Source organism: Pan paniscus, chromosome 11 (genome assembly GCF_029289425.2).
Source record: "Pan paniscus chromosome 11, NHGRI_mPanPan1-v2.0_pri, whole genome shotgun sequence".
Lineage (NCBI taxonomy): Eukaryota > Metazoa > Chordata > Mammalia > Primates > Hominidae > Pan > Pan paniscus.
In genome coordinates, this window is record NC_073260.2 from 36,330,378 (window position 1) to 36,402,466 (window position 72,089).

At 33.5% G+C, this 72,089-nt stretch overlaps 1 protein-coding gene across 3 annotated transcripts; it reads right to left on the reverse strand.

Moving 5' to 3' along the window:
• Nucleotides 1–24,440: 24,440 nt before the first annotated feature.
• On the reverse strand, nt 24,441–55,153 carry CYLC2 (cylicin 2). Of its 3 annotated transcripts, none has more exons than XR_008626661.1 (8): nt 55,081–55,153; nt 52,011–52,114; nt 45,789–45,829; nt 44,151–44,272; nt 42,562–42,718; nt 41,064–42,444; nt 35,387–35,502; nt 24,441–28,624 (listed from the first exon to the last, which is right to left on the reverse strand). XR_008626661.1 is itself a non-coding variant. In XM_055117793.1 (6 exons), the coding sequence occupies exons 2-6, from the start codon at nt 52,025–52,027 to the stop codon at nt 41,735–41,737; spliced, it is 1,047 nt and encodes a 348-aa protein (XP_054973768.1). In that variant the 5' UTR covers nt 52,028–52,114; nt 55,081–55,153; the 3' UTR covers nt 38,707–41,734. The 3 variants fall into 3 exon arrangements, 1 of the variants encoding a protein (XP_054973768.1); XR_008626662.1 differs by lacking the exon at nt 24,441–28,624 and adding an exon at nt 30,193–30,327; XM_055117793.1 differs by lacking the exons at nt 24,441–28,624; nt 35,387–35,502 and having other exon boundaries at nt 38,707–42,444.
• Nucleotides 55,154–72,089: the final 16,936 nt, after the last annotated feature.

The following is a 72,089-nucleotide window of genomic DNA, read 5'->3' on the forward strand; positions in this document are numbered from 1 at the left end:
CCAGCATCATCCTGATACCAAAGCTGGGCAGAGACACAACCAAAAAAGATAATTTTAGACCAATATCCTTGATGAACATTGATGAAAAATCCTCAATAAAATACTGGCAAACTGAATCCAGCAGCACATCAAAAAGCTTATCCATCGTGATCAAGTGGGCTTCATCCCTGGGATGCAAGGCTGGTTCAATATACGCAAATCAATAAATGTAATCCAGCTATAAACAGAACCAAAGACAAAAACCACATGATTATCTCAATAGATGCAGAAAAGGCCTTTGACAAAACTCAACAACCTTCACGCTAAAAACTCTCAATAAATTAGGTATTGATGGGATGTACCTCAAAATAATAACAGCTATCTATGACAAACCCACAGCCAATATCATAATGAATGGGCAAAAACTGGAAGCATTCCCTTTGAAAACAGGCACAGGACAGGGATGCCCTCTCTCACCACTCCTATTCAACATAGTGTTGGAAGTTCTGGCCAGGGAAATCAGGCAGGAGAAGGAAATAAAGGGTATTCAATTAGGAAAAGAGGAAGTCAAATTGTCCCTGTTTGCAGACGACATGATTGTATATCTAGAAAACCCCATTGTCTCAGTCCAAAATCTCCTCAAGCTGATAAGCAACTTCAGCAAAGTCTCAGGATACAAAATCAATGTACAAAAATCACAAGCATTCTTATACACCAATAACAGACAAACAGAGAGCCAAATCATGAGTGAACTCCCATTCACAATTGCTTCAAAGAGAATAAAATACTTAGGAATCCAACTTACAAGGGATGTGAAGGACCTCTTCAAGGAGAACTACAAACCACTGCTCAAGGAAATAAAAGAGGATACAAACAAATGGAAGAACATTCCATGCTCATGGGTAGGAAGAATCAATATCGTGAAAATGGCCATACTGCCCAAGGTAATTTATAGATTCAATGCCATCCCCATCAAGCTACCAATGACTTTCTTCACAGAATTGGAAAAAACTACTTTAAAGTTCATATGGAATCAAAAAAGAGCCCGCATTGCAAAGTCAATTCTAAGCCAAAAGAACAAAGCTGGAGGCATCACGCTACCTGACTTCAAACTATACTACAAGACTACAGTAACCAAAACAGCATGGTACTGGTACCAAAACAGAGATATAGATCAATGGAACAGAACAGAGCCCTCAGAAATAATGCCACATATCTACAACTATCTGATCTTTGACAAACCTGTGAAAAACAAGCAATGGGGAAAAGATTCCCTATTTAATAAATGGTGCTGGGAAAACTGGCTAGCCATATGTAGGAAGCAGAAACTGGATCCCTTCCTTACACCTTATACAAAATCAATTCAAGATGGATTAAAGATTTAAACGTTAGACCTAAAACCATAAAAACCCTAGAAGAAAACCTAGGCATTACCATTCAGGACATAGGCATGGGCAGGGACTTCATGTCTAAAACACCAAAAGCAATGGCAACAAAAGCCAAAATTGACAAATGGGATGTAATTAAACTAAAGAGCTTCTGCACAGCAAAAGAAACTACCATCAGAGTGAACAGGCAACCTACAAAATGGGAGAAAATTTTCACAACCTATTCATCTGACAAAGGGCTAATATCCAGAATCTACAATGAACTCAAACAAATTTACAAGAAAAAAACAAACAACCCCATCAAAAAGTGGGCAAAGGATATGAACAGACACTTCTCAAAAGAAGACATTTATGCAGCCAAAAGACACATGAAAAAATGCTCATCATCACTGGCCATCAGAGAAATGCAAATCAAAACCACAATGAGATACCATCTCACACCAGTTAGAATGGCAATCATTAAAATGTCAGGAAACAACAGGTGCTGGAGAGGATGTGGAGAAATAGGAATACTTTTACACTGTTAGTGGGACTGTAAACTAGCTCAACCATTGTGGAAGTCAGTGTGGCGATTCCTCAAGGATCTAGAACTAGAAATACCATTTGACCCAGCCATCCCATTACTGGGTATATACCCAAAGGACTATAAATCATGCTGCTATAAAGACACATGCACACGTATGTGTATTGCGGCACTATTCACAATAGCAAAGACTTGGAACCAAGCCAAATGTCCAACAATGATAGACTGGATTAAGAAAATGTGGCACATATACACTATGGAATACTATGCAGCCATAAAAAATGATGAGTTCATGTCCTTTGTAGGGACATGGATGAAATTGGAAATCATCATTCTCAGTAAACTATCTCAAGGACAAAAAACCAAACACCACATGTTCTTACTCATAGATGGGAATTGAACAATGAGAACACATGGACACAGGAAGGGGAACATCACACTCTGGGGACTGTTGTGGGGTGGGGGGAGGAGGAAGGATAGCATTAGGAGATATACCTAATGCTAAATGATGAGTTAATGGGTGCAGCACAGCAGCATGGCATATGTATACATATGTAACTAACCTGCACATTGTGCACATGTTCCCTAAAACTTAAAGTATAATAATAATAATAATAAAAGAAATGTCTGTTCCTGTTCTTTGCCCACTTTTTGATGGGATTATTTGTGTTTTTCTTGCTGATTGTTTTTAATTCCTTGTAGATTCTATATACTAGTCCTTTGTTGGATGTGTAGTTTGCAAATAACTTCTCCAACTCTGTGGGTGTCTGTTTACTCTAATTATTGTTAAATATTTCTGTTGTTGTGCACAAGCTATCTAGTTTAATTGGGTCCCATTTATTTATGGTTGTTCTTGTTGCATTTGCTTTTGAGCTCTTAGTCATGACTTCTTTGCTCAGGTCAATATCTAGAGGAGCTTTTCCAACCTGTCTTCTAGAATTTTTATGGTTTCAGGTCTTATATTTAAGTCTTTGATCAATCTTGAGTTGATTTTTGTATAAAGTGAGAACTAGGGATCCAGTTTCATTCTTATATATGCAGCTTGCCAGTTTTACCAGCACCATTTATTAGATAGGATATTCATTCCCCAATTTATGTTTTTGTGTGCTTTGTCAAAGGTAAGCTGGGTGTACATGTTTGGCTTCATTTATGGGTTCTCTATTCTGTTCCACCGGTCTATGTGCCTACCTTTATTCCAGTATCATGTTGTTTTGGTAACTTACAGCCTTGTAGTAGAATTTGAAGTCCAGTAATGTGATGCCTCCAGATTTGTTCTTTCTGGTTATTATTGCTTTGGCTATTTTGGATCTTTTTTGGTTCCATATTAATTTTAGGATTTTTTTTCTAATTCTGTGAAATTTATGTCAGTATTTTGATAGGAATTGCATTGAAACTGTAAATTGCTTTGGGCCATATGGTCATTTTCACAATATTGATTCTCCAATCCATGAGCATGGGATGCATTTCCATACATTTGTGTCATCTTTAATTTTTTTCAGCAGTGTTTGTATTTCTCCTTTTGGAGATAATTCACCTTCTTTGGTATATGCTTAGGTATTTCATTTATTTGATTGCAGCTGTTGTAAAAAGTATTGAGTTATTATTTAATTCTTAGCTTGGTTGTTGTTAGTGTATAAAAGTGCTACTGATTTGTATACATTGATTTTGTAACCTGAGACATTATTGAATGTATTTATCAAATCTAGGAGTCTTTTGGAGGCATCTTTATGATTTTCTGGATATACTTTCATATTATCTGCAAACAGTGACAGTTTGACTTCCTCTTTTCCAATTTACATGTTCTTTATTTCTTTCTGTTGCCTAATGGCTCTAGCTAGGACTTCCAGAACTATGTTGAATAGGAGTGGTAAAAGTAGGCATCCTTGTCTTGTTCCTATTCTCACAGAGAATGCTTTTAACTTTTTCCCATTTATTATGATGTTTGCTGTATGTTTGACATATGGCTTTTATTATTTTGAGGCAAGTCCCTTCTATGCCTAGTTTGTTGAAAGTTTTTATCATAAAGGGGTATTGCATTTTATAAAATGATTTTTCTGCATCTATTGAGGTGTTCATATGGTTTTTGTTTTTAATCCTGTGTATGTGATATATCACATTTATTTTCTTGTGTGTGTTAAACAATCCCTTGAAGTGCTGTTGGATTTGGTTAGTTAGTATTTTGCTGAGAATTTTTGAATCTATATTCATGAGAAAATTTTATCTGTAATTTTCTTTTTTTGTTGTGTCTTTTCCTGGTTTTGGTATCAGAGTGATATTGGCTTCATATAGTAAATTGGGGAAGATTCCCACTTTCTCAATATTTTGTGATAGTTTCAGTAGGATTGGTACCAATCCTTCTTTGAAGGTCTTGTAGAATTCAGTTATGAATCCATCTGGTTCTGGATTTTCTTTTGCGGCAATCTTTTAAAATAATGATTCAATCTTAGTGCTTGTTATTGGTCTATTCAGGGCTTCTATTTCTTTCTGATTTAACGTAGGAGGGTTGTATGTTACCAGAAATTTATTTTCTCTAGATTTTCTAATTTGTATACATCAAGTTGTTCATAGCAGTCTCAAATGATCATTTGTATTTCTGTGGTGTCAGTTGTAATGTCTCGCTTCATTTCTAATTCAGCTTATTTGGATCTTCACTCTTCTCTTCTTGGTTAACCTAGTTAACGGTTTATCTTTTTTGTTTATTTTTCTAAAGAAGTGGCTTTTTGTTTCAGTGATATTTGTATCTTTTTTGTTTGTTTGAATTTCATTTAGTTCTGCTCTGGTCTTTGTTACTTATTTTCTTCTAGCTTTGGGGTTAGTTTGTTCTTATTTCTCTGAGGTGTGACATTAGGTTGTCAATTTGTGCTCTTTTAGACTTTTTATTTTCTTTTTTGAGACAGTCTTACTCTGTCACCCCCCCGGGCTGAAGTGCAGTGATGTGATCTCGCTCACTGCAACCTCTGCCTCCTGGGTTCAAGCGATCTTCTCACCTCAGATTGAGGAGTTGCCAGAACCACAGAGCATGCCACCTTGCCTGGCTATGGTTTCTTTTTTTCTTTTTTTTTTCTTTTCCTGTAGAGACAAGATTTTGTCATGTTGCCTAGGCTGGTCTCATATTCCTTGCCTCAAGCAATCCACTCGCTTTGACCCTCCACTGTGCTGGGATTGCAGGTGTGAGCCACCACGTCTGACCCTCTTTAAGACTTTTTTTTTTTTTTTAGGACATACTGGTTTATTCAGAATTAACAAAAACAATGCAATATCATAAAATAATTAATATTTTAACAGCTGATGGTAACAAATGTCACCTTCTTGAGAATATCTAAATCAATATGCAAGTTTTAGCATTGTCTACATTTAAACAGAAAAAAATGCTAGATATATAATTAAAATGTACAGCAAATATAAATATTTATGAAATTTTATGCCATGGCATTTAGTGCTATAAACTTTCCTCTTAGCACTGCTTTTGGTGTATTCTAGAGGTTTTGATAACTAGGGTCATTATTATTCAATTCAAATAATTTTTTAATTTACATCTTGATTTCATTGTTAACCCAGGTATCATTAGCAGCAGATTATTTAGTTTTCATGTACTTGTATAGTTTTGAGGGTTCTTTTTGGAGATGATTTCTAGTTTTATTCCTCTGGTGTGAGAAGACACTGGATGTTATTTTGATTTTTTAAAAATGTATCTCTCCAAGATAGGCCTAGCGTATGTCCTATCTTGGAGAATGTTCCATGTGCTGATAAGAATAATATATTCTGCAGTTCTTGGGTAGAATATTCTGTGAAAATTCATTAAGTTCATGTGTTCCAGCATGTCGTTTCAGTCCATTGTTTCTTTGTTGACTTTCTGTCTTGATGATCTGCCCTGTGCTGTCAGTGGTGTATTGAAGTCTCACATTATTATTGTGCTGCTGTCTATCTGATTTCTCAGATCTAGTAGTGACTGTTTCTTGAATCTTGGAACTCCACTGTTAGGTGAATATAAATGTAGAATTGTTGGCTTGTTCCTGTTATCATGACATGGTGATCATTTTTTTTCTGTTGTTGCTTTGAAGTCTGTTTTGTCTAATATAAGAATAGTTACTACTGCTTGTTTTTGTTTTTCATTTGCATGGAATATATATTTCTACCTTTTTAACTTGACTTTATATGAATCCTTCCATGTTAGATGAGTCTCTTGAATACAGTACATATTTGGTTTATAATTTTTCATCCATTCTGCCATTCTGTATATTTTAAGTGAAAGGTTTAGGCCATTTACATTCAGTGTTAATATTGAGATGTGAGGTACTGTTCTCTTCATCATGTTAAGTGTTAGCTAGATAGTTTTTATTTCCTTTTTTAATTTATTTATTTATGGGCTCTGTGAGTTTTAAGCTTTCAAGAGTTTCTATTTTGATGCAGATCAGGCTTCTGTTTCAGAGTTTAGAACTCCTTTTAGCATTTCTTGTAGTGCTGGTTTGGTAGTGACAAATTCTCTCAGCATTTTTCTGAATATGACATTTTTTATCTTTCATTTATGAAACTTAGTTTTGCTGGATACAAAATTTTTGACTAATAGTTATTCTATTTAGGATTCTATTTAAGGAAGTTGAAGATAGAACCCCAATCCTTTCTGGCCTGTTAGGTTTCTGCTGAGAAGCCTGCTGTTAGTCTGATAGGTTTTTCTTTGTAAGTTACCCAATGCTTTTGTCTTACTACTCTTAGAATTTGCTTCTTCATGTTGACTTTAGGTAGCCTAATGACTATATGCCTTGGAGAAGATCTTTTTTGCACTGAATTTCCCAGGAGTTCTTTGAGCTTCTTGGATTTGAAACTATATATCTAGCTTGGCAAGGGATGTTTGCCCCAATTATTTCCTGAAATAAGTTTTCCAGAATTATTGTTTTCTCTTTTCCCTCAGGAATACCAATTATTTTTAGGTTTGTTTGTTTCACATACTCCCATATTTCTTGGAGACTTTGTTTATTTCTTTTGATTTTTTTTTTCTTTATTTTTGACCGATGGGGTTAATTCAGAAGTCTTGTCTTCAAGCTCTGAAATTCATTTTTCTACTTGTTCTAGCCTATTGTTAAAAGTTTTCACTGCATTTTGTCATTCCCTAGGTTTGTCTTTCATTTCCAGAAGTTCCAATTGTTTTTCTTTATGATATCCATCTCTCTAGAAAAATTTTCATTTATATCGTGAACTTTAAACATTTCTTTATGATGGCTTTCACCTTTCTCTGATATCTCCTTGAGTAGCTTAATAATCGACCTTCTGAGTTTTTTATCTGGTATTTCAAAGATTTCATCTTGGTTTGAGTCTATTGCTGCTGAGTTAGTGTGATCTTTCGGATGGTGTTATAAAACCTTGTTTTGCCATATTATCATTTGCCATATTTCTGCTTCCTTTTCATTTGGGTAGACTATTTCTTCTAATTATTCTTGAATTTATGTTTGATTTGACTGTTTCTTTTTTGTTTATATGTTTGTTAATTTATTTTTACCCCTTAAGGATGTGACTTTAATGCTTTTAGTTAATTATAGCCTAATTCTATTTTTGGTGCCTTCAGGCATGAAGACTGTAAGAATTCAATGGTAATACAGTGTCCTTTTACAACGGCTTCCTCATGTGCTGGTTGTAGTAGTAATATGCTTGGTGTATGAACAATTTCATTGTCTCCTGTGGGATTGGAATGATAGAGGTTTCTTGAAGCTTATCTCATTCTACTTACATACTTTCTATTTATTGATTTTCCCCAGTATTTTATTTACTGTTTTGATGATTTGGACTTCCAGCCAGTAGGGCAGTTGTCCCTCAGAAGGAACCAGCTGTGGCCAAAGCAGATGGATAAGTGCAATACCCAATGATGGGCAGAGGTCACAGCCTTGACAGAGGTGACTGGAGGAGCTCTCAGTGAGTTACATTGAGGTCTTATCAGGGGAAATGGTTGGAGCCACCTCAGCTCCCCTGCCATGTCAGCTGGAACATTATTCATCTCTCAGAAACACTCCTGTCCCAGTGCTCCAGCTACTCAGATCAAACAGGCAGCTCTTGTCAGCTGTAGGAATGTTGATGTTCCAAGTAGAGAGGGATTATGACTCGGACTCTTCTCCAACCCTGGAGAGTGCTCCTCCTGTAGGGATGCAGTCACTCTGACATGTTCCAGAAAGGCATATAGAGTTGCACTTATGCCAGGTTCCTGTGGGAGAGGCCCCCACTTGCGCCTGTGGTGCACACCAGCGAGCTGACTGTTGGGTTAGAACTGAAGACCTTCCCTGCTGAACCCAGCACTATAACTTTGCCTCTGCTGAAAGAAACTTCTCACCTATGGAAATATCCAGTGCTCAAGGTCTGCTGTACATCCTTTTTTGCCCTATGGGGTGTTCCCTTGATGTAGTACACTTCCCCTTTCCCTAGGAGTGAGCGTTCCTGGGGGTCAGTCAGGCTACTGTGAGTGTTGTTGCTCCTCTGGATCTAGCTTCCCAGTGAAGTTGCCACACTCCAGGCTGATGCTGGGGAATGTCTCCAAGGGATCTGATGATGTGACCTGGCCTCAAGACTCCTGGCAGTGGGAAGCAGCACCAGCTTTAATACGGGTGATAGGGGAGTGACATAGAATCTGTAAGATTCCTTGGTTATTGATAAGCGTAGTGTGTTGGCTTTCTTGAAAACTGGTTATAGTAGCAATGACTGGTCAAGTGGACCGGCTCAGGACCTCCTAATTAGCCAGAGTGGTGCAGGCAGTGTTGATAGCTGAGATCACAGAGCCATCTTCTCCTTCCTGGGTGAAACGTTACTCTACCAGGAGATGCTGTAGTGGACTGTTTTGGTTAGCCTCCAGACAGAAGGTGGTATTTGAAAAAGAACACTAGCTGCAGCAGTAGTAGTGGGATTTTTGCTTGTCTTATGTTGCCCAGGAGGGGCACTCTGGTTTTTCAGCTGATGAGGAGGGCCATATGCTTCCAAGAATTTCAGTCCTTTGTGGTAAGCTACCAGGGTGAATGGCAGGACAAAGCCGGGTGGGGGCTGGGTCTTGTGGGTTTGCACTCTGAGTCTCTTCCTGCAGGGCAAGCTGCAGCCCCTGTGGGTGTTGGGGGACAGGGGCAGTTCTCAGGCCACTGGCTTGATGTTCCAGAGGGGAGAGTTGCTGCCTCTGATGGACAGAAGAGCTCACACAGGGAGTGGGGAATAGCAGGCTGAGGTAAGCCCCACACAGATCCAACACACATGATGAGGCAGATCCACTCTGGCAGTGTTCCACTTAGCAGCAGGCTAAGTTCCAGTCAGCCTACACTGAGAACTGGCAACTGCGCTGAGTCATAAGCTTTCCCGTTGAGATAGCATATGCAGCTTGCAGGCCTTGTCCCTCCTTATCTGCTGCAAAGCTGGGTGCCTGGCTTCTAGGCTTGTGGCTCCTGCACTTGTGACTCCTGCACTTGCAGCTGCAGCCCACTTTTCACTCCCCCATTTCAAGGGAGTTCATCCCCACCTGAGGTTATATCATGAAATCTAACTGGGCGCTTCTTTCAACCTGCTACCACTGCCTGAACTATTTTTGGCTGTCCTCTACAGGGTGCCCTGTAAGTACAAGAAAGGAGTGGCTTCCCTCAGTCCATGCTGCAAACTGGGAGTGCATGCAATTATCTTCCTGCAGTGGCTCCTACTTTTATATTCCATGGCCATCCCCAAGTTGTTTCCTGCACTGGGTAGGGTTAGGGACTTCCTCAGTAGCCTTGACTTTTAGGGACCCTGGTGGGGGTGTGTATCCCAGAGACAAACTCTCTCCTTCTCACACTTGGGACTCACAGCCCTTCGCCTGTCTCACAGTGTAGCTGCAGCCTCCCACTTCCTTAAAAGATTATGTGGATTCCATTGGATTTCCTGTTCAGTTCCTGCATTGCTTCTTGAAAAAAGTTCACACTGTGAATCTCTACACACTATTTTGTCCTTCCAAGTGGGAGAGGTACACTAGCAATGCCTCTACTCCACTATCTTAGAAAAACAGTCACAATTATGTAATTTAATCGGGAAGATTACTGTTAGATTTGTACTAAAAATACCACTTCCTTTCTGCCTACCATTGGGAAGAGTAGATTGTAAGGGAATTGAGTAGAGGCATAAAAGTGAAGGCTATTTTGACAGTCCACGTATGACTCACTTTGAGCCATGGTCTATGGTGATAGCAATAGGTCTATAAAGGAGTAAATACACATGAGAGATCGTCGGGGGACAGACCTGGAAAAAGAAATTAATGATAAATAAATAATATTATTCTGGTTTCTGCTGGTGCAATCAGTTGAAGAGTGGCTATAATTTCTGAAACAACATATTGAAAAAAATGAGATTTGGAAAGGAATAAAATAAAGTTAACGTGGGACATGTTTAGGTTGAGGTACCTCTAAAGCAACAAATTAAGGAATTGAGGGACTGGTAGAATATTGAGATAGAGCATTTAAGAAAGAGGTTAAAGCCCAAGTTAGATATTTAAGAGATGGTAGTTCAAGTCCTGGGAGTGCATAGGATCTTTTGATAGGTGTATATATGTGTATATATTAATATACACATTATGTATATACATAATGTATATTTTAATATACATATAATTAATATATTAATATATTTGTATATAATTAATATATTAATAGATATTTTAATATATTAATATATTAATACATATTTTAATATATTAATATATTAATACATATTTTAATATATTAATATATTAATACATATTTTAATATATTAATATATTAATACATATTTTTATATATTAATATATGGATATATATTTTTATATATTAATATATGAATATATATTTTATATAAATATATTAATATATATTTTATATATTAATATATTAATATAATTTATATATATTAATGAGAGTGGGAGAAAGGTAGGGGATGGGGATTAAAAGGACTAGAAGTATTTCAAGATTTAAAGAGCAGCTGTAGGAGAAGTGGGTGACAATGGAAATGGAAAGGAACAAAGCTTAGTAGAAATATATGACAATACCATTGTTTTGCAATGTTAAACATGAGAGTCCTTTCAGAAGGATATGCTCACTATTAGTACTGTCTAGTCAGGTCATAGAAATGGAAAAACTTCAAATGGATTTAATGACTGGAAGTTATTGATATCTTGCAATAAGATATTTTAGTATAGTCTCCAAATGATATTCTACTTAAATTTTTAGCAATTCCCTATTAAAATATCAACAAAGACAAGAGGTTAGCAGTAAAATATTCATCACGTTCTATGCTTCCTGTAATTTGTTTTGCTTGTAATATACTTAGAACAAACTCAAAGCTGATGCAGTTATGTCACAATTGATGACTGTGTGTTAGCAGGGGAAAATTAGTATTAGACCAACACAGGAACAGAAAAGGAAGAAGAGTCAGAAACACAGCTGGACTTCCTTTACATCGGAGACTGATATGGTTTGGCCCTCTGTCCCCACACAAATCTCATCTCGAATTGTAATCCTCACGTGTCAAGGGAGCAACATGGTGGGAGATGATTGGATCATGGGGGCAGCTTCCCCATACTGTTCCCATGATAGTGAGGGAGATCTCAGGAAATCTGATGGTTTAAAAGTGGTAGTTTCCCCTGCAGGCACGCACTCTCTCTCCTGCCACCAAGTGAAGAAGGTACTTGTTTCTCCTTTGCTTTCTGCCATTATTGTAAGTTTCCTGAGGCCTCCCCAGCCATTTGGAACTGTGAGTCAATCGAACATTTTTCCTTTATAAGTTACCCAGTTTCAGGCAGTTTTTTAAATAGTAGTGAGAAAATGGACTAATACAGAGACACTATTGATACTCCATGTATTATATTATTTTACTCTGAACACTTGTTAATACGTAAAGGGATAACTAGGCAAAGCAGAAACCTTGAAAAGTCCACTGATAAAATTATAAGGGTTGGGATTATTTGTATAATCTACAAAAATGTATCATACATGGCATAAGCAAAATAGACAAATCAAGTAAGCAAGCAATGCTTTGAAACCATGGAACCTTGAAGGTGTTCTAATTAAACTTTGGAAGCTATTGCCAGGTGGCATTATTATTATTATTATTATTTATTACTCTGGGAAAAACAGGAAATGCAATTTTCCAAGAAAATTACTTTGGGTGTAAATATTAGCAAAGAAGTGTGTCTTTTTTTTTTTAATTCCCCACCATGCAGGTGATAGGATTATCTACATAAAAATATCGTATGATAATCAGCTGAATAAGCACAGAAACAATAAGGGGTTCAGCTGGATGTTTTGTTGTGAAACAAATAAACAAAACTTGTAGTTTTTTTGTACTAGAGTGATAGATAGGAAAGTGATGTGAAATAAAAACTCACTCACAGCAGTGAGAAGAGTGCACAAAATTGTTATCCTAAAAAGAGATTTAAAAAGGACAATTCAGGAACTATGCTGTTTAAAACTATAAAATTAAAAAAAAATGACCTGCATTTAGCCCTAGGAGATTATATGTTTTTACATCAATCGAATCTATTAAATTCAATTCAATACATGTCTTCCTATTACAGAAGCCAATGAAATTTACATAAAACTTACTAAAATGATTCTATAATACTTCTGGAATAATATGCTTACAAAATTACTCAAGACAATTTCAAATGGAAGGGTAATGAGGAAGTTTGCCCCTTAGACATCAAAATATATTTTAAAACCACAATGTTCAGATTTTCTAACATAAGGTTAAAATAGGTTACAAACAATGTCTAAAAATAATTTTTTTCCTATGGATGTTTTCTTGTAAAATATCTTTATAAATGGTGATTGTAAGTACTGACCTAAAACCAATGTGAATATTTCATGAAACTGTGCAGTGAACTATGTCAAATGCGTTTATTTGTAGAGAGATTAAATATTTATGCAAACTGAACTCAGATGTGCAGAGAAAGTATTTTTCTCCATTTTTCAATTAGGTGATATTAATCTGTCATTATGTCTCATTCCATAGACAGTTAAAGTACACTAAATAAAATTTAATGTAGGTTGATAAAATCTAATATTCAGTAGCCCAATAGGCTGATAATAGTTAACAAATTTATTTTATATTTTAAATAACTAAACGAGTGGAATCGTAATGTTCCTAACACAAAGAAATGATAAATACTTGAGGTAACAGGTACTCCAATTACCTTGATTTGATCACTACAGATCGTATACCTGTATCAAAAGATCATATGTACCCCATAAACATGTACAACTATCATTTATTCATAATAATTAAAAATAAAGCAATTACAATAAGAATAATACAAATTTTAACTATGAATTTTATTAATGTACACTAAATAAAATTTACTGCTTTATAACCTTTTTAAATTATGGAATAATTATAAATATATAGAATAACTGTGAACATATTGCAAAGAGTTCTCATATATTCCTTATTCAGTTTAAGTTTCTCTTGCTATAATTTTACATTACCTTAACATATTTGTCAAAATTAAGAAAGTAACACTGGTGTAATACTATTAACTAAATTCCATAATGTACTCATACTTCACTAGTTTTTTTACTCATGATTTTTTCTATTTCAGGATACAATATTGATTAAGTTGTCATGTGTCTTCTGTCATTCTCTTCTATTTTGTGACAATTTCCCAGTCATTGTTTTTCATGTACTTGAAAATTTTGAGGACTATTGGTTAATATTTTGTAGAACATTCCTCCATTTAGGTTGGTCTGAAGTTTTTCTAATGATTAGACTTGGGCGATGGGTTTTGGAGAAGATTATCACACAAGCAAAGTCCTTTTTGCATTATATCCTACCAGGGGCTATGGTATATCCACACAACATGACTGGTAGGATTAACTTTTATCATTTGGTTTAGTATCTGAAAGCCTTCATCACTACAAAGTTACTGTTTTCACCTTTGTGATATTTTATTATTTGGACATTATTCACTAAGTTCTGCTCACATTCATGAAGGGTTTAAATTCCATCTCATTGAGAGGGAAGTCATGTATATATACATATAGTATTTGAGATTTTTTTCTGTATGGAGGATTTGTCTCTTCTCCTCCACTTATTTAATTACTTAATAATTTATATTAGTAGGGACTCATATATTTTAAACTTGGCTATGTAATCCAATACTATGTTGGCTTTTTGTTGTAGAAATTGTTCCAGTGGGGAACCTTTCCTGGAGAATCCTTAGGGTGAATTCCTGTGTTACTTTGAAATGTGCCCTTCTTTGCTTTTTGAGCACATTTTTACTTTCCAATACTACAGGATGCTCTCATCTTGTCTCATATTTTCCATGTCCCAGTCCCAGAATCAATCACTTTATCAATAATTCTGATTATTTTTATTGGTGTATGGTATTTTTGCATAAGTACCTGCATGCTGGGTATGCTCATTGCTGCTGGGGTATCACTGTGTCTAAGCCCTCTTAGAGTACAAAGCCATTTAATTTATTTGTATATACTAACTCATGAATATTCACATATCTATATGATTATCTGTCCGCATCTATCATTTATCTAGTTATCTATTTTCATATAGTAAACCTGAGTTCGTACTAATATCTCTGACTCTGATTGAGGAACACCAGGTCCAGACTAGCCTTTCCTCCTTGCCTATCTGTAGCTTCTTTCCCTGAGAATGGGAAACTTGACTCCCAACATTTGCCATCCACTTAATTATTTGTTCAACCCCGTCCATATGTAAAGCAGAATTGGTAAGCTGTGTCTTCACGAAATACAAATTTACCAACTAACTTTTGAATGCAGTTTATATAAAAAGTTCCATTTGTCTTTAGTTGTATAGTTTCCAGTCAAAACACCATTTTTCAAAGTTAGATATCCCATTATTGTTATAACCCTTCTATTAATAATATAGTTATATCATATGTGTATAAAACATTCTCTTGTCATGGTTGCATGCCATCCTAGGATCTCTCACCATTCTTTATGTGTCTTTTATCTTTATTTTTAGTTTTCATGTATTCAAGCTCATTATTAGTATTGCAGTTCTATGAATTTTAACATGTGCTTAGAGTCACTTGTCTTCCATCCCAATAACATTCAGTGCAGTTTTGTCTCCATAAATGTTCTTCCAATGTATTCCCTTTAAAGTTGACTACTTCATCATCCATCATCTTCTGGCAATCATTGATCCATTTCTTAATCTCTTAGCTTTGGCTTTTTGATAAATAATAATACATAATAATATTGATGATAATAATAATAAGACTTTATTTCCAGATAAACATTAGACTCATTTTTATTACATTTCACTTCTCAAGTCTCTGACCCCCCAGAAAAAAAGCTATAGATTGTGGTATCACTTCTAATAACCAGGGGAAAGGAGCCTTGCCATATACAGGATGAAGTTTGGGGCACTGAGAGTCTTCCATGGATTGGTAGAATGGTTTGTTCTGATTTGTCATTTCTCTTTTTCTACATTTACACAAATTTTAAAATCTAAGAGTCAGATGAAGAATTAGAATCATAGCAAGCCTTTGACTGCAGTGTTTATTTCTGCCAACTTTATTGAGATGTAATTGGCAATAAAATTGTATATATTGAAAGTGTACAATGTGATAATTTGATATATGTATACACCGTTAAATGCTTAGTATAATCAAGTTAATTAACACATCAATCACCTTACATGGTTTCCACTTCTTTTTTCATTGTGGTGAGAACACTTAAGATCTACACTTTTAGCAAATTTTATGAATAAAACACAGAGTTATTATAATTAGAGTCATCTTGCTGTACATTAGATCCTCAGAAATTATTAACAACATAATAGAAACTTTGTACCATTTGACCAATATTTTCCTCTTTCTCCAACACTAGGCCCCTGGCACCTTCCATTCTACACTCTATTTCTATGAGTATGACATTTTTAGATGTCAAATATAGGTGAGGAAATACAGTGTTTGTATAACTGTGTCTGGTTATTTCTCTTAGCATAATTGTCATCCAGGTTCATCTATGTTGTCACAAATGGCAGGAATTTCTTCTTTTTCAAAGCTGAACAATAGACCACTGTGTGTGTGTGTGTGTGTGTATGTGTGTGTATCTACTATTTATTATCTGTATATCTCACATTTTCTTTATATATTCATCTATTGATGAACATTTAGGTTGTTTCCACATCCAGGATATTGTGAATAATGTTACAGTGAACATGAGAGTGCAGATATCTCTTTGAGATCCTGATGTAAATTCTTTTGAATAGGTACCCAGAAGTGGGGTTGCTCAATAATATGATTGTTCTATTTTTTAATATTTTATGAACCTCCATATTGTTTTCTATAATGGCTGTACCAATTTATATTCTCCACAACAGTGTGCAAGGATTTTCTTTTCTCCATATTCTTGCCAACATTTATTATCTTTTGTCTTCTTGGTAATAGCCATTCTAATACAGGTAAGGTAATATTTTATTGTACCTTTAATTTGCATTTGCATCTGTTGGGTATTTGTATATCTTATTTGTAAAAATTCATATTCTTTGTCTATTTTTAATTGAGTTATTTATTTTTGCTATTAAATTGAATGAGTCCCTTGTATATTTTGGATATTACTCCTTATCAGATATATGGTCTGCAAATAGTTTCTGCAATGTCATAGTTTCTGGAATGTCATAGGTTGCTTTTCACTCTGTTGGTTCACTTGTTGTACAGAAGCTTTTTCGTTCGATGTAATCGCATTTGATCATTTTTGCTTTCTTAGCTTGTGCATTTGGTGTCATATCCAAAAATATTATTGTCAAGACCAATGGCAAGGAACTTTTTTCTATATTGCGTTATGGAAGTTCTAAAGTTTCACATTTTACACTTAAGTCTTTTATCACCTTTGAGTTAATGTTAATGTATGGTGTAAGACAAAGGTCTATTTCCACTGTTTGTGTGTGTGGATATACTTTTCCCAACAGTATTCATTAAAAATACTTTTATTTTTTAATTGTGTGTTCTTGGTGCTTTGGTAAAAAATTAGTTGACCATGTACATGGGGTTTACTCTTTTTTTCTTTTTCTTCTTTCATGGAGACAGGGTCTCACTATGTTGCCCAGGCTGGTTTCAGACTCCTGGCCGCAACTGATCCTCCTGTCTCAGCCTCTCAAAGTGCTGGGATTACAGGCATGTACCACTGTACCCAGCCATGCCTGGGTTTATTTGTAGGCTATCAGTTCTGTTCCATCGGTCTGTGTGTCTGTTTTTGTGCTAGTACCATAATGTTTTATTATAGCATTGCAATACAGTTTAAAATATGAAAGTGTGATGTCCTCACTTTTGTGGTTTCATACAAGTCTTGGATTTTTTTTCTCTTTCCGTGAAAATGCCATTAAAATTGTGATAGGAATTGCAATGAATGATTAGGTTACTTGGGTAGCATGGGGACTTTAACAATATTAATTCCCTAAACCCATGAACATGTGATGTCTTTCCATTTATTTTTATCTTATTCAATTTCATCCATATTTTATAGTTTTTAGTATAAAGATCTTTTACCTCCTGGGTTAAATTCATTTCTTAGTATTTTATTTTTTTATTCCATTGTAAATTAATTTTTTCTTAATTTTCTTCAGATAGCTTGTTGTAAGTATAGAAACACAGCTGATTTCTTATGTTACTTCATATCTTGGAAGTTTAATGAATTCACTTATTACTTCTTACAGTTTTTTGATACAGTGTTCTGTGCTTCTTATACGTAAGATCATGTCATCTGCAGAGACACTATTACTTCTTCCTTTCTCATTTGGGTGCCTTTTATTTCTGTTTTTTGCCTAATTGCTCTGGCTAGGAATTCCAGTATTATACTGAATAGAATTAGTGAGAGTCAGTACCTTGTCCTATTCCCGATCTTAGAGAAAAAACTTTCAGCATTTCACCAATGAGTATGATGTAGGTGTATTCCTTCTATACCTAAGTTTTTGAGAGCTTGTTTTCATGAAAATATGTTCAATTCTGTCAAATACTTTTTCTGCATCTATTGAGATGATCATACAATTTTATCCTTTATTCTGTGAAAGTTGTGTATCACATTTATTGACTTAAATATATTGAATGATTTTTTTGTACCTCAGAAGAAAATACTATTTGAGCATATTGTATGATTTTTGTAATGTGCTGTTCAATTTGATTTGCTAGTGTTTTGTTGACAATTTTTGTGTTATGTACATTCATAAGAGATAATGTCCTATCATTTTCTGTTCTTCTGGTGTCATTATCTGGGTTTAGTATGAAGGTAATGCTGAACTTACAAAATAAATTTGAAAGTGCTCCTACTCTTTATTGTTTCAAAGAGTTTGAGAATTTGTGTTCATTATTTAAATGTTTAGTAGAATTCACCGTAAAACCATCTGGTCTTGGGGTTTTCCTTGTTAGGAGGTTTTTGATTACGGCTTTATCTGCTTACTCTTTATTGATCTGTTTAGGTTTTCTATTTCTTCATGATTCAGTCTTGGTATATTATATGTTTCTAGGAATTTAACCATTTCTTCTAAGTTATCCAACTAATTGGCATATAAATTTTCATAGTAGTCTTTTATTGTGTTATAATCTTTTGTATTTTAGTATCATCATTTGTAATCTCTTTTCATCCATTTATAATATTGAGTCTTTCTCATTCTTTTTTCCATTGGCTGACCTAGCCAAAAACTTGTCAAATTTGTTTACCATTCAGAAAACCAACCTTGTTGTCGTTGAGTTTTCCATTGTCTTACTAGTGTCTATTTCATTTATTTTTGCTCTGGTCTTTATTATTTCCTTCCTTTGATAACTTTGGTTTTAGTTAGTTCATTCTTTTCCTAGTTCCTTGAGGTATAATATTAGGATTTATTTGAGATCTTCCTTTTTGCTTAATGTAGACAATTATTGCTGTAAACGTCCCTTTTAGAACTGCTTTTTGCTGCATACCATACATTTTGGCATGTGTGGAGATTTTTGTTTACTTTTGTCTCAAGATACCTTTTGATATTACTTTGATTTCCTTATTGACCGACCCATTTATTGTTCAGGTTTGTGTTGTGTAATATCCACATATTTGTGAATTTTCCAATTTTTCTCCTATTATTGTTTTCTAGTTTCATAACAATATGGGTGATAAGATTATTAATCTCACTAAATTTGTTGAGATTTGTTTGTATCTTATCGTATGATATATCCTGAAAAATGTTCCATCCAAACAGATACTCAACACTATCCCTGGGAATGCATCTTGTGAGTCATTTGGTGGGTCTCTGGGTGGGCAGAACTAGCCCCAGGCTACAGCTGAGAGGAGCTGAAACTGAGTCACAGTGTCACTTCTGGGGCCATGGTCAAACTGGTGTCTACAGGCCTACCTCCAGAAGTACAAATGTACTGCCTGCTATGTTCCAGGGTGGGCAGAATTTCTCATGGTTCATAAGTGAGCAGGGCTGAAGCTGGATCACAAGGGTGCTTCTAGATCTTCAGTAAGACTAAGGACTACAGTCCTGCTTTTGGGGCCACCAACAGGCATGTCTTCCACTGACTTCTTGGGTGGAAAAGACTGATCCTATACTGCTGCTAGGAGGGGCTAGAGCCAGGTCACAGTTTGCTTCAAGGTCTACAACCAAGATTAAGGTCAACAGGTCTGTTACTGGAGGCATGGGAGGGCATGACTCCTCTATGGTCCCTTAGCAGATAGTTCTGGTGGCAGGACCAAGGCCATATTAGGCTGTTTATTCATCTGTATCCAGGAATATCGTTGATGACCTTGACACTTAAGCATGGGTTGATCTTCTCAAAACACCAGCCTTAATATGGGCTCCATTATTGTTTTGCAAGATCCTACCTGAATCCTTGAAGTCTCACAAAGTCACTCTTGTACCTGGATGGCTGCCAAATTATTGTGGTTATGGGGAGGATATGAGTGGATGAACTTCTTATTCTGCCATCTTCTGATGTCACCTGGCTGCGTTGTTGCAGAACTCATTTCAAAAGTAGGTAAAGGGATTTGCAGCATGCTTTAGGCTGGCTTACCAAAACAGAATATTTGAATAAGAAGACAAAGCATTTTATTTAAATTATTTTCTATGTACATCACTTATCTGATGTTAAATATCAAATTATACTAGCTCTTAATAGGTTTAAACAACAATGCACACTTACCATCGCACAATTTCTGTGTAAGCACTTGGTGTCAGCTTAACTGAGCATCACTGGCATTGACATGAAGTGTCTTCAACTCCACCAAAAATGTACATTGCTGGAACTTAATTAAATGACTGGCAGACTCAAATGATAGCTTTAGCCTAACTGGGAAAAATCTAGCTTGTTTTCCTTCGTTTGGATTAATTTAGAGACGACTCTAGATAGACCTATTGTTCAAACAGCAGCTTCAATCTTAATTATTTCTCTATGGAGTTTTAGTAAGTTGTGTAAGATATAAATTCTTAAAATTCAACACTGTCTTTTTTGAATATCATTTTTGAATGCTTGCACATTGTTTTTGGGAATGTAAATTAGTATAGCTATTATAAAAAACAGTGTGGAGCTTCCTTAGAAAATTAAAAGAAAACTATTATATGATCCAGAAATTCCACTATTGGGTATATATACAAAAAAATGAAATAAATATGTCAAGGAGATATCTGCATCCCCATGCTTATTGCGCCACTGTTCACAATAATGAAGATATAGAATTAAGCTAAGTGTCCATCAACAGACGAATGAATAAATAAAATGTAGTACATATTCACATAGAATAGTATTCAGTATTTCCAGAGGCAGTGCTCCAATCCTAGGTCCTTTAAATTGCTTTCTTACCTTTTGGCTTTGCAATAACTTCATAAATACTTTCACTATCTTGATTTAAGAATTTGTCAAACATTGCCCATAGTAAGAGCCACCATTTCTTTTTGTGTTTTAATAAAGTTTAATACCTTTTTGCGGGCAAACTTGTGTTTACATCTCAGACATCATTCAATCCTGGAATCAACTTGAGATTACATATGATGCTGATTCCTGCATTTGAGGACAACCAGGTGAATATTTTCTGCTTTATTTTTTGCTCCTAATCCCAAATATAATTTGGGGCAGCCTATCTAGTGTTGCCTAACTAAGAGCAGTAACAAGTTAAAGCTAGAAATGCAGACATAATTACTCTGTGTCATTCATGCAAATCAGCAGCTCTGCTATTAAAATATAGGAAATGTTTTATCCAGCAATGCATAAAGATCTCATTCTGCTTCAGAATTTTCTACCATATCTGATAAAGTTACAAGTGTACAACTAAATGTCAAGATCATGCACTACAAAGATGCTACTGTTGTCTAAAGCTACCAGTGCAGTGCCCAGAATGTACATATAAAAATGTGTACATGTTATTCAAGGATACATATATAGTTAATTAATGTACATTATATACAGTTTCCTATACTTTATGTGACCCCGTTGTTGCTTGTTTTGGCTAAGAACACACTGACTCATTAGCTCCAAGATAAATATAATAAATTTCTGAATAAACTGTCCAGCAGTGACAATAGCCTTCTGTTACTTAAACTGCTAAAGTCACTGAAAATTAACTTAAATTCAGAGTGAAACACCATCCAAACATGTTTTCCATGTCTGTATCTGCCTCTGTATTTTCTGCCTTGTCTAAGGCATCTATTAAATAAACATGACCTGTCAAAATGTATGTTGTGGAGTTAGCCTGCCAATCCACTGTAGAAGGCTCAGTAGTGCAATAATAATTGCAAAATCTAATATAGATAGTATTACTCTTTTTTAGGCAATAAACTTTTAAAAATGGTAAAGAATCTAAGTGTCTATAGAAGATAAAACAATTAATTAGAAAATATTACATTCAACAATCCTGAATGAACAAAATCACTTCCACACCACCTCAAAAAGCAAATATATTGGGCTGAGATTACTATAAAATAGGTAAGTATAAATTATTTAAAAGTATACCATCTTATTGCTGCTGGACGATGAGAAATATACTACACTGTACCAAGCAATTGGGAGAAAAGAAAAAAAATGTGTGAGGTATGACTCATAATCTATTGCAAAAAAATTGCATTGCAGTGATTTTAAACTTCTGGTTACTTATTTTCGCATGGTGATTGAGAAAGTGAAAGGGATCCCAGTTAGTGTAATTCACATGTTATTTGTGGAAAACTGAAATAAGATTGAAATTACTTTTACATGTTAGCAAACTTTATTAGTCCGTTTTCACCCAGCTGATAAAGACATACCCCAGACTGGGCAATTTACAAAAGAAGGAGGTTTAATTGGACTCAGAGTGCCACATGGCTGGGGAGGCCACACAATCATGGTCGAAGGCAAGGAGGAGCAATTCACATCTTACGTGGATGAGAGCAGGAAAAAAACAAACAAAAAACCAAAAACAACAACAAAAACAAAACAAAAAAACAAACAAAAAACAAGAGCTTGTGCAGAGAAACTCCCATTTTTAAACTCATCAGATCTCCTGAGACCCATTCACTGTCATGAGAACAGCACAGGAAAGACCTGCCCCCATGATTCAACCATCTCCCACCAAGTCCCTCCCACAATGCATGGAAATTATGGGAGCTACAAGATGAGATTTTGGTGGGCATACAAAGGCAAACCATATTGTTCCTCTGCTGCCCCCACCAAATCTTATATCTTCACCTTTCAAAACCAGTTATGCCTTCTCAACAGTCCCTCAAAGTCTCATTTCACCATTAACTCAAAAGTCCACAGTCCAAAGTCTCATCCAAGACAAAGCAATTCCCTTCTGCCTAGTAGCCTGTAAAATCAAAAGCAAGTTAGGTACTTCCTAGATACAATGGAGATACAGGCATTTGGTAAATACAGTCATTCCAAATGGGAGAAATTGGCCAAAACGAAGGGGCTACATGCCCCATGCAAGTCCACAGTCCAGCAGGGCAGTCAAATCTTAAAGCTACAAAATGATCTCCTTTGACTCCATTTCTCACATCCCAGTCATGTTGATGTAAGAGATGGGTCCCCATGGTCTTGGTTAGCTCCTCCCCTGTGGCTTTTCAGGGTACATCCTCTCTCCTGGCTGCCTTTATGGACTGGCATTGAGTGTCTGTGGCTTTTCCATTTGCATGGTGCAAGCTGTCAGTGGATCTATCATTCTGGGGTGTGGAGGACTGTGGCCTTCCTCTCACAGCTCCAGTAGGCAGTGCCCCAATAGGGACTCCACGTGGGGACTCTGACCCCACATTTCCCTTCTGCACTGCCATAGCAGAGGTTTTCCATGAGGGCCCTGCCCCTGCAACAAACATCTGCCTGGGCATCCAGGCATTTCCATATATCTTCTGAAATCTAGGCGGAGGTTCCCAAACCCCAATTCTTGACTTCTCTGCACTTGCAGTCTCAGCATCACATGGAAACTGTCAAGGATTGAAGCTTGCACCCTCTGAAGCCACAGCTCAAGCTCTACATTGGCTCCTTTCGACCATGGCTTGAGTGGCTGGGACACAGGGCACCAAGTCCCCAGACTGCACACAGCTTGAGGATCCTGGGCCTGGGCCATGGAACCACTATTTTCTTCTAGATCTCCAGGCCTGTGATGAGAGGGGCTGCTGTGAAGACTGCTGAAATGCCCTGAAGACATTTTCCCCATTGTCTTGGCCATTAACATTAGGCTCCTTGTTAATTGTGCAAATTCCTGCAGCCAGCTTGAATTTCTCCTCAGAAAATAGGATTTACTTTTCTATGGCAATGTCAGGCTGCAAACTTTCCAAACTTTTATGCTCTGCTTTCTTTGTACAACTGAATGCCTTTAACAGCACCCAAGTCACTTATGGAACACTTTGCTGCTTAGAAATTTCTTCCGCCAGATACCCTAAATCATTTCTCTCAAGGTCAAAGTTTCACAAATCTCTAGAGCAGGGACAAAATGCACCAGTCTCTTTACTAAAACATAATACATGTCACCTTTGCTCCGGTTCTCAACAAGTTCCTCATCTCCATCTGAAACCACAACATGTGGAAATTATGGGAGCCACAAGATGAGATTTGGGTGGGGACATGGAGCCAAACCATATCACAAACTAAGAATCAGTGCAGAGAGGTTCGATGACGTAGTGATTAAGAGCATGGGGTCTAGAGATGAAGAGTCATGGTTCAAATCTTGCTTTTACCCCTTATAATCTGTGGGATAGTGGGAAAAGCACCTCTCTGTGCCTCAGGTTCTCTATCTGTATGTTGATAGAATCTGTTTCAGTGTAGTTTTTTGTCATATATAATAGTATCTGTTATATATTTAATATGATCTAGGCATTTCCTATTTTTTAGTGCTAGTTCTTATTTCATTTTCTCCAGCAAAGAAGTACAGGGAGCTTACAAATTTGGACTGAGTTCCTACTCCTGATGAATTTACCCAGTTGATAAACTATGCCACGCTCATTAGTTACCATGGAACTCCACCATGGCACACATCAGTCATTCTGTACAAACTTACAGCTTAAAAGCTTTGCCTACTTATTACTTTTAAGAGTATGGTGGATATTTTAATGAGGGTTACTGTATACCATTACCATATAACTACTAAAAGTTCACCCATTTTCCTAAAAAGTCTTTCTGCAATTCTTCCTAACCATCAATATGTATAGAATGCCAGTTATATCATCTTCTGTTTTTGCCTCTTTTTTTCTCTAAGGCCCCATCTACTCGTTCCTCAGATCCTTTGGAAAGTCTAAATTTTCCACTTAATTGTGAGGATTAATTTTGTTTTTTTGTTTCAATGTTCTGATTTATATCCATGCCCTATGGGACATATTTTAGGAGCTAATTAGCGGCTCAATAAGCTTTCCAAGTTAAAAATGAAGATAATTATTTTAGAGAGAGAAAGTGACTAAGATTTATTGAGAAAGTAAATTTTCAGGCACGTTTTTAGGTTTAAATAAATAAAAAATAAAAATAGTTAAGATTTGGAAACAAAATATTTCAATAATACACAGGTAGAAAATAGGAAATCTAGAATCTAGACACATGTTCTGTCTACCACATTACATTGAAATGTCTCTTTACAACTTTTAAATATAGAATATTTTTTCTCAGATTACATTTATAATATGCTTTCTAATTATTCAGGCACATATAAATATTGTCTTCAGAATAATATTAGTTCAATTTAATACAATAACAGTATTTCTTGAAACCATTTAAGAGAAAAAGAAATGTAATCAATGGCTATGGAATGTCTTTAACCTTCTGTGTTGCTATTGTTTAATTTGGTATTAAGCCATGTGAGGCTAGCATGGTGGCTCACACCTGTAATCCCAACACTTCAGGAGGCTAAGGCAGAAGGACAGCTTGAACCCAAGCATTCAAAACAAGCCTGGGAAACATAGGGAGAACCCGTCTCTTCCAAAAAAAAAAAATAAGGAAATTTAAAGTAGCCGTGCGTGGTGGTACACACCTGTGTTTCCAATTACTCATGAGGCTGAGGTGGGAGGATTGCTTCAGCCCAGGAGGTCATGATCCTGCCACTGCACTCCAGCCTGGGCAATCCACAGTGAGACTGTGTTAAAACAAAACACAACAAAACTGTGTGAATATCAGGGGAAAAGAGAACTTCAATTACCTTAGAATAATTAGTATAGAATTAATCATTGACTAGATTGTTGCTGGGAGATTTATTAGAGGCTGGTCAACTACATAATTTGAGGGGCTCAATGCAAAATGAAAATGCAAAACTCTGGCCAGTGACAGGAAGTCAGTATCCCTTTCTCCCAAAGCTCACCACTCCAAACCATGGCAGCTTGAAAACCACCAAGGGATTGCAGATGCCATGAGAGGATGTTCTTAGTATGTGGATGGGAGTGAATGAGAGGTGCTAGCAAATCTTGTTGGATGGCCCAATAGAGCTGGCTACTTGAGTCAGAGATGGCTGCTACCTTTCCCATCTCCAGATCCTTCAGGGCCCTCACTTGGATCTGACCCTACCTCCTCCCAGCCCACGTTGTCTGGTGGGATTTCATTTGCAATACAGATGCTCAAAAATTAAAATATTAAGATTTTCAAAATGATGACTGCAGAATATTTACTCCAGGTGCAGGGCATTTTGAGCACTGGTCCGGACACAGCTTCACTGATCAAATTGCAATGAAGTCAACCTTGTTTAGATAAATTGATGGAGAATTTAAATACTGGTCCTAAGAAAGAATTATAATATTTTAAATATTTTTGCTGATTCCTGCTTATAAAGATAGGGAAATATGGCAATCTCCTTATCAGATACCCATCTAGAGAATTAGGCACAGATTATAGAAGATGATCTGGAAATTTCCTGTGAAGCTACTATCTAAATAGGGACATTGGAAAATATACAGATGTTTGACAAATTCAATAAAAGAAAGTGATATTCCAGGTCAAGTAAACAGTTTGGTAAAAACACCAAAGATGGAAAGTTTAAAATATATTTTGGGAAAAAAAAAGAATTGTTAAATTGGACCCTTATACCATACTCAAATATCAAATTAAAATAGATTAAAGATTTAAATGTAAGACCTAAAACTGTAAAACTGCTGTAAGGAAGTACAGGAGAAAATCTTATTGACATTGGGCTAGGCAATAATTTCTTAGATATGCCACCAAAATAAAAAAATAGACAAGAAAATACAGCAAACTAAGAAAGCTTCTGTACAGCAAAGAAACAATCAGTACAGTGAAAACTTAACATATGAAATTAAAGAAGTATTTGCAAACCATGTATATAATAAGAAATATACAAAATATATAAGGAAATCATATAACTCAATAGCATAATAATTTCATTTAAAAATGGGTAAAAATCTTAATAGACATGTATCAAAATAAAAAGACATACAGATGGTCAATGGGTATATGAAAAAATGCTCAACATCAATATCAGAGTATTACAAAATAAAATCATAATGAGATATCACTTTGCATCAGTTAGGGTGGCTATTATCAACAAAACATAACAAATATTAGTGAAGTTATGGAAAAATTTGAAACCTATCTCACTCTTGGTGACAATTCAAAAATGGTGCAGCTGCTACGGGAAATTGTATGAAAAGTTTTCCACAAATTAAAAATAGAAGACTATATGATCCAGCAATCTCATTCCTGGGTATCTACCTAAAATAATTGAAATCAGAATCTCTAAGAGATCTATACTTCCATGATCATTGTGGCACTATTTACAATAGTCAAGCTATGGAAACAGCTCATTCATTCACAGTTGAATGAATAAAGAAAATGTAATACAGACATACAGCAGACTATTATTCACGGTTTTTAAAAAGAGGAAAATTTGCCATATGTGACAAGATGGATAAACCTTAACGACATTATGCTGAGTAAGTCAGTCACGAAAGGACAAATTCTGCATGATTCTACGTATATGATATACCAAAAATAATCAAACTCATGGAATTAGAAAATACAAAGTACAAAGGCGGTCACTGGGGACCAGGGGAAGGAGAATGTGGGGATGTGGTATAAAGTTACAGTTATTTAAGCTGAATTACTTCTATGCATATGCTCAACAGTATAGTACCTACAGTCAACGATATTGTGTTACATACTTAAAACTTTGTTAAGAGGACAGATCTCATGTTAAGTGTTTACCACAAAACAAAAGAAAGAAACAAAAAACCCTAGAAACTTTTGGAGATAAATATGTCTATTCCTTGATTATAGTGATGGCTTCAGGATGTGTTCACATGCCAAACTCATTAAATAATGTACATTAAATATATTCAGCTTAATATCAATTTTACCTCAAAGCTGTTTACAAAAAATAAAAAAGGAATGTTGGCATGTTTTGTTGGATTAAAGGAAAAAAATGGAGTAGTAAGATGGAAAGAAAGTAAAGTAGAAAGATGAAAAGAAGAAATATGGGAATAAGATTGAACAATAAAATCAGGGCCAGATTGTAATGGTGTAAATTTGCTTTGAAGAATATTTAAAATTCAAAAGTGATCCCTTTAAGAAGAAATTTTAATGGCTTGATATTAATAATATAGGTTTTAGTTTTCTTGACAAGAAAACTGATGAAGGTTTTGTGTTAACTCAAAAGGGATACATGTTCACAAAATTTATTTGCTAAACTGCAAACTGTCAAGGAGAGAGACGATATAGTGGGAAAAACTAGGAACTAGGGGCCTGAATTCTTTATCTTTAGATATCTTTAGATAATCCAAGCAGAAATCAATCTTTTAAAGAGGGAATTCTGGGAATGGAAGCTTACAGTAAATGAAAAATTTTAAATCTATATAAGAACCAACCCAAATTACAAAAATAGAAAAACATAAAATGAAAAGTGTTGAAATCAGGGCATAATGTCATACACATGACTGCAAACTTTGAGCAAGCCTGAGTGTGGTATGCACTTTAACCCAGCTTTATAATGACAGAAGCTACTAGTTCTGACAAAGAAATTGTGTGGTAAAGGAGAACAGATTTCTTCCATACCTTCCATATTGAACTGATGACCAGGTCCAGGTAGAACGATAGGAAAATTAAGTAATTTTAACAAAGACTGTTTTAATAATTTAGCAAAACCAGTGCCATTGACAACCATGTGTAGATGGTTATGAGGTAGGTCATAACTCACTGAAACTTAGACACAAATAACTATGGTGAGTAGATGTTTTTAATTGATAATTTCACCAGGTGTTTAATGTGTTCAATTTGTAATTAGAGCTGTCAAGCAACTTTCATGACAGGAAGATCACCAACTGAATGAGATGTTTCACTTTTCCAGTGTGGTATAATGTCCAATCCATCTTCATGGTAGTCCTGGAACACAATCAAATCAGAGTCAAATGAGATGCTAAAGCTTTTCCCAGAAGTAGTGGTAAAGTAAAGGGCATCTACCAAATGCTGAAGGTTTGAAAATACATGGACTTCAATTATGTCATAAAGTTCTCCTCATTGTTTAAACAAATTAGAGTTTCTACCAAAAAATGAGTACAAATTCCTCAACTGAAGATACTACTTCAGAACCTTAGGTTTCTGAGTGATTAAAACTAAAAAACTGATCTCATATACCTTCGTTGTGGGATAAATTGTCTCCCCTGAAATTTACATGTTGAAGTCTTAACTTCCAGCACCACAGAATGTGACTGGGTAGACAAGGCCTTTAAAGAAGTAATAAAGGTTAAATGAGGTCATTAAGATGGACTGTAATGCAATATGACGGGTCTTACAAGAGATTAGAACACAGATCCACACAGAGGAAAGACCATTTGAAGACAAAGGGAAAACATAGCCACATAGAGGCCAAGGAGAGAGGCTTGAGAAGAAATAAACACTGCCAATGTCTTGATTTTGGACTTTTAGCCTTCCAGAACACTGAGAAAACAGCTTATTATTTAAGCTACCCCGTCTGTGGTTTGTTGTCATGGCAGTCCTAGCAAACCAATCTACCCCTAGTGCATACATTCTAAGAAAAAGTTACCAACTATATCTAGGAAAAGTTACAGAGGGTCCAATTGATATTCTTTGTCCTGCGTTTAGGAAAATAGATATTGTGAATATGTTAACATGTAGGTTTGTATAAATGGAGGAAATGAAACAGCAGTTTCTGAAGAGATGAATGAAACTTGCTAAACATAATTGAAAAGCATACTTTATTTCAGATCAATTTATTCAGTAAACCAAATTAGGAGCAATTAACTAAAACTCTAATTTGTGTACAAGTTAGAGAGCCCTTTATGAAATAAATAAGTCCATGAAGTTTCAAACTTTCAACATTCTGCAGATGCCCTTTACTTTGTTTAAATAGGAAAATTTACACTATGATGAACTTTAATATTTTCCAACTTTGTAATATTTTTTGAATTTAGGGAAAGTTGGGTGTTACTAGGACATATTCTAATAATTTTCATTTGTAAGCTTTCTTCTCAAATGCCACCCACCTTAAATCCCCTTTTGAAATCCCATTCTCCTCTTTACTATCATGCTTAGCCCAATTAATTCTCCATGTCTTCCCCTTAAGTATCATCAAAGCAAAGCCACTTACTCAAATGACTTCTATTGCAGGTATGGGACAGCAGATGAAAACAACATGAAAAAAAAAAAACCTTTAAATTACATATTAAACATCATTGTTCTAAAATTAGATGGCTATTACACGTAAGGGTAAATTTCAGTTTACTTATATCTTTTATTTCTAGGGTAACCTTTTCACTTGTGATAACTTTCTCCAGCAAGAAATGCCAGCTATTTTCCTTCCCTTTCAAAAACAAAAAGTTTATCTCTTATGTAGATGAATTATTTTTTTCTAATGTAAACTTCCATATGTGCTATGCATGGGGCCTCATCTTTCATGTTCAGCCATCCGTTATGCCAATAAGTTACTTTACCTAAGACAAAATATCTCTTCCTAAGAGGAAGTTGTCTTTCCTTGTAAATCAACTGAATCAATCCATATGAAATTTTAATTTTCCTTTCTTGTCTCCTTTTATAAACAATGATTAATGACCAGGTACAACAACAACCTGAAATTAATAGGTAACTGGTAGAGATTAAAAAATAGTGGCTCCTCTCACAAAACATCCTATACTAGAATATAAAATGCCCTAGTAGTAGTAAATAGCAGAAAATAGAACACTGATGGGATAAATGGCTTGTGGACACACATATGCATGTGACAACTACTGAAATTATAATTTATTAAAATCCTGTCTTATTTTTCTGTCTAGAAAGAGCAGCAGGCATAGATCTTCCATGGCAATGTGCTAGAGAGAAAAGCTGTCCCAGAGCTTCTTCCTGGAGCATTGTGCTGAACCTCTGTGGCCAGTGACTGCTGCTTTCTCTGAATCTTATTTAGGCCACTCTGTTTACCCAATAATTTATCAGCTTTTATTTAAGTTGTTCCCAATTAGGTATCTATATATGATATACATTATGCTCCATCAGGTCTGTTTTTTAACCATTAGAAAATAACTCATTTTTAATATACCAGATAGAAAAATTCTATGTCTATATTTATATCTGAGACATACATGTGTATATGTAGATATAGATAATATCAATTATCTATCTAAATCTGTATATATAATTGATACTATGAATTACCAATTATCAAAATCCATATAGATAGATAATTGATACATATACACATACATATGTATGTATATATACTTACATATTATATATATACAATTAGATATATATATAATTTCCAGATCTGAGCCTTAATGGGAATTAGAAGTTGAGATTAGTTTCTGTCTTTCCATCTTATTTGGTTACAGAGGTATTTAGAGTGGAATAGTATAATAGATATTGGTATTTTGGGGACAAAACAAGATATGAAACCAGAAGTTTAGATGATATATTGGCACAGTTTAAAACTAGATGTAAGAAACACTTTTTATAAAAGGCAAAATATTCTAAAAACCATTTTCTAAAAGCCATATTAGTCATAGACAAAAACGAGCTACTCTGAAAGGTAGAGCGCTGATCAAGTAGAGAGTCCAAGGAACACTCAAGAGACATACTTTAAAGGTGATTTATGTTAAAATTAGCTGAAGGAGTTTTATTTTATGTACGTATATATATTTTATATATAATATTTATATATTTATATATAAACATTTATTATATATTTACATATTATATAATTACATATTATGTATTATATATTATAATTATATAATATATATGATGTTAATGATATAATGTATAAGTATATAATTATAATATATAATATATAATAAGCTTATAATATATATTATATATTTAATATATATTATATCTTATATATTATATAACATGATTATATATAATATATTATATATAACATATAATATATTGTATATGTTATATATAATATATTATATATAACATAATATATTGTATATGTTATATATAATATAGAATATAACATATAATTATATTATATAATATATAAATATATGTATATAATATATAATATAGCATATTATATATAAATATAGGTATATATGTATTATGTATATTACATAATATACACATTATGTATAAATATACATAATATACATAATATGTATATTACATAATATACATATTATGTATATTACATGTATTATGTATATTACATAATATACACAATATGTATATTATATGTATTATGTATACTACATAATATACATATTATGTATATTACATATATTATGTATACTACATAACATACATATTATGTATATTACATATATTATGTATATTGCATAATATACATATGTATATTACTTATGTATATTGCATAATATACATCCATATATTACATATGTATATTGCATAATATACGTATGATGTATCTTGCATAATATACATATGATGTATCTTGCATAATATACATATGATGTATCTTGCATAATATACATATGTATCTTGCATAATATACATATGATGTATATTGCATATATTATGTATATTACATATATTATGTATACTACATAATATACTTATGCATATTACATATATTGTGTATATTACCTATATTATGTATATTGCATAATATACATAGTATGTATATTACGTAGTATACATTATGTTACAGTATGTAATATACATTATGTTACAGTATGTAATATACATTATGTTACAGTATGTAATATACATTATGTATATTATGTAATTATTACGTAATATACATAATGTATATTATGTAAGATACATTATGTATTTTATATGTATATTAAGTAATATATACATATTATATATATTATGTAATAAATACAATGTAATATATATGTGATATTATGTATACTATGTAATATATTTAATGTAATATATTATGTAATATATATTACATACATATTATATATTATATATAAGATATATAATATTCATATTATATGTTAAATAATATATTTAATGTATTATAATATAAAATATATATAATATATTTAATTTTATATATTAAATATTTAAATTTATATGTGAAATATTAAATAGATATATAAAATATGTATATAATATGAATAATATATTTAATATAATATAACGTATATAATATTATATTAAATAATATATAATATAATACAATATATAATATATAGTATTACATTAAATAATAGATGTGATATATAATATATAATATAATATTATATATAATATATTATTTATCATATGTATAATATATAATATATAATATATTGTATTATCTTTATTGTATATTATATACATATTATATACATAATAATATATAAATATATAATATATAATTATTATGTATAATATACATATCATATATAATAATATATAAATATATAACATATAATTATATCATATATAATATATAATTATGTAATATATAATATATAATTATATCATATATAATATATATTATATAATACATAATTATATCATATATAATTATATATTATATAACATATAATATATAACATATAATATATAACATATAATATATAATATATAATTATATAAAATGTGATATATAATACATAATACATACGTTACATATGTTATATAATATATATTATATATATTATATAGAATGTATATATTATATATAATATAATATATATTATATTATATATATTATAATATATAATATAATATATATTATATTATATATAATATAATATATAATATAATAATGATATATATTATATATAATATATTTTATGTATATTATATGTAATGTAATTATATATAATATATAATATAATATATTACATAATATAAAATATAATTATATAATATGTAATATAAAATATAGTTATGTAATATATAATATAAAATATAATTATGTAATATATAATATAAAATATAATTATATATAATACATAATATATAATCATATATAATATATAATATAATCTATATTATATATAATATGCATTATATATAATATATAATGTACAGGATACATTATATATCATATATATTATTTAATATAATATATATTATATATAATGTATTTATATGTTTATATAAATATATATCTATATAATATACTATATATCAAATATTTATAAATATATTTATATATTGTAAATACATATATAAGATATACATATATTGAATTTAATATAATTTAATATATACTTAATATAATTTATTTCTTATAAATATAATATATGTAATATATTAAATATATATTTATATAATATATAATATAGAAATATGTATTTCTGTATTATGTATATATTTATATAATATATAATATATTAAATATATATTTATATAATATATATTTATATAATATATAATATATTAAATATATATTTATATAATATATATTTATATAATATATAATATATTAAATATATATTTATATAATATATATTTATATAATATATAATATATTAAATATGTATTTATGTAACATAGATTTATATAATATATTAAATATATATGTTATATAAACATGTAATATGTAAATATATATATTTAATATATTATTTATAACATATTAAATATATATTTATATTATATATAATATACATATTAATATATAACATTAATATGTTATATATAATATATTAAATATATATTTATATATTATATATTCATATAATATGTATTTATATATTATTTATGATATATTTATATATTGTTTATGATATATATTTATATATATAATTAGTTTTTAAGTGCATTTTTGGTTCTTAATCTTGCTATCAATAAAATCATACCCTTTCCTTTTTTTTCCAATCAGCAGAAATGCACTTTCAAAGTTTATGGATTTTTATAAATTTAACTTTTTTATCCGAATGCCAAACTAAACCATACTGTGATTTGTTACTCACATATCCTCTCTGTATATACCCTGAAAATCTTTGATTTTGCCTACCGTAAAACTGCTCATATGATGACTATGGCAGCTATTTTCTTTTGCATCCAATAACTGAGAAAGTATAAAATAAACCACATATAATAACTTATTAATAACTATAAAATTGATTATTGAACATATTTAACACCTGGAGTACGTTTCTGTTTATATGTTTGCCAAATAGTTCAGCCTGATAAGAAAACTCAATTATTATTTAGATATTATCACTGGATACTTTCCACAATACTTTTATTCATATTTTACTTTATTTACACAAGCAATTTTATTTTATTATGGATTAGGGCTCAGATTAGGCTAAGGGAAGAACTTACATTTGAATTATTTAAAAAAGAATAATTATAAAAACTGTCATAAACTATATACAAGGCTTAGAATGGAACTGTGCTCCCTTAGAAAATATTCGGTGTCTTCAGATACCATATTCGATATGTTCAAAACACCGGAATTATTTTATCTGGTGTATTTACTAATGAGGCATTGTCCAATGGTTAAAAAAGTAGACCTGAAGGAACATGATATAAAAATACTAAATGACTGAAAGGAGACCAGGGGCTGTGTATGTTTGCCTCATATATTTGTCTGTATTAAAGGCAGGGCACAGTGGCTCACGCCTGTAATCCCAGCACTTTGGGAGGCCAAGGTGGGCAGATCACTTGAGGGCAGAGGTTTGAGACCAGCCTGACCAACATGGTGAAACCACATCTCTACTAAAACAAAACAAATACAAATTAGCTGGATGTGGTGATGCATACCTGTAATCCCAGCTACCAGAGAGGCTGAGGCAGGAGAATCACTTGAACCTGAAGGTGGAGGCTGTAGTAAGCCTGAGATCATGTCACTGAACTCCAGCCAGGGCAACAGAGCGAGACTCGATCAAAAAAAAAAAAAAAAAAAAAAAAGAGAGAATGATCTAAGTATTAGCAAGTATTACTTTGTGATTTGACAAAGATACATGTTGCAAAGAGAATTGGAATAATATCATTTTCAAAATTCCTTTCATATTTTTACTGGACTCTCACTTTTTAAAGAGGCCAAACTTTGTATAAAAATTATGCAAATAGCTACAACTCTTGCATATAAGTTTAGGATGTTTATTACCCTTAGACATACCTTTTTCTCTAGAGGCAAAATTTTCTGTTTATTTCATAAATAAACTTTAGAACAATTTACTGTATAAACCCACAGAGCAATGGTTTTGGATTTTGCCGTCTCTTGCAAAGTTGAGCCCTTTTGGAATTGCATTAATGGTGCCTTATCCTCTTAGCCATCACTCCCTCCCCCATTTTTCAAAATCGGTTAGCTTCACTTGGACCCCATTTTTGTCACTCATGTGGTTTTATCAGGTTTCAAGTACCATTACAGAATGACTGTCACCTTTTCTATAGAAATAGCTTAAGTTCCTCAACCTAAAGTACCAAAATTCAGTAAGTTACTTAGCCATCAAAGCTATGTGACAATGTTAGATATAAAACATTTTTTATGAAACGTAAGTATTTCATGTCCCCTAGTACTTGAAAAACCTGTTTTAAAGTTACACTAAAAGTTAAACAAAATGAAGGGGGGTAAAAAATCTTCAAACAGCTTACAAATTCACAAAAGAAAAGAATGGAGAACAATGCATATTGTCCTCTTGGTGCAAAAATAATAAATGAAATAATAAAATGTATGTGTGTATATGCATGTATTGTACTGTGACTCTCTCAATGCATATATACCAAGGAAGTCCTTATCTTGGAGGGGTTAGAGAACATTAGTAATCATTAGCAGATAATCTTATATCTAGTTGTTATTTTTTGTAATGGTTTCTAGAATCAATATTCTTAGGCATACACTAGTATTCTTCCATTTTTCTTTGACTTCAGTGTTTTACATCCTGCTTCTTAGTCCCTTTTTATTATTACATAATGGTTGATCTAGGATTCTATGCATATTTTTAATTTCCATATTTGTTCAATACAGCACATTCCTGCAGATACAACTAATGTAAATTTCTAAGCAATGTGCAATACTTATTGAGCAGACACAAAGGGTGTAGAGAGTAGGAACAGTAGTAGGAGGAGAGGCTGATTGTGAGCAATTATGAATAAAACAACTGCCTTCTTAAATTCTGTAGTAGATCTTTAAACTAATAATATAATTTTATGTAATTTTAACATAACTATACATTTTTGCAAATAAAGATACATAGGATATGAAGAAACCGAACCTGTGGTGCTAAAGAAAATTCTCCCAAATCCACAAACAATTACACTACATAACCACAGTCTAAACGTTGGTGTCATATGAGATTCGTTCAGATTCAAATTCTGGTTTTGCACTATCTGTGCAAATTTATTGTTACTTGACCTTTCTGAGCTTCAATTAAATGGAGATATATTAGGATTGTGAGGATTAAGTGATAATACGAGGAAAGCGTTTAGCAAATAGTAGTAAATAAATAGTAGTCATTTTTGCTGCTGCTGTTATTTTAACTTAAAAAAGATTTTGTGGATTAAGCATTTGTGAGATAACTTGAATATAATTATAATTATGCAATAATTTTGTATTTTGCCACTGCTTTTACAAGGATTTTCTTGATTATAAAGTAATTTGGTATAAAACTTTTCACTTGGTACATAATTAACTTGGTATATGACAACTTCTATGCACTTTTTCAGTAATTCTTATTTGTTTAAAATTGATTGTATTGATTTCTCATGAAAATAAGTTTGAATCAATTAGTGATAAGAAAATTATTGCATATTTTGATGCCACCAAAAATGATATGGGTTATTTTAAATTTTCTATTTTTGCTATATTGACATGTATATATATATATACACACACATACATGTAAAATGTAATAAATTCAATGTGTACACATATGTATGTGTGTATAATACATATATGTGTGTGTATATACACATATATGTGTGTACACATATGTTTGTATATATGTGATATATATATATAAATTGGTTATTATTACAAAGTTAAAAGTGTTGGCAAAGATGTGGAGAAACATTGCATGTTCTCTCTCATTTGTTGTATCTAAAAATTAAAACAAACTTATGGAGGTAGAGGGTAAAAGGATGGTTATCAGAGTCTGGAAAATGTAGTGGGGAATTGAAGGAGAGATGAGAATAGTTAATGCACAAAAATTAGAAAAAAATGAATAAGACCTACTATTTGATAGCACATTGGAGTGACTATAGTCAATAATAACTTAACTGTACATTTAAAAATCACTATAAGAGTATATTTATATTGTTTTTAACACAAAGGATAAATCTTTGAAGGGGTGGTTACCCCATTCTCCATGATGTAATTATTAACATCTAATCTCTGATAGTACCATTCCTGTAATCCAAGCACTTGGGGAGGCTGAGGCGGGTGGATTGCTTGAGCCCAGGAGTTGGAGAGCAGCCTGGGCAACATGGCAAAACTCCATCTCTACAAAATACAAAAATTAGCTGGATGTGGTGAAGAGCTCTTGTAGTCCCAGCTGCTGGGGAGGCTGAGGTGGGAGAATCACCTGAGCCTGGGGAGGTTGAGGCTGCAGTGAGCTGTGATCACACCATTGTACCTCAGCCTGGGCAACAGAGAGAGACACTGTGTCAAAAAATAAATTAGTCTATGAAAAATATCTGGAAATGTAAAATGTAAGCTGAGAATGACTATTTTGAAGGAGTCAACAGTGTGATGTTCTAGGAGAATTGCATTCTATGGAGAAGGAACAAGTGTAAAAGGCTTAATATTGTAAGGTTACATGTGGTAAAATATTTTTAAAAATCCAATGCAACAAGTGCGTGGTAGACAAAAGGAATAGTGTTGTCACATGAGGGCAGAGAAATAGTCAGCACACAGATCATTAATGGATTATAAGCCAGAGCAAAAGAAAAGTTGATGGTAAGTGTGGCATCAGTACACTAGAAAGCTTTGACCAAGGGAGAAACATGATGGTTTCTATATGAAGAATGGGATATGGCGTTGTGGAGAGACATGAAGCAGGGGCTTCCCCTGCACTTAGAGGGCTTTGGAGTTTTCAAGTAAGAGTTAATGGTTGATTGGACTTTTAGTGTACAGAAGTGGTAGAAATGTAATGAATTATACCAACTCAAGTATTTTGTAGGTAGACATGATAGGACTTACTACTAGTAGGCAGGGTGAAGAAAAATGAGTAATTAGGGATGACTCACTGATTTTGGATTAAGCTACAGACTGGATACCAGCGTCATTTAATGGGTTTGCCAGAACTTGGAGAGAAAGAGGCATTGGTGGAGGGATGTCAACAGTTCTCTTTGGGATTTGTTAATTTTGAGATACCTGGAAGCTAGTCAACTAGATGCTTAACTAAGTATTTGGATATGGGAATATGGAGCTGAGTAAATAAGTAAATACTAGGTTTAAATTATAAGATTCAACAGCATAAGAATGGTATGTAAAGCCATTTTTTTCATTTTTATTTTTTATTGGAATAACTGAGAAAACAACATAGATGTAAATGAAGAGGTACTGGAATAAAAGGACACTGCTATTAAATTTAACTACATGAAAATTCTTAGTGATGGTGCACCTCAGTAGGATATTAAAGGTAGAAGCTCAATTTTTCTGTCATTTTACATTACATTTCAATCTAAAACCTGACTTTTGAATCCTATTGGTGAAAATAATTTTAAGGGCCTTTTTATAGAGGAAAAAGAGGATTTGAAATGATTTCCTAAATCCTCAGAGAGATGGTAACATTTCCAGAAAAGTTTAGCAATCTCAACACATAATTTTACTATATGCAGAGGAAGATGATGAGCAGGTTCCTAGAGGGATTGGGAGGAGAACAAAGGGCCAGGATTTGACTCCCTCTGCCATTACAGCTGACCCAGGCTAACAAGGTGTGATCACCTGGCAGATCAGGAGTTACAATAACCACTGACTCTTAGTAGTTGATGCAGGAGGGACAGGACCCAATGTTGAGTGTTAAAGAAAAACAATTATTCCTTACTCTTCCTTGGAAGCTAGCTCTTAGGAACATACAGACTAGGAGACCCTTCCTTTAATGTCCAAGAGAAGCTTTATGTTGCATCCAAAGTTTATGTCAGGAAGAATAAAAAGAGAAAATCATTTAGCAAGTTCTGCAGCAACACTGAATTTATTTAAGAAAATGTTAAATCAGAAATAAATGAATTGTCATTTAATTGAGAAGTTCAAGGATATTGCATTTTGCTTAATACTGCTTTTTTTTTTCCTCAAATCAATAGGACTTATGGGTCACAACAGAGTTTAATACGGTTTTAAAGACAGTAAGTTAATTGTTTCCACATCTAAATAAATATTATGTATATATTCTTACTCTTTTACACTCTGTTAAATTTTGGTTAATTTAGTTTTGTGAAGTATTTAGCCATTTATCAAGTAGCTCTTTCATATGCCTCATTTAAATTTGTTCTTGTCGGTAATAAACAATTTTGAATTTCATCCTTCTTTCAATCAAAATAAATTAATATTTTCTATTTTAAAACTTTGGATGCTTAATTGGTAATAATATCATCTATCATAAGCTAGTAACCTCTCCCTAATGACAGACTTCCTTAACCTTTCCACGGACACTTTTTAAAGCTTCATTTATTTCGTTGTCTCTCCATGTTCTTTGAATATTTCTTAACATGAGAAAGTCCAAACTTCATAAAATTCTAAAAGAAATGTACTCAGAAAATTACAGAGATAATATAAGAACAGTGTCAATTTGAACCTTTAGTTTGATTTTTATTATTTTAAATTTATTTAATTTGATCAGTAAAAGCATATTTATCGTGTACAATATGATGTTATGAAGCATGTATACATTGTGGAATCCTGAAATCTTGCTAATTGACATAAGCATCACCTCACATGGTTATCATTTATGCGATGAGAGCACAATGTTCATTCTCTTAGCATTGATTTTTCAAGAATACAATATATTGTCATTAACTATAGTCACCATGCTATACAATAGATCTTTTGAACTTATTCCTCCTATCTAATTATAATTTGGTTCAATTATTATTAAATCTACTATGTACCCTCAAAAATGAAAAAGACAATAATTAATTCAATCTGGCTTAAAATAAAACAAAACTGGCCGGGCACGGTGGCTCACGCCTGTAATCCCAGCACTTTGGGAGGCCGAGACGGGCGGATCACGAGGTCAGGAGATGGAGACCATCCTGGCTAACACGGTGAAACCCCGTCTCTACTAAAAATACAAAAAAATTTAGCTGGGCTTGGTGGCAGGCGCCTGTAGTCCAGCTACTTGGGAGGCTGAGGAAGGAGAATGGCGTGAACCCAGGAGGCGGAGCTTGCAGTGAGCCGAGATCGCGCCACTGCCCTCCAGCCTGGGCGACAGAGAGAGACTCCATCTCAAAAAAAAATAAATAAATAAATAAATAAGTAAACAAAACAAAACTGACTTACCAAGTGTGCTTCTTTTGGATTGGAAGTGGCACATCCAACAACCATAAACATGACTGTGGTTGTTTAAACTTCAGAAAGAAAGACGTAGGCTCATCGGGTGGTAATACATTTTTTTTTCTTTTCTTTTACTTTTTTTTTCTTTTTGCCAAAGGAATGCTATATTTACTTGAAAGTAGGCTTTCTACAAGGTGTTTAACTTCATTTCATGGCTCCTATATTTTTTTGTATCTGTGGATGCAGCTTGAGATTATTTTAAATCTATAGATACAACATCTGTCTCCTTGGATTCTTTAAGCCTTCATTAAACTGTGTGTGTGTGTTTGTGTGTGTGTCCATAGATTTAGTGTCATTATCTTCAACATCCTTATCTGAATATTCTTCTTTAAATCTTTCTAGAGATCATTCATTGAATCCTTCATGTCCCCCAATTTAAGTATATGTATTCTTCAAGTCTTTCAATGGATCCCCCCTTAATTTTTCTTAACATCTTTCTTATATATTTTTATAAATCTCTGCTGAGTTCTCCTTTGTATCCTTCTTTACCACCTTTTAAAAATTATTTAATTCTTTGAGGCCTCTTGTTTTCTCACAAATTCAGCTGCAGACTACCACTATTGTTTCATCAAATATGCTTTTGAATTATTCTTTCGGTTCAAATTCTTATCCAAGGCCTACTTGCCCTTCTTCTTTGCATCCTTCTTTTCATCCTTCTTTGCATTCTTCTTTGCATCCTTCTTTGCATCCTTCTTAGCATTTTTCTTTTCATCCTTCTTTGAATCAGCAGATTCTTTCTCAGTATCTTTCTTGGCAACTTTCTTGGCATCGTTCGTGGCGTCCTTCTTAGACTCTTTCTTGACATCATCCTTTGAGTCACTGTCTGTACTACTGGGCCTCTTCTTATCTTTCTTACCTTTTTTAATCTCCTTTGCATCTTTCTTGGCATCCTTCGATTCATCACCTTTGTTTGCATCTTTTTTTCCATCCTCATCCTTCTTTTCATCTGCTTTTACAGCTTGTAATTCTATGGCTGAATCCTTGCCCTTCTTTGAATCCTTTTTACCTTTTTTGCTATCTTTCTCTGTACCTCCTTTTTCATCTTCAGATTCTGTTGCCGAGTCTTTGCCTTTGTTTGAATCCTTTTTATCTTTTTCGTTATCTTTATTTGCACCTCCTTTTTCATCTTCAGATTCTGTTGCTGAGTCTTTGCCCTTCTCTGCATCCTTTTTACCTTTTTTGCTATCTTTCTTTGCATCTAGCTTTTCTTCTTTTCCTTTCTCTACATCGTTGCCCTTCTTTGAATCTTTTTTTCCGTGTTTTAATTCTGATTCTGAATCTGTTGTGTCCTTCTGTGTTGTCTTGTCTTCAACTTTCTTACCAATTTCTGGGGATAAATATTCAAATATTTCTTAAAATGGGAAAATCCAAACTTGATAAAATTCTAATAGAAATCTAATCAGAAAATTACAGAGATACTATAAAAACAGTAAGTTATCTCTACCTGCTGCTTTAGAATCCACCTCGACAGTACGAGTTGGTTTGAGAGGCTGCCTCCTGGCAGCTAAATAAACAGATGGTCTCTCAGAAATTCTCATTAAAGAACGGTACATCCATAATGGTTGTCTATGATCTCCTCTTAATTGTTCTTCATCAATTATCTGAAAGATGGTTACAATAATGATGAACAACTTGTGAGTGAATAACACAGTTTGTATTAATATATCCCAAATATATTTTAATTTCAACCATAAAAAGATTTTAGCTTTTGTTAAAAAATGGGGAAGTTTGAGATTTCATCCTTTATTTTGCTTTTTTATTGTCATCCTTTTTTTTTAAACTAGTGAATAATCATGCCCATTTGGAGCTTACTTTCAGTTTATAGGATCTTCATAGCTCCCTCGGGATTTTAGGTTCAAATTGGTAGACTCATGGCATATCTTCACAGTCATAGGAGGCTTTTTAAACTGTATGTTCTTGAGAATTCTTGGAGTATCTTGCCCACCTTCTATTTCTAGGTAAATCAGAAACTATTCTCTAATATCTAATAGTTTCAGATTGAGGCATATCTTAGTCTATTTTCATTTTCAGAGTCTCTGGAATTTAGAATGCTACTCATGGTTAAAGATAAAAGCCTGAAACTCCTATTGCTTGGCAGATATAAATTGAGTATGATCAGATTGGTAACTGAAATAATGAAATCTATAACAGGGAATGTTAATTTGAGATAAATTATGCATTTTGTTTTCAACTTCTAATTAAATATGTACAAAACTGAATGGCAAAAATAGCTAATCTCTGTACAAATATTAACAAAAATGGAAAAATAAATTCAGCAAGAAAAAAAGAACTTTGTTCACTACTAATGGGTTACATTTTTAAAAATAAACAAGTTAATGATACATTTATTTTGTGAAAACTTTTCTTTGAGCATATGCTTATCCCATGTTGACTCCAGAAATATTGCGAAATATTTATTTTCCAATACTCTGAGTCCTGAATTCTATATTACAGAACTGAGGAAGTATTAAAGGTATAGTGTAATCCCCTGACTCAAATGAGGGATTTCTCCAGCTGTAGAACATTTCCTGAATGTTCACACTAACTCTAACATCAGGAACTCCATAATTTTGTGCTCCTTGGAAACAATTTTTACAATGTGTGGTTATTGAAAAAAATAGTTAATATGAAATAAAGGGGCAACTGTATACAGTAAAATGCAAATAAAATATATCTATTTTCTTTAAGTGGTAGACTTTGAATTATCTCTAACTGTGCTGTTCAGTAGGGCATTTCATAGCCACATGTGAATTTACTTTAATTCAATGTAATTTAAATGTAAAATTCAATTCCTTAGTTGCACTAGCCTCATTTCAAGTATTTAATAGCCTCGTTGGACTACAGAGATAAATATTCCCATCACTGCAGAAACTTGTTGGTCAGCTTTGATCTATAACACATACAACTATACATGATTTCACAAGCTTACTACTTAGTGATTACTTAAGACTAATTATAATTACTTATTGTGGTTATAATTATTACTAAGTTATTACTTATTACTGATAATTATAAAATCTTTCCAATGCTTACAGAAACCGTATTGTCCCGTATTTGAGAAGGTTTTGATCTCCTTTTGGTTCCTGGCCGTTGTGGTTTGGGAAATAACAGGGCAAAGTGTTGCTGATTCCATGATTTTTTGCTTAATTCACTGACTAAAATAAGGGAGACAAAAAACACATTTTGGAGTGAATAGAATTCCATCAGAGCTGAAATGGCATTACATGTGCAACGTATATCATGTAAATGAATAAACAAGTGATTCAAATTATGACTTCATTTATTTGGTAATGTTTGCAATTTTCTGTTATCAATATGAGAAAATAATTGATTTTTCTATTTTGAGCAGTTTTACAGATAACTGTATAAAGCAGTCATTGCAAAACTAGCATAACTATAATATAAATGGAAAGATTCAGTTTTACTGCTTCCTTTTAAATCTATCTCTTCCAGTCTAGGTTTTTGCTTTATGCTTTTGGTTAGTATACAATTTTATTAATAACAGAAAATAACTACTTCTGTAGCTCCCATAGTACTTAGCGCAATGCCAGCATAAATATTCAGTAAATACATGATTTAATCTAAGTGCTAAGACTTAAGATCCCCTTAGTTAATAATAACTTTCCAAGCTACAAGAGTAAATGCAGCCGGGCGCAGTGGCTCACGCCTGTAATCCCAGCACTTTGGGAAGCTGAGGTGGGCTGATCACGAGGTCAGGAGATCGAGACCATCCTGGCTAACACGGTGAAACCCCGTCTCTACTAAAAACCAGGTGTGGTGGCAGGCGCCTGTAGTCTCAGCTACTCAGGAGGCTGAGGCAGGAGAATGGCGTGAACCCAGGAGGCAGAGCTTGCAGTGAGCCCAGATCATGCCACTGCACTCCAGCTTGAGCGACAGAGCAAGACTCTGTCTCAAAAAAAAAAAAAAAAAAAGGGGGCAAATGCTATACACCCAAGAATGGTATCGTTATGGGTGACATATTTTGTAAAGGAAAATGACAAAAAGCCTACAGAATGGTGACTGGGTAGGTGAAGTCATCTGGAAACTATAATACAAATGATTAAAGTTATTTAAGTTGCCAATGAGGCCAATGAGAGATTTCATCCTTGTATTTAGACACATGCAGCATTAATGTGTGGAAATAATAGACATTTCCTATGAGTTTTCTAAAGAAAATAGGAACAATGGGAAAAATGTACAGAAAAAAATTATATTTAGGCTCAGTATCTGAGGGGAAAATACTTGATATTTGAAGTTCTTCAAAATCAAATACCTTTGCCTTGTCTAGTAAAGAAATTTGGGGCCAATTATAAGCTGGATATAATCTATCAAGAATGTTGTAGAAGAAATTCCTGACATAAACAAGAAGTTATTTATCCAATTTCTACTTTGCTTTTCAACTGTAAGATTATCTGATTGTATGAATTCTAACATGTAACTATTTCCGGCTTTCATATACTGAACATGTTTACTTAAACTTCCTTGGATTCAAAACAAAGCAAAACATATATAAAAGGTGTTCACTGGGCCTGTAAGAAAGGTTCCTTGGGAAATAGTTAATTATCAATTTTATTCCATGGCAATGTTTGCTTTATCACTTTGAATGGAGGATAATACTTACCATAAAATTAAGCACACATGTTTTGTAATAAATATTGAATGCTTTCTTACCTGGAATGTAATTATCATATGGCCCAAAGTTTACTCTTTGGCTATTAAAACAAAAAAGAAAGGTTTTAGTTAATTTATATAAAAATCACTGTTTTAAACTGTCATTATTATACTCCAGTACCTGCAACCAACAACTAGAGAAATATTTCACAATCTCAGATATCTTTTGTTATATAAGATTACTTCATCTCCAGGATAATAGAGATGAGCAAATGTGTTTTCAAATTACAACAGTACTAAATAATGGTTGATCAAACAAACTATATATACATACATGTATCACATATATGTGTGTATATTTTCAGATGTGCAATTTGTTTATATGTGTGTGTGTATAAGCAAATTGCACATCTGAAAATATACATTTTAAAAAATTACAAAAACACAGTTGAATTATTTTTCCCAGTTCATGCTCCAAATTCTCTCTTAATTGAATTTGAAACAAGGTATCACTTTGTAAACTCTATGCTTATGTAAAAGCATATCCTCAAAATAGTCTCAAAAAACTCCACCAAATCCAAATTATTAAATGGCCTATGTGTGCACCTGTGAATTTGTGTGTGCATGTGCATATGTCAGTGTGGACCACAAAAATTCATAAGGAATTTCATTACTTTTTAAAGAAAATCTGAAAAAGAAACTATATTGCAAATTGTTTTCCATTTATAGGTTCCCATTTGTTTTATTACTATCTTAACATGTTTGTTCCCACGAAGGAGTGTTTTACAATCTAATTTTTATTTACTGGTGATGGAGACCAATCCTAAGATCTATTAGAGAAATATTATTTTACATTGTTTCATTATATTTTGGATATAGAGCCATCGTTGGTCATGAGTGAGTCTGAGGCTTTTGTGCTCATACACAAACACACACGTGATGTTTATTTGACAGTGTGTAAAACTTAAGGTTTAAGCACAGAAAAGCAGTATCTTGATACCTTGACTAAAGAATGAAGCTAGCAGCATAAAACGTGGCACATTTTTTCGTGCTATAAAAATTTATATTAGCTGAATAATATTTAATATGTTTTCACCAATAAGTTATCCAGCCTATCATTTTCTTAAACTGAGTACATGCACCAAGATTACTTGCCCCATCATATCTGAATCTCTAAATTCAGATCCAGTCAAAGTACATTTATATACTACAGAAGAAATGTTGAGACCCAACAATGATTATGAACTGCGTTATTCCAAGTGCTCTCGAAGAGGAAAGATTTTAAGTTCATGAAACACTATTAAACTTGAGATTTTCAAAATAGATTTTCAAAATAGAATGATCTGTTAATTTCTTCTATAATTTCTAGGACATATTATTTAATCACCCAGCAATTGAATTTGAAATCAATAATAAAATTATCTAGACAATATATAAATATTTGAAAATTAAACAGCTCCTTTTAAAGAACCAGTGGTCCAAAAGGGATCACAATGAAAACCTATTTAAAAAGAAGCAACTGAACAATAAGATAATTATGAAAATGATAGAATACTGCTTAAAAGTTCATAGAGAATAACTTACAGTTTTAATATTTTATATTATAAAAAATGTTTAAAATCAATGTTTTACATCTCTCCATTGAAACTAGGAAAACAATATAAGAAAGAAGTAGAGGAGGAGTAAGTATGTTTTAACTCATTTTCAAGGCTAGTATAAATAACCCAAATCCTTTTGAGGTCAATACTAAAAATGCATATTACAGATGAATATCCCGCATTATTATAGACACATAATTTCTTAAAATTTAAAAAATCATACTGGCAAACATATAAAATTGCTAATACATCATGACCATCTGGTTTACTTTCCAGAATATGAGGTTGGTTTGACCCAAAATCAACCAATGCAATCATTCCAATTGACAAAATAAATAAGAAAAATCATCTGATCATTTCAGTATATGCAGAAGAATTTTTGAAAGAAAGTAATATGCATTCATAATTAAAAAGTCAGAGAAAACCAGCAATAGAGAACATAGTCCACAGATTGATAGAATACATCTAGATAATGCCTATTTTTAAAATCAAACTTATTGGAGGAATATTGACTGTCTTTCCTTAAAAATCAGAAACAAGGCAAAGATAAACCTACTGTATCTATTCAGCATTTAAATCCAGATCCTATTTTGTTTCATAAAGCAATGAAAGCACTAAGATTGAAAAGGAAGAAGTAAAATTGTCTTTATTTGTAGAGGATACAATTGGGTAAATATGATATCCAGTGACATCTATAATAATAACTGTTAAAGCTGCCAATCAAATGTAATAAGTTTATATGATACAGAGTTTAATGAACTATACTTGTTTAATGATTATATGATAAATAGTTTAAATGAACTATATTTCTATACACCAGCAAAATTAGAAGATAAAAATTTAGGAAAATTAATTAAAACTTGAAATAACACAAAAGCAAATTATACAGAAACAAGTTATTAAAGTACATATAAAAGCTGCGTAAGTGAATTAAAACTTTTCCTCTAGGAAATAAAGAAAAGGAGGAAAACAAAAGTCCACAGAAAGACTTAGACAAAAATGTTCATAGCAATTTTATTCACAATAACCTCAAACTAAAAGCAACTCAAGTGTCCATCAACAAAGGAATGGATAAACTAAGTGTGCTATATAAATGTAATGGAATACTTCTTAGCAATCGAAAGGAATAAATTACTTATATGTGCAATATAGAAACTTTAATGAATATAAAGGAATATTATATTGAAAGAAAAAGTTCAGAAATACTAGCACATACACAATATAATTTTATTGTATTCACTTCAAAAATAAGCAAGACTCTATAGGGTAACTGAACAGCCATTGGTTGGAGAAAAGCAAGTTGGATTGACTGGAATCTGTCATTATGTATCTTTTTTGGGTGATCAAAGTTTTCTATATATTTCTTAGTGTTTATGAGATTAGAGTTAGTGACAGTTCAATACATTTTAACCTCTTGCATTTTTAGTAAGAATCATTTATAGGAACCCAAACAGCAATAAACCAAATACCCTTGCCCTTACTGACTATGCAAATGTGTGTGATAAGCAATTAAAGCAATTTGATCTTTTGGATTTGATAGCACTTTCCCACTCTTTAAGTCTGGCTCTGCTGGTGAGAGCATCTCTTTCCTTTCCTTTCTGGTACCGTCAAGTAATTATCTAGGTCAGGGTGCATTTGCATTCAATTTTTGACATTCTTATTAAAAAAACTTACAAACTGTCTTATTGAAAATAAACTGTTAGTATATCCCTTATTTTTATTTTGAGATATATTTATATGAATGTAAATGTATTTTCACAATTTTAAATTAAATCCATAAGATCTAATTTAATGACTTAACCTAAGAAGAGGGAAAAATGATTATTAAGTCAAAAGGTTGTTGTTGTTTTTTAATAGGACTAATGCTTAAATTAAATTAAAGTGTCTGGATATATATAAGGAAACACAGTAATTAAGGCCTCATATTTACCAAGATAAAATGGAATGTAGAAGCTAAAATTCCACCTTCACTTCAAGCTTATATATTCAGTCACTTCAAAATCATTTTCAGTAACTGTGCATGTTCTGAGGTAAAGAAGGTTTCCCATTGTCAACAATGTAGAATATAATGTATTTGCAACTTTGAAAAGAAAACTAGGATTAAGTTTTCTGAAATAAAAAGTAGACAAGCAAGAGACATGGGGGACTTTATTTCTTAAGAGAAAAATCTATTTCTATTCTACCACCACAAAAAATTTTTTCAGGGGTAAACATTTAACCAAGTTTGTTTTTCTGATTATTTTTCCTTTTAGTCTGGATTATATTTTAATCTAAATACAAAATCCACCCATCTTTAATCTTGCCTGTAACTGTATCTCTGCTTAGATGTGTTTTAAAAATATATAGTGGATTCAAAGTCAAAGGATTTAAATGATATATCTTCCCCAGTTACATGTGAGTTGTTCATAGACCTCCTGATTGTATGCATATTGCCAGATATCTTGCCAGTAGACTAGATTTTTGGAATCTGCATCAGCTGCAGGGAAAAGAAGACCATAAAAGACATGGTAGAAAGTTTTCTAGTAGCTGACTGCAGCCTGAGCTACTCTTCTTGTATTTGCTAGAGGAGTCTCTGTGTAAAGGCAAGGTCAACTGCCCCAGGATTACTGTCTTGCTGAGGAATGGCTCTGTGTGTAGTAAGATTCTCTGTCTTTCTCTAGCATTTTCTGAAGCAGTGTTTCTTAGCATGGGTTATTTCGAACTCCTTGCCCAGAGAACATTTTGCAATGTCTGAAGACATTTTCCTTGTCACAATTGTCTATGTGTATGTGCGTGTGATGATACTAGCATCTAGTTGGTAGAGACCAGGGGTACTGTTAAAAATATTATAATGCATCTTACAATGGACAGAATGCTGGATCTCCCCTACCCCCAGCACCTACTAATCCTCTATTCCAACAAAAAGTTTTCTAGACTACGATGTGAGTGGTGCCAGGATTTATAAAACCTTTTCTACATCAAGGTGAATCCCTAGACCAGGATAGTAAGAGACGACTTTAGTAATGCTACTCAATAGAGAGAAAAACATAAAATATACATTAGATACGAGATTGGGAAGCTAATATTGGAATTTTAAATGTTCATATATTTAGATACCCTATCTCACACCAAATTTTTGTGATAACCTCTCCTACCTGTTTCAGAAATCTTAGTTCTATTCAACATTATAAATGGGCTGAGTTGACGAACACAACCTAAATTTGAGGCCAAGGCCAGAAGTGATGAAACTATTAAATGGTATAGTTGAGGTTTGGATAGAGCAAAGGTATTAGAGAAGGAATAAGTGGGAAAGGAAAAACTGAGTTCAAACAGAAAAATTTTCTTTATCACATACAAGTTGATAGCCATAGGCACAGAAATGTTAAGTCCAAAACTAAGGCTCTGCCATTCTTAGAAGAATTCAGTGAAAAGACAAATGGAGTCGAAAATTAATTTTCTGCATCTTAAATTTTGTGTGTTCAATGAATTGGGAGCTGTCACTTGAACTCAAAGAAATATGCTAATTTGTTATTAAGAATTTTTATGTGTGCTTTTCTGGCTAATGGTGAGGCCATTTGATTATGATTTCTATCAGTTTCCTCCTACAAAAACCAGAATGTTTTGGGATTACACTAGAATAACACCATAGAAAATAGCCATAAGACCAAAAAGAGGTTTCTAACCATTGTGGTCAAGTTCTCTGAAAGCTATTTGATGCTCATGATAACAATAATACCATCGATATTTTGCAGTGCTTATATATTTGAAAGTAATTAAAATACAGTGTAATTCTGCCATGTTAGGTGCCAGAACATAGATTTTTGCATAGTAGGCATCAATTTACTCAGCTTCTAAAGTAATCATGACAAATGCATTTAAACCTTTACCAAAAATTATACTTTAATCATTGTTTTATAACAAAATGGGCACCAGTATCTATGGAAAGCCTATTTTATTTTTAATATTCATGTTTTATCTTTCCTTTAACAATACTGCTAAATTAAGGCCCATCCATACTTTATATTACGAAACTCCATTCCTTCACCTTTGTTGCATGCCCTCTGTGAAAGGGTTTACAGAATTGAAACGTGCTCTTTACCTACCTTATTTTGACACAGAATAAATTAAGCTTAAGTAAACTACTGTCATATAACTTACTTCTCATGTCTGGATTATCTGCTTTACGTTACAAAGTACTTCCACATACTCAATATTTTGCAAGAGGGATACCATTAGGATTCAGTTGGTCACATTTGGATAGAGCTGCCCCACTTTTTACTAAAGGTTAACACTGCGATATAATGCCTCCTCTAAAATTCAGTCACACTCATCAGTCACTATTACATACACAAAAATTATTCTGAGAAATTTCCAAGTGGTTCCCTGACTGAAAATCTGAATTATTTTATTTTATATTACTCAAAATGCAATGTGATAAAAAAATCAAGTAAGACTAGCAGTAAAAAAACAAACAAAAAAGACTTATCCAAAGCCAGGTATCTATTTTACTGAAATGCATGCACTAGCTATATCTTAAATCAAAAAAATCTATTATGTTGCTTGAGAATCTTTGTCTGCTTAAATGCATTATCTTTTGCTTATGAATGGCATCATAATAATATAATAAACATCTCTTCATACTAAAGAAGTTAAATGTAAAGCCAATGAATATTTCAGTTATTTTAAAACATAAAATTTGACTTACAATCTTGGGAGAGACATTTTCCCCTTATGACTTGCCAGGACTTAAGTATTGTTAAGTTCAAACTGGTGATGTTGAAAGGTGACATCATAAAGAAGCCTAGAGCACTTGGAATTAAAGGGGCAAAACAAAAGGAGACACTTGTGTTTTTATGTTCTCTAAAATTCTAAGATTAATATTTACTTTCACTTATTACTGACTAAATCTATCTAGGAGTTTTAAAATTAATCAATTGATTTTACACTTTAATAAAATATTGGTTTTATTTTTTTCATGTAATTGTAACTTATTGACTGATATGGAAAAAAGGTAAGTCTAAACATTTATCTGTGAGGATCAGCTGTAATCCTAAATTCCCTTTCATTCCTGTAACTTTTGTTAAATCAATGCATAACTTTACATGTCTTTCTCTCATCTTAAACGTATTGTTTTCTCATACATATAATATTTTTAACAAAGCTATATGCTTTTTAAACTTATAAATATATGCGTTAGTACATTTTTATTAAACTCATAATCTTACCCCACTAATAAATGAATACTAGTACTATATAGAGGCATTTAAACATGTTGCTCTTATTTAGCTCTTTTTAAAATAGCTATTTTTTGTCTTAAGAAATAATTTTATTAAATATAAGCTTCTATAAGAGGTAAACTACAGAAATATTAGTAGTTTGACTCAAAGTTTCTAGCTGATCTTACACAATGATAAATTATAGAGGCATTGGAGCTGGGATGGGAGCCTTTCCATAATTTAGATTTCTGTGATCTGATTACTTCACTATCTGACTTAATGAGAATATCTACTGAAGTTTTCCTGAAAAGTGATAGTTTAATAAGTAAAGTATAATGTCTAATTCTATAATATTTTGTTGAGCATTTTATAGTCTATAGTGGCTTTTGAAAATATTAATCTCTAATGCATTTACTCTATCATCATACGTTAAAATCTAAATAATGACTGGGCAACAGTCAATACTTGCCTTCTGCATTATCATCTCTTTAATTAATCTCTTATTGTCATTCTTAATTAAATGTGTATGATCTAGTAATATCTTAGCCAATGACATTTTTATAATGAGCATGTGTCAGTCTTCTATTGCTACATAGCAAATTATTACAAATTTAAGACATAAAACAATACTCATTTTTCATCTCATAATTTTATAATTCAAAAGCTTAGGCAGGTTTAACTAGGTCTTCTGCTTAGTGTCTCACAAGACTGAAATCAAATTGTCAGCTGAACTGTGTCTTACCTGGAGACTCAAAGAAAGAATCAGTGCCTAAGCACATTTCAGCTGGTGGAATTTAATTCCTTGTGGCTGTAGTTCTGATATCTCTGTTTTCTTCCTTGCTGTCAGCTATGAGCTGCTTTCTGTGCTTAGAAACTGCCTAAGTTCCTTCTCAAATACCTCCCCCTACATCTTCAAACCTGAAATATTTCATGGAGTCCTCATAGTTAAATCAGTCTTATCTTTTTTCAGCCTTCCTAACCACTATCAGTTGAGGAAAACCTTTGTTTCCTAAAGGGCTCAAATGGTTAGATTCAAGCAACCTAGATAATGTATTTAACTTAAGGATCAATCGTACTTCATAATGTAGCATATAATGGGAATGCTATCTCCTGTTATTCACAAATTCTGCCCACACTCTGAAGGAATGGTTGTTGGGAGCCTTAAAATTTTGCCTACAACATATCAAATGTTAAGACTAAAAGTCTACTATAGAATATGAGGATTAATAGAAATATATCAAAATATACCATCCATATATTTATATATATCAGCCATATAAATATATATATAATATCTTTAGATATTGCCAATGTCTATCCAGCATCAGCACTATAACCATATATTAATGTTTTTGTGGTTGTTTTTAAGCTTAGAAATCATGTCTTCAAACATAAATATTCTACTTTATAAATGTGTATATATACATATTTTTAGGGTTTTAAAGATTATACAGTTATTTGTATACATTAACTCATTTTTTCTCTAATAACAATGTAAAGGTTAGGGGAGGTTGTCCTTGAACAAGATGTATTTCCTAAGAGTTTGCAATATGTTATTAACTCAGAAACATGGCTTATAATTTCATCCTTAAAATCAATATATATAATTGTAGATTCTTCAAGCTTGTAATAATTTCAGTGAATCTGTGTTTCACATATTTATGTAGCATGTGCATATATAATGTGTCTATATGTATGATTTGTATATCTACTTATTAATCTATCTTTCTATTCATGTATCATCAATTTATCTCCCTCTTCGTTTCACAAAAGATTTAAGACAATAAAAAGGGTGTATAAATGTAGAAATCACCTTATTAAATGCATTCTAAGACATTTTACACAGTATAATACTTTGTATCATTTCCAAAAGTTTTATTTATTATTTACATGTAATAATTGTACATATGTATGGGGTACAGTTGTGGGTTTTCAGTGCATGTATATATTGTATAATAATCAAACCAGGGTAATTAGCATGTTCGTCACTTTAAACATTTATTATTTGTGGTGATCACATTTGTATTAGTCCATGCTTGTGTTGCTATAAAGAAATATCTGAGACTGAGTAATTTATAGAGAAAAGAGTTTTAATTGGCTCACAGTTCTGCAGGCTGTACAGGAAGCATGATACTGGAATCTGTTTGGATTCTGAGGAGTCCTCAGAAAACTTGAAGTCATGGTGGAAGGCAAAGGGGGAGCAGGCATGTCCCACGGCCAGAGCAGGAGCAACAGGTCGTGGGGGTGTGGGTACTACACACTTTAAAACAATCAGATCTCACGAGAACTCACTCGCTATCATGAGACCAGCACCAGGGGGATGGTGCTAAACTATCTGAGAAATCCACTTCCATGTCCAGTTACCTCCCACCAAACCCCACCTATAACACTGAGGATTACAATTCAACATGAGCTTCAGTGGAGACACAGATCCAAACCACATCAACATTCAAATATTTTCTTCTAACTATCTTAAAATATGTAATACAGTATTATTTGCTATAGTCACCCCGCTGTGTAATAGAACACCATAACTTATTTTCATGTATAACTTTGTACCTATTGACCAACTTCTCCCATATCTCCCTTTCGCTATTCTCCCCAGCCTCTGGTAACCATTATTCTACTCCTCACTTCTGTGAGATCATCTTGTGTTAGATTCCACAAATGAGTGACATCATTCAGAGTTTATATTTCTGTGCCTGGTTTATTTCTCTTGGCAAAATGTCATCCAGGTTCATGCATGTTATTATAACAAGATGAGATTTCCCTGTGTTTTATGGCGAATAGTATTACTATTTGAGGCTTAATGGAAATATATCTGCCTCATATATATAATTTTTATGATATCTTAAGATCTTGCCAATGTCTATCCAGCTTCAACACTACAATAACACAGAAGTATTTTGTGGTTGTTTTGAGCTTAGTAACTATGTCTTCAAGCATAAATATTCTAGTTTTTAAATGTATATGTATATATATTTAAGTGTATTATAGTTTATAATTTGTGTATACTGAGTCTTTTTTATGATAACACAGTAAAAAGGTGCAATAGACATGGAAGTGCAGATATGTCTTTGACATACTTATTTTATTTTATTTGGCTATTTGCTCAGTAATGGAATTGCTGTATTGTATGATGGTTCTATTTTTACTTTTTTGAGGAACCTCCATACTGTTGTATGTAATGGCTATAGTAATCTACATTTCTACCAATAATGTGCCCTTTATCCACATTCTTACCAGCATTTGGTAGTTTTTGTTGTTTTAATGATAGCCGTTATAACTGTGGTGAGGTGATATCTCATTGTCATTTTGATTTGCAAGAGCAGTTTTTTCATATACCTGTTTGCCATTTGTATGTATTAAGAAATGTCTATTTAGGTACTTTGCCCGTGTTTATATCAAACTATTTCATTTTATGTTATTAACTTGTTTGAGTTTCTTATGTATCTTGGATATGAACCCCTTGTAAGATATATACTTTTTAACTTCTGTAGGTTGTTTCTACTTTATTGATTGTTTCATTTATCTTGCAAAAGCTTTTTAATTTGATGCAATCCCATTTGTCTATTTTTGCTTTTCCCGCCTGTGATTTTGAGGTCTTAAACAAAAAATCATTGTTCGGTCCAGGTTTGTGAATTTTTTTCTCTGTTTTCTTCTAGTAATTTCATAGTTTTGGGTTTCATAGTTTTGGGTCTTTTTTTTTTTTAAGTCTTCAATGGATTTAGGGTTGATTTTTCTTTATGGTGAGAAGTAGGGAGTGTAGTTGCATTCCCTCTGCCTGTAGAATATCCAGTTTTCCCAGCACTATTTATTGAAGAGACTGACCATTCCCCAATGTGTTTTCCTAGTGCGTTTTTCAAAAATAGGTTGGCTGTAAGTATATGCATTTATTTCTAGGTTTGTTTGTCTTCGTTTCAATGGCTATGTGTCTGTTTTATGCTAATAGCATACTACTTTTGATACTGTAGCTTTGTAGTGTGTTTTGAAGTCAGATAGTATAATGCCTCCAGATTTGTTCTTTTTGTTCAAGATTTCTTTAGCTATCCAGGATCTTTTGTATTTCTATACAAATCTTATGATTGTTTTTCTATTTCTGTGAAAGATGCCATTGGTATTTTGATGAATATTATATTGAATGTATGCTATTTTGGGTAATATGAACATTTTAAGAATACTAATTCTTTAAATCTATGAACACTGGGTATCTTCCCATTTATTTGTGTTTTCTTCATTTTCCTTCATTAGTGTTTTATAGTTTTCATTGTAGCGATCATTCAACTCCTTAAGTTTTTCACTTTATATTTTGTTTCATTTCATTTGTTGCTATTGCTTTCATGATTTATTTTTTTAGATGAATCGCTATTGGCATACACAGATGATACTTATTTTTGTCTGTTGATTTTGTATCCCGCCACTTTACTAACTATATTTGTTACTTCTAACAGTTTTTCATAGAGTCTTTAGGGTTTTCTGCATATATGATCATGTTGTTTGCAAAGAGGGAAAATTTGACTTCTCCTTTCTAATTTGAATGACCTTTATTTCTTTCTGTTGTCTGATTTCTCTGGCTAGAACTTCAAATAAAAGGGGTAAAATCGGTATCTTGTTTCAGATCTTAGAGAAAAATCTTTTAAGTTTTCCCCATTCAGAATGATGTGAGCTGTGGGTTTGTCGTATATGGGTTTTAATGTATTAAGGTATGCTCCTTCTATACCTAATTTGTTGAGAGTTTTTATCATGAAAGGATGTTAAATTTTATCAAACCCTTTTTCAGCATCTATTAAAATAATCACATGATTGTTGTCCTCGATTCTGTTAATGTGATGTGTCACATTAATTTGAATATGTTGAACCACACTTACATCCCTGGAATAAAACCCTCTTGATTATGGTAAATGATCTTTTAATGTATTATTAAATTTAGTTTGCTAGCATTTTGTTGAAGATTTTTGCATCTATGTTTACGATGAATATTGGCCTGTAGTCATTTTGTTGTTGTTGTGTACTTGCCGGCCTTGTAGAATTAGTTTGGAAATATTCTCATCTCATCACTTTTTTAAAATAGTTTGATTAGAATTGGTTTTGGTTCTTTAAATATTTGGTAGAATTCATCAGTAAAGTTGTCAGGTCCTGGGCTTTTCTTTGGTAGGAGACCTTATAAATGCTTTGATCTTGTTACTCATTATTGGTCTGTTTAGGTTTGGGATTTCTTAATGATTCAATATTGGTAAATTGCATGTGCCCAGGAATGTATTCATTTCTTCTATGTTTTGCAATTTTTTGGCATATAGTTTATTACAATAGTCTTGTACGGTCCTTTGCATTTCTATGGTTTCAGTTATTATGTCTCTTTTTTTAATCTGATTTAACTTGAGTCATCTCTCTCTCTCTTTTTTAGTTAATCTAACTAAAACTTTGCCAATTTTGTTTAACTTCTCAAAATATCAGCTTTTTCTTTTATTGATCTTTTGTAGCGGGGTTTTTTTTTTTTTTTTTTTTGGTCTTTATTTTATTTATGTCTGCTCTGGTCTTTATTATTTCTTCTACTTATTTTGGTTTAGGTTATTCTGGGTTTCCTAGTTCCCTGAGGTGTAATATTAGATTCTAAATTTGAGATCCTTCCACTTTTTTGAGGCAGTCATTTATTATTATAAACTTCTTCCTTAGAACTATAAAACTTCTTTTGCAGTATCCTATCGATTTTGGTATGATGTTTTTCCATTTTCATTCGTTTCACATTTTTTTAATATCTTTTCTTTTCTTTCTTTCTTTCTTTCTTTTTTTTTTTTTTTTTTTTGAGATGGAGTTCTGCTCTTGTTGCCCAAGCTGGAGTGCAATGGCGCTATCTCAGCTCACTGCAACCTCTGCCTCCTGGGTTCAAGCAATTCTCCTGCCTCAGCCTCCCACGTAGCTGGGATTACAGGCACGCACCACCATGCCCAGCTAATTTTTTGTATTTTTAGTAGAAACGGGGTTTTACCACATTGTCCAGGCTGGTCTTTAACTCCTGACCTCAGGTGATTCCCCTGCCTCGGCCTCCCAAAGTGCTGGGATTACAGGCATGAGCTACCACACCCAGCCCTTATATTTTCTTTTTAATTCTTTTGTTGACCCATTAAGCATATTGGTTGATTTCCATGTACTTTTGCAGTTTCCAAAGTTCTTTTATTTATTGATTTCTAATTGTACTCCATTGTGATCAGAAAAGATACTTGATAAGACTTCAATGTTTTTAAATATGTTAAGACTTGTTTTGTGAACTAACACATGATCTCTCCTGGGTAATGTTTCTTGTGCTTTTGAGAAAAATGTGTACTCTGCAGCTATCAGATGGAATGTTTTGTAAATGTCTGTTAGGTTCATTTGGTCTAATGTGAAGTTTAACCCTGATACATCTTTGCTAATTTTCTGTCTGGATAATCTGTACAATGCAAAAAAAAAAAAAAAAAGGTGATGTTGAAGTTCCCCACTATTATTGTATTGCAGTCAATTTCTCCCATTAATTCTGTTAATATTTCTTATATACTTAGGTGCTTCAGTGTTGGGGACATATATATTTACAAGTGTTATATCCTTTTGTTGTATTGGCCCATTTATCATTATATAATGGTTTTATTTGTACTTTTGAAAACCATTTTTGGACTTAAAGTTTATGTTATCTGATTATGATATGCAGTAGTATTACAACTACTGCACTCTTTTAATTTTCATTTACATAGAATACCTTCTTTCATTCTTTCACTTTCAGTATATTAGTGTCTTTGTAGGTTAAATGAGTTTCTCATCACTTGAGAAACACATTAAATTATAAAGAACAATGTCAAAAAGCATTTCCTCTATTTTTCTTCTAGTCAATATACAATTTCAGTATTACATTTCAATCTTTCATTCATTTTAAGTTGATATTTTATATAGGGTGAGACAAATGTCCATTTTCAATATTATGCATATTCAGTTTAACAAATAACATTTTTTAAAGAGACCATATTTTACCTATCGCATATTTGTGGCACCCAGGTCATAGATTGGTTGAGTTTATATTAATATGTGTGGCTTTATTTCTGTGTTCCTTATTTGGTCCCATTAGTCTATATGTCTATTTTTTATGCTAGTACCATGCTTTTACTTACTAAAAGTTGGTTTTATGTATGTATACATACATATATTTCATGTTTTTTGTTTCAATAGCCTTTGGGGTACAAATGGCTTTTGGTTACATGGATGGATCCTATAAGGCCGAATTCTGAGATTTTAGTGCACCCACTAGCCAAGCAGTGCATGCTGTACCCAATGTGTAGGCTTTTATTTCTCACCCCCATCCCAATCTCTCTCTCCCAAGTCTCTGTAGTTCATTACATCACTCTTTATGTCTCTGCATTTTCATAGTTTAGCTCACACTTATAAGTGAGAACATGCAATATTTGGTTTTCTGTTCCTGAGTTATTTCACTTAGAATAAGGGCCTCCAGCTCCATCTGAGTTGTTGAAAAAGACATTATTTCATTCATTTTTATGACTGGGTACTATTTCATTTTATATATATATATATATGTATATATATATATATATATATATATATATATATCACATTTTCTTTACCTGTTCAATTGGTTGATGTGCACTTAGGTTGGTCCCATATCTTTGCAATTGTGAATTGTGCTGCTATAAACAAGTGTGTGCATATGTCCTTTTCATAAAAGGCCTCTTTTCCTTTGGGTAGATACCTACTAGTGGGTTTGCTAGATTAAACGGTAGATCTACTTTTAGTTCTTTAAGGACTCTCAATACTGTTTCTCATAGAGGTTACGCTAATTTAAACTTCTACCAGCAGTGTAACAGTATTCCCTTTTCACCATATCCATGCCAACATCTATTGTTTTTTGACTTTCTAATTATGACCGTATTTATAGGAGTAAGGTGGGATCTCACTGTGGTTTTCATTTGCATTTCCCTGATGATTAGTGATGGTGAGCATTTTTTCATGTTTGTTGTAGCTACGGTGGGTGGGTAGTTGCAATACCCAGTGGTGGGCAGAGATCGCTGTCTTGATGAAGATGGCTGCAGGAGCCCAAGTTAGATGCACTGAAGTCTTATCAGGGTGAAAGGTGAGAGCTACTTCAGCTCCTCTGCCAGGCCAGCAGAAAAGCTATTCACTTCATGGTCTCACTTCTGCTGCAGTGTTCTGGCTATTCAGATCAGACAGGCACCTCTTTTCGTCTATAGAAGTGTTAATGCTCCAAATAGAAAGGAACTGTGACTGCCTGTAATGCAAGCCTGAACCTGGAGAGTGCTCCTCCTGAGAAGGACTCACTCTGAAGTGTTTCAGGAAGGCTGCCTATAAGTGCATCCATGCTGAGCTCCTGTGGGTTCTCCTGTGTCTGCAGTAGTGGTCAAAGGGTGAAAGACAAACCCTTCTCTAAGACCCTTCATGGTACCAAGGCTGCCTGACTGCTAGGGTAGAGGTGCAGACTTTCCTTGCTGAGCCCAGCACTGCCACTGTGTCTCTGCTAAAAGAAAATTCCCACCAATCAAATGATCTGGGACCCAAGCCCTGCCGTCCAGATTATTTGGTCCCATGGGAGTTCCCTTGATGTTGTGCTCCCTCCCTTCTCCTGGCACTAGGAGTTCCTGACAGCCAGACTACAGTGATTGCTATTGTTATTCTGAGTCAAGCCACCCAGTGGGGCTGCCACACCCCAGGCTGGTGCTGGGAAATATCTGCAAGGAATCTGGTGGTGTAACCTATCCTCAAGACTCCCAACAATGGGAAGCAGCACCAACTCTAATAGGGGTGGCAGGGGAGTGATGTAGACACTTTGAGATTCCTTGGTTGTAGAAAGGCTTAGCGTGCTGGCTTTCTTGAATGCTGGTTATAATAGTAGTGAACTTATCATGTAGACAGACCCAGAACCTTTGGTTATCTAGGGATTTGTAGGCAATAGTGATAGCTGAAGTTGCACACTCATTTTGTCCTTTCTAGGCACAGTGTCATTCTACCCAGAGATGCTGTAATTGACTGTGTAGGTTGGCTTCCAGAGAGAAGGTGGTGCTTGCAAAAAGCACCAGCTGCAGTAGTAGCAGTGGGATTTGAGCATACCCTTGCTTGCCCAGGGTGGGTGTTGTGGTTCCTCAGGCAATGAGCAGAGCTATAAATCTCCCCCAATTTCATATCCTTTGTATTAAGCTACCAGTGCAAGTGGAGGGCCAGATGGTGGCTAGGTCAGACAGCTCTGTAATCTGACCCTCCACATGCCAGGTAAGATGTGGCTCCTGTGTGTGTCAATGGCTAGCTCTCAGGACTCTCAGGTAACGTTCCAGAGGGGAGTTTAACTGTCTCTGCTGCACAGAAGAGTTTGCAAGGAGAGTGGAGAGGTAGCAGGCAGCAGTAAGTCTCACCCAGCTCCCAGGCGTTGGAAAGGCAAATCTCACTCCTGCAATGCTTCACTAGTAGCCCCAGGTTAAGATTCAGGCAGTCTGCACACAGAACTCAGACCTGCCCAGGCCATAAGCTTATAGCTGCTATGGCTTTCAGGCCATGCCCCTCCTTGTCTGACTACAATGCTGGGTGCTTAGCTTCTGTGCTTTTGTCTGCAGCACAATTCGTGCTCCCTCCCACTTTTCCGCTTTCAGATTCTGGTCAACGGAGTTCATACCTACTTGAGATTTTATCATGAATTTCAGCTGGGTGCTTCTTTCAAACTTCTACCCCTGTCTAAGCTAGTTGGCTTACTTCTCTGAGCTCCCTTCTGACATAAATAAGGAATGGCTTCCCTTGTTCCACACTGGAGATTGGGAATGCCTGCAAGGCATTCCTGCTGCTGCTTGTACTTTTATATTTTTCACTGTTCCCAAAATCAGCTCCAATTCTGGGTAGGGCTATGGCCTTCTGTCATGACCACATTTTCTTGAGTAATAGTACTTAGACTCTTTCTATCCATGTTAATCTCACTTTTTTTTTTTTTTTTTTTTTTTGAGACAGAGTCTTGCTGTGTCGTCCAGGCTAGAGAGCAGTGGTGCGATCTCAGCTCACTTTAACCTCCGCCTTCCAGGTTCAAGTGATTCTCTTGCCTCATCCTCCTAAGTAGCTGGGATTACAGGCATGCGCCTCCACGCCCAGTTAATTTTTGTATTTTTAGTAGATACGGGGTTTCACCATGTTGATCAGGTTGGTCTTGAACTCCTGACCTCCTAATCCACCCATCTCAGCCTCCCAAAGTGCAGAGATTACAGGCATGAGCCACCGCACCTGGTCATTAATCTCTTTAATAAAAGGCCACAGCCTTGATTTTCTCTCCCAAACATCACATTTTATTCTTCATAACTTAACCAAGCAGAAAATTATTAAAATATTTCAGTTCTGTTCCCATTTAATTATAAGCTTCATCTTTAATTTCTTTATCTCTCCTCATACTTTACTATAAGCAGTTAAGAGAAACCATGTAGCACTCTAAATGCTTTGCTTACACATATATTTCTCCTGCCGGATATCCTAGTTAATTACTCTTTAATTCTGCTTTCAACAAAGCATTAGTACATAAACACAATTCAGCTATGTTCGCTGCCACTTTCTAACAGGGATGACTTTTCCTCCAGTTTCCAATAAGACATTCCTGATTTTCATGTAATATCTCCTTAGTATGACACTTTTCTGTTCATGTTTTTACTAGCATTCTCTTCACAATCACCTAAATAACCTGTACCAGCATTCTGTTCAGAATTACTTAGATAACCTCTAAAACTGAAGCTTTCTCTACAGCTCTCATTCCCTGAGTCTTCATTGGAATATTCTTTAATGCTCTGTTCACAGCAATACAGGATTTTCCCGCATTGACCTTAATATTGTTCTGCCTCCATCCATTACCTGGTTCCAAAGCCACTTTCACATTTTTAGGTATTTGTTGTAGCAACACCTCACTTCTCTGGTACCAGTTTCTTAGACCATTTATGCTGCTATAACAAAATATTTGAGACTGGGTAATTTATAAAGAACAGAAATGTATTGGTTCACAGTTCTGGAGGCTGGGAAGCAACCTGTGTCCATCAACAGATGAATGGATAAAAAAAATGGTACATATATACAATTGAGTATATCCAGCCACACACACAGACATACAAATGAGATTCCATCATTTGCAACAACCTGAATGGAACTGGAGATCATTATGTTTAGTAAAATTAGCCAGGCACAGAAAGACAAACTTTGCATGTTCTCACTCCTTTGTGGGAGCTAAAAGTTAAAACAATTGAACTCATGTAGATAGAGAGTAGGATAGTTACCAGAGATTGGGAAGAGTAATAGGGATGGTGAGGGATGTTTAATGGGTACAAAATTATAGTTAGATAGAATGAATAAGATCTAGTATTTGATACTACAACAGGGTGACTACAGTCAACAATAATTTATTATACATTTAAAAATAACTAGAAAAGTATAATTGGATTATGTGTAACACAAAGAAAGGATAAATGTTTGAGGGGACTGAATACCCCATTTTCCATGATGTGATTATTAGGTACTGCATGCCTTTATCAAAACAACTCATATACTCCATAGATATATACACCTACCATGTACCCACATAAATTAAATTTTTTTACCTACCATGTATTCACATGAATTAATTTTTTAAAATATAATACTATCATCTCAAAAGATGGAGAAAAAAGTATTTCATAAAACTTAACATACTTGCATGATAAAAATTCTCAACAATTTCGGTATAGAAGAAATATACCTAAACATAATAAAGACCATATATGGCAAGCTCACAGCTAACGTAATAGCAAAAAGCTGGGTGCTTTTCTTCTAAAATCAGGAACAAGATAGGGCACCCACTATCTTCACTTTTATGTGACATTATACTGGAAGTTTTAGTGAGAACATTTAGGCCAGAAAGAGAAATAAAAGGCATCCAAATAAGAAGGAAATAGAAAAATTGTGTCTTTCTGGAGATTGTATGATCTTATAAAGATAAACTATATAAACTATACAAATTTTATATATAACATATTTATAAAATATTACGTATGTATATTCTAGCATATAAAAATCTTATATATAGAATATTATCCTGTTTCTTGCTATGAGTCTGTTCAGGTTTTGAATTTCCTCATGGTTCAATCTTGGTCGGTTGTATGTCTAGATATCTGTCCATTTCTTTGAGATTTTGCAATTAGTTGGCATGCAGTTTATCATAGTAACCACTGATGATTTTTGGAATTTCTGCGGTGTCAGTTTTAATGTGTGTTTTTTCATCTCTGATTTTATTTATTTGGATCTTCTCTCTTTCTCTCATCACTAAAAATTTAACAATTTTGTTTAACTTTTCAAAAAACCAACTTTTATATCATTGATGTTTTGTATTGTTTTCTTCATTTCAATTTTATTTATTTATGCTCTAATCTTTATTAGCTCTTTTCTTCTATTAATTTTGGGCTTGGTTTGCCTGATGTATAAACCTATAAACTACATTACAATAGCAGAGTGAAGGAAAAATAATATACAAAGTAATTTTATAATTGCAGATAAAAACACTTACATGGCATACATTACTAGAGTTTACATGAAACCCTCAAAAGAGTATTGAGCTAAGCAACAAAACAGAAAATATGAAAAGACACAAAAAGTATATTTTTATTATTCATACAGGTAAAGGACTTTAACATTTTCTTAATGTGGAAGGATTAGTCATAAACATCTCTGATGTAAATTAATGTATGTGTTGGTCCATTCCAGCTGCTATAGCAAAATATCTTAGACTGAGTAATTTATAAACAACAGACATTTATTAGTCACAGTTCTACAGACTGGAAAGTCTGAGATCAAGGTATCAGCATATTCTATGTGCTGAGGGCCCATTCCTCATAAATGGTGACTAATTACTGGGTCCTCACTTGGTGGAAGGGGCAAAAAGACTTCCTCAAGTCTCTTGTATAAGGCTTAATAAGCTTTAAGCCTTGTACTAATTCAATTCATGAGGACATAATCTCTTCATGAAGGTGCCACCCTCATGACTTAATCACCTATTAAAGGCCTCACCTCTTATTATTATCACATTGAGGACTCACGTGCAATATAGGAATTTTGGAAGAACACCAACATTCAGACCATAGCATTCATCACTGAACCTCAAAATTATATATTTCTCTTATATAAAATACAATCATTCCATTTCTATAGCCCCCAAAGTCTTAATTTGGCCTGGCATCAAAGTCTCATCTAAATATCATCTAAATCAGATTTGAGTGAGACCAAATGTATGATTAATCCTAAGGTAAATTGCCCTTGAGCTGTGAACATGTGACATCAAACAAGTTGTGTACATCCAAATTACAATGGTAGGGCAGTCACAAGATAGCTATTTCCATGCTAAAAGAGAAAAGTGAAAGAGAATAAAGGGATGAAAGACCTCTACCAAATACAAAACTCAGTATGGCAAATATTAAATCTTAAGGTTCCACAATATTCTTCTTCAACTGGAAGTCCCACCTTCTGGACACATTGGGGTAGGGATTGGGTCCCCAGTCCTCCAGGTGGACTTACTCCCGTGGCATTGCTGGTCACGGCCCACATGGCAGCTCTCATGGGTTGGAGTGGCTTGCCTGCAGCTCTCCCAGGCTGGAGTTTGTTGCCAAAGGCTTTATGGGTCTGGGGTCACTGCAGCATCCTTGGTCCCACAGTTCTGCTAGACTTTGCCCTGCCCTGTGCTCTCTGCAGTATTGTTACAATAATATGCATCTTTTTTATTTGAGAATATTTCCTTATCACATATCAGAATCACTTGGAAGATTTGTTAAATACTGATTGATAGAACCTGTCTCCAGAGTTTCTGATTTATTGAGTCTGGGGTAGAGCTTGAGAATTTTCATTTCTAATGACTTGCTAGATGCAACTGATGCTCTCAGTGAAGAGACCACACTTTGAAAACTATTGCTTTAATCATACTGTTATGAGTAGATAATGGTTTAAATGATGATTTAATGCTGTAAGAGATTGCCGAAGTAGAGGAATCATGATCACTATATATAAACATTTATCAGTAATGACAAATCATACTTTTTGTTTTAAGAAAACTGATAATGTTTTTCATATTCTGCATCACAAAAAACATCCACATTCAAAATTCACTCATAATTTTGAAGTACTATTTTATAAGGTGAAATCTAGGAAAATAAAATACAGGGAATTGTTATTATGTCCTGCATACATTTCATACTACATTTTATATATCTGTTAAAATCCAAAGAATATAAAGGTGATTGGATAAACATTTCACTCTTGATGACTTGTATCTATAAATAATAGAATTATTACATAATTTTGGTCACAAAGTAATTGAAACTGCATAGCTAGAAGGTTGCTTTCCTTCCTTTGTGCTTAGCTGGAAATTTAATTAGCTTCACTCTCTTTTTCTACAAAGTTTTTCTGCTTAAGTGATAGTAATTAAACTCTCAGTGAAAAGAACTGTTAGAATGTATAAAAGAACATAGCATATGTGCAAATTCTGCCATGCCAAGCACAGGAAAGCTGTGATATAAATGGCAATGATAGAACAAAATACATTGCTTCAAGGATAATTGATTTTAGCTAGTACCTGAAATTCCTTTCCAACTATTTCTTTCAACTCTGGTATTAATATACATCTGTCTTATTTGTTTGGGGATGATTCTTTGAGCGCAAATATCTGTTAAATCCAAGTGTCTTTTGTACTATGAATGTCAAATCATTGTATTTCTGAATATGGGTTTCTGCAGAAACCACTTTGGACTAGATGATTTGTTGGAATATTAAAGATGCCCAGTTCATTTTTTCACATCTATAACAAATGTTTTCTTAAAAAAAAGTTTCTTGGCCCATTTGTGATTTGCAAACATTATAATCATGCTATAAATTTATATGTGTGTGTGTGTATATATATGTTTGTGTGTGTATATATATATATACACACACAGAGATATATAAATTTATAGCATAATCTGCAATTTAAACTAAGTTTGTCCTTCAGAAATCAGCAAAGTAATAGCAAAAAAAGCGAGACCTATTTCATGTTGTATATTAATAGAGAATGTAGGTCTTTCAAAACTACTGTGCCTTGGCTGGGCGCGGTGGCTCACGCCTGTAATCCCAGCAATTTGGGAGGCCAAGACTAGTGGATCACTTGAGGTCAGGAGATTGAGACCAGCTTGGCCAACATGGCAAAACACTGACTCTACTAAAAATACAAAAATTAGGTGGGCATGGTGGTGGGCACCTGTACTCCCAGCTACTTGGGAGCTTGAGGCAGGAAAACTGCTTGAACCTGGGAGGCAGAGGTTGTAGTGAGGCGAGATCGCGCCACTGCACTCTAGCCCGGGTGACAGAGCGAGACTCCATCTCAAAACAAAACAAAAAAACTACTGCGCCTTGAGAATATTCTAAGAGAAGAATGGAAAAAGTGACCTTTCAAAAGGTTTCTACTCATCTGAGTTTCTTCAGGTTCAGTATTAGACTTACTTAACTTAAAATTGGGCACTGTAAAGTTAACATTTTTGTAATTCAAAAACATGGTTTATGGGATTATAATGTGGATGAAATTAAGATTAGATGGAACAAGACAAACTATGAAGGACAGCATTCATAATAGCATATGGGGATAATATTTACCCTTTTCATTTTTCGTCTCATGTCCAGCAAAATGCCAGAGGAACAACAATACTAATAATAATATTAGTACTAATAATAACAATAATAAACTCCATGCAGGTAAGCCCTAAATACAAGCAATGACTTCCTTATGATTCAGAACACTTTCATTATAAATTTCAGCATAATGTTAGTTTACAAAGAACAGAGATGTCTTGTAAACTCCTTTCAACCATCCTAGAAACACTGAAGACTCCTTCCTGGGAACTAATCTTGAGTAAGATGCTGACTATAGACTGCTGGTCTAAAACAGCATGAGTGCTGATGTTGAATAGGAGTTTTCCTGAAGTCACATAACAAAGAGCAAATAATTTTTAATTTGTATTTTTATCTATAAAATATAATAAGATATTAAAATTAACATATTAGAGTCCAAATCATACACATAATTATATGTTCTTATTATAGAATTTAAATGTGTACACCTTAGGAAATAAAGTGGTAGAAATAAAATTATATTGATTTATTAAGAGTTAATTAAATGTTAATAATTATTGCTTTGTATTCAGTGGTTTATACCTGATGTCTCTTTGCTTATTGATTCTTCAAATATGTCATAATAATTTATGACCATTTTGTTCAAAACAACAATAAAAGTTAAACCAATGAAAACTGGGTTAAAAGAGATGGCTTCTGTCCTCCAGCAGGTGATACTTTACACATGAAAATAAACATAAAAACATACTTTAATATGGAGTGTGAAAAACAGTGTGATATGGTAGATAAGAGTGGATATGGATATATGTTTAACATAACTTTATTCAGAGATTTAACATATAAACTTATATAAATAATAATCGTTTTACTTGCAATGTATAAATTATTCATTCTAATTGTTCTCAAGTGCAAAACTTGGCCTTCATTATTATAAAATTGAATTCAGAAAAATTATAAAATAATTGTTTATGATGAATTGTGTATTTATATCAAATATGCAAATTCTATGGTTAACTCTTAAAAACAAATGTAATGAGAAGACAAACAGTACAACAGATGTCTAATTGCTAGTTCATATTTCTAAAAGGAATTTATTTTTGCTGAAAATGCTAGTTTTACATCTGTACACAAAATTTAAAACATTATGTAGAAAGAATACGCATGATGTATTTATCTAGGATGAAAATATTTTCTGGAGATTTGAGAACCAAGTTTTAATTTTGTTTCCAGCTTACTCTACCATTTTACAGTATTACTGAAAAATGTATACAATTCTAATGATAATATGTATTGTTTTGTTTGTAGATCTATATGGTAACAGAATATTTGAGAAGCTATGAAGAGGGTTAAAATATTTATAAGTACATTATCTGAAAATTATACACTTAACACAATCTTGAGGACATATAGTTGGAAAATTTATTTTTTATTATTTTAGAAAATTTTTCTCTTGTCTTATACATCTATGTTTTTACATAGATGAGGGATTTCTTTCTGTCAGGTGAATAATTCATTGTGTTGTCTTCTCCTCAAAGTAACATTTAGTTTGCTCTAGGATTCTGGCTTTTTGTTACCTAACTTTTAACCTTGTCTGATAAAACTGAAATTATGCCAGAGTGAAGATTTGAATGTTTTGCTTAAAATAAAAGTATTAGTTTGATTATATCATATTTTATTGGTAATTTTCATACCTACGTTAGGTATCTACAAACAAACTACTCCAACTTATTTTCTTGTATTTCTTGTTAAAGTTATCAAATTAATTAACTCCCCCTGTTTCATGGTATTGTTACTACAAAATCCATCTTTCTATTAATACAATCTATATGCCTGTTTTCATCAGCACCTCAACACACTGTTCCCCTAAGAGGCACTATAACACAATTTCCAGATAGGGAAGGTTTTAATCTGTTTTATTGATTGCTGTATCTTTAGCTCCAATTATGTTCTTGAGATAGAGCATATAATGAAAAAATAAGTATTGATTACATGAAGGTCACTGGCCTCTCACCAACCTACACTGACCCTTCTACAGTTTGAATAGTTGTTCCCCCAAACTCCAAAACTCATGGTGAAATTTAATTGCCATTGTAATGTATTAATAAGTGGGATACTGAAGAGGTTATGAAGGCTCCACCCTCATGGGTGGGGTTGGTGTTGTTATAAAGGAATGAGTTTGGCCCCATCTTGCTCTCTCTCTCTCTCTCTCTCTCTCACCCTCTCTTTGTGCTCCTGTACGTCCACCATGTGATGAAGCATCAATAAGGCCCTTGCTCCATATCTCAGCAACTCAATATTAAACATCCCACCTTCTAAAACCGTGAGCCAGTAAATTTCTGTTCATTATAAATTACCTAGTTGTGGATATCCTGATATAGCAGCACATAATGGACTAGGACAAAAATTGGTATGGTACCAGGGAACTGGGGTGTTAATATAACAAATACTTGAAAATGTAAATTTGGCTTTGGGATTGGAAATGTGCTAGGGTAAAAGAATTTGGAGAAACAGGCCAAAAAAGCCTAGATTGCCATGAAGGAAGCATTAAGGGCAATTCTAATGAGAGCTTAGTAAAAGAAGAGAGCTTCCAGGAAAGTCTGAAACTTCTTAGAGATTACTTAAGCGGTTGTGATCATAATGCTGGTAGAAATACAGGTAGTAAAGGCCATTCTGGTGACATCTTGGACAGAAGTTAGAAAAGTGGTGTTGGAAGTTAGCGGAAAGGCCATCCTTGTAATAAAGTGGCAAAGAACTTGGCTAAATTCTCATTGTTCAATTCCCACCTCTGAGTGAGAACATACGGTGTTTGTTTTTTTGTCCTTGTGATAGTTTGCTGAGAATGATGGTTTCCAGCTTCATCCATGTCCCTACAAAGGACATGAACTCATCATTTTTTATGGCTGCACAGTATTGAACAATGAGAACACATGGACACAGGAAGGGGAACATCACACAGCGGGGACTGTTGTGGGGTGGGGGGAGGGGGGAGGGATAGCATTAGGAGATGTACCTAATGCTAAATGACGAGTTAATGGGTGCAGCACAGCAACATGGCACATGTATACATATGTAACAAACCTGCACGTTGTGCACATGTACCCTAAAACTTAAAGTATAATAATAATAAAATAAAATAATAAAAAAAAGAACTTGGCTAAATTGTGCTATAGGGCTTTATGGAAGGCAAAATTTAAGAGTAATGAACTTGGACATCTAGTTGGAGAAATATCTAAGCAAAATGTTGAAAGGGCTGCCTGGCTTCTCATAATTGCATATAGTAAAACGGGAGAAGGGAGAAATTATTTGAAGATACAATTTATCTTCAAAAGGTAAGCAGAACAAAAATTTGGAAAATCTGGAGCTTGGCCATGTAAAGAATAAAAAGATCTGTTCAAGAGAAAAAAAAAGAATGTGGCCAAATGACCCTTTGATAAGATTAGCGTGGAGAGAAAGAAACTAGGAGCTATTCATTAAGACAATGGGATAATGAGCCTGAAAGTATTTTGAAGATTTTTGAGATTGCCCCTCCATCACAGGCTCACAGCACTAAGACCTTGAAGGCAAGGTTTCCAGGGAGGTTCTTGTAGGCCCTTAGAGTTTGTTGCCTGTGTCACCTCAAATGTATGTTCTTCTCCTTCTGGTGCAGCATAGCTTGGCAACCCCAGTCATGGCTCAAGTGGACCTGGGTGCAGCACCAGTCACCACTCTGGAATATAGAAGTCATATAAACATTGGCGATGTGCACGGGCTGCTAACTTTGCAGGCCTGCAGAGTGCAAAAGCTGTGGAAGCATGGCAGCCTTCAGCTACATTTCAAAGAATGCTGCAGGGATCAGCTGCAAGGACAGAGCTGTCAAAGACAGTCCTCCCTAGGTCCAATGCCTAGTAGGGCCAGGGGAGGGGGATGGGTCTCTCTGAAGACCTCAGAACTATAAAACTGCTAGT

What these genes read in the sequence shown, in the direction of transcription:
- CYLC2 (XM_055117793.1), bottom strand. An exon ending in TACGGGACAATACGGTTTCT is followed by an intron (nt 42,719 to 44,150) that starts GTAAGCATTGGA and finishes ACCATCTTTCAG; the next exon opens with ATAATTGATGAAGAACAATT. An exon ending in GGTGGATTCTAAAGCAGCAG is followed by an intron (nt 42,445 to 42,561) that starts GTAGAGATAACT and finishes ATTTATCCCCAG; the next exon opens with AAATTGGTAAGAAAGTTGAA.